The 57,171-nt window shown below is 45.5% G+C and overlaps 2 protein-coding genes across 3 annotated transcripts; one reads left to right on the forward strand and one right to left on the reverse strand.

Annotated features, from left to right (window-relative positions):
* Positions 1–8,481: 8,481 nt before the first annotated feature.
* On the reverse strand, positions 8,482–30,073 carry etv7 (ETS variant transcription factor 7). 2 transcript variants are annotated; one of them, XM_042299865.1, is made up of 8 exons: positions 29,975–30,073; positions 28,213–28,357; positions 23,649–23,813; positions 17,703–17,897; positions 10,785–10,904; positions 10,572–10,714; positions 9,275–9,375; positions 8,482–9,165 (listed from the first exon to the last, which is right to left on the reverse strand). In XM_042299865.1, exons 3-8 carry the CDS (start codon positions 23,710–23,712, stop codon positions 8,967–8,969), a joined length of 822 nt encoding a protein of 273 aa, XP_042155799.1. In that variant the 5' UTR covers positions 23,713–23,813; positions 28,213–28,357; positions 29,975–30,073; the 3' UTR covers positions 8,482–8,966. The 2 variants fall into 2 exon arrangements, with proteins under 2 accessions (XP_042155799.1, XP_042155798.1); XM_042299864.1 differs by lacking the exon at positions 29,975–30,073 and adding an exon at positions 28,766–29,013.
* A 5,595-nt stretch (positions 30,074–35,668) lies between these two features.
* ube2t (ubiquitin-conjugating enzyme E2T (putative)) lies at positions 35,669–54,479 on the forward strand. The gene is made up of 7 exons (XM_042299866.1): positions 35,669–35,829; positions 36,022–36,139; positions 36,376–36,445; positions 36,947–37,052; positions 37,416–37,514; positions 41,770–41,853; positions 54,022–54,479. Exons 2-7 carry the CDS (start codon positions 36,031–36,033, stop codon positions 54,130–54,132), a joined length of 579 nt encoding a protein of 192 aa, XP_042155800.1. The 5' UTR covers positions 35,669–35,829; positions 36,022–36,030; the 3' UTR covers positions 54,133–54,479.
* The last annotated feature ends 2,692 nt before the right edge of the window (positions 54,480–57,171 follow it).

Raw genomic sequence — 57,171 nt, forward strand, 5'->3', positions numbered from 1 at the left:
ATAGACCCTGTAGTCTGGTATTGTAGTTAATATAGTGGTCATAGACCCTGTAGTCTGGAGGTATTGTAGTTATTATAGCGGTCATAGACCCTGTAGTCTGGTATTGTAGTTATTATAGCTGTCATAGACCCTGTAGTCTGGAGGTATTGTAGTTATTATAGCGGTCATAGACCCTGTAGTCTGGAGGTATTGTAGTTATTATAGCGGTCATAGACCCTGTAGTCTGGAGGTATTGTAGTTATTATAGCGGTCATAGACCCTGTAGTCTGGAGGTATTGTAGTTATTATAGCGGTCATAGATCCTGTAGTCTGGTATTGTAGTTATTATAGTAGTTATTATAGCTGTCATAGACCCTGTAGTCTGGAGGTATTGTAGTTATTATAGCGGTCATAGACCCTGTAGTCTGGAGGTATTGTAGTTATTATAGCGGTCATAGACCCTGTAGTCTGGTATTGTAGTTATTATAGCGGTCATAGACCCTGTAGTCTGGTATTGTAGTTATTATAGTGGTCATAGACCCTGTAGTCTGGAGGAATTGTAGTTATTATAGCGGTCATAGACCCTGTAGTCTGGTATTGTAGTTATTATAGCGGTCATAGACCCTGTAGTCTGGTATTGTAGTTATTATAGTGGTCATAGACCCTGTAGTCTGGAGGTATTGTAGTTATTATAGTGGTCATAGACCCTGTAGTCTGGTATTGTAGTTATTATAGCTGTCATAGACCCTGTAGTCTGGTATTGTAGTTATTATAGCGGTCATAGACCCTGTAGTCTGGAGGTATTGTAGTTATTATAGCTGTCATAGACCCTGTAGTCTGGAGGTATTGTAGTTATTATAGCGGTCATAGACCCTGTAGTCTGGTATTGTAGTTATTATAGCGGTCATAGACCCTGTAGTCTGGTATTGTAGTTATTATAGTGGTCATAGACCCTGTAGTCTGGAGGTATTGTAGTTATTATAGCGGTCATAGACCCTGTAGTCTGGTATTGTAGTTATTATAGCGGTCATAGACCCTGTAGTCTGGAGGTATTGTAGTTATTATAGCGGTCATAGACCCTGTAGTCTGGAGGTATTGTAGTTATTATAGCTGTCATAGACCCTGTAGTCTGGAGGTATTGTAGTTATTATAGCGGTCATAGACCCTGTAGTCTGGAGGTATTGTAGTTATTATAGTGGTCATAGACCCTGTAGTCTGGAGGTATTGTAGTTATTATAGTGGTCATAGACCCTGTAGTCTGGTATTGTAGTTATTATAGCTGTCATAGACCCTGTGGTCTGGTATTGTAGTTATTATAGTGGTCATAGACCCTGTAGTCTGGAGGTATTGTAGTTATTATAGCTGTCATAGACCCCGTAGTCTGGAGGTATTGTAGTTATTATAGCTGTCATAGACCCTGTAGTCTGGAGGTATTGTAGTTATTATAGAGGTCATAGACCCTGTAGTCTGGAGGTATTGTAGTTATTATAGCGGTCATAGACCCTGTAGTCTGGAGGTATTGTAGTTATTATAGCGGTCATAGACCCTGTAGTCTGGAGGTATTGTAGTTATTATAGCGGTCATAGACCCTGTAGTCTGGAGGTATTGTAGTTATTATAGTGGTCATAGACCCTGTAGTCTGGAGGTATTGTAGTTATTATAGTGGTCATAGACCCTGTAGTCTGGAGGTATTGTAGTTATTATAGCGGTCATAGACCCTGTAGTCTGGTATTGTAGTTATTATAGCGGTCATAGACCCTGTAGTCTGTAGGTATTGTAGTTATTATAGTGGTCAAAGACCCTGTAGTCTGGAGGTATTGTAGTTTTTATAGTGGTCAAAGACCCTGTAGTCTGGAGGTATTGTAGTTATTATAGATTTCATAGACTGGTAGAGTTATCCCTCTCCTCAGCCTCCCAGTACCAGCTGGTAAAGCTATCCCTCTCCTCAGCCTCCCAGTACCAGCTGGTAGAGTTATCCCTCTCCTCAGCTTCCCAGTACCAGCTGTTAGAGTTATCCCTCTCCTCAGCCTCCCAGTACCAGCTGGTAAAACTGTTTGAAATCACGTCAGCCAGCTTCTGACTGTAGCATTACATTTTCTGTTACAAAACGTAATGCTACGGTCTACACTAATGAATACAAACCAGGGTGCAGGCCAGCGACTGCAGTAAAGTTAGCGACCACTAGAGAGCAGCACAGGACTATCAGTGGTATAACAGAATGAGCTGCTAAACTACTGAAAGAGCTGCTTCCTGTGCTTGGCCCTCCTATGTTGAACATAATAAACGGCTCTCTATCCACTGGATGTGTACCAAACTCAATAAAAGTGGCAGTAATAAAGCCTCTCTTGAAAAAGCCAAACCTTGACCCAGAAAATATAAAAAACTATCGGCCTATATCGAATCTTCCATTCCTCTCAAAAATTTTAGAGAAGGCTGTTGCTCAGCAACTCACTGCCTTCCTGAAGACAAACAATGTATACGAAATGCTTCAGTCTGGTTTTAGACCCCATCATAGCACTGAGACGGCACTTGTGAAGGTGGTAAATGACATTTTAATGGCATCGGACCGAGGCTCTGCATCTGTCCTCGTGCTCCTAGACCTTAGTGCCGCTTTTGATACCATCGATCACCACATTCTTTTGGAGAGATTGGAAACCCAAATTGGTCTACACGGACATGTTCTGGCCTGGTTTAGATCTTATCTGTCGGAAAGATATCAGTTTGTCTCTGTGAATGGTTTGTCCTCTGACAAATCAACTATAAATTTCGGTGTTCCTCAAGGTTCCGTTTTAGGACCACTATTGTTCTCACTATATATTTTACCTCTTGGGGATGTTATTCGAAAACATAATGTAAACTTTCACTGCTATGCGGATGACACACAGCTGTACATTTCAATGAAACATGGTGAAGCCCCAAAATTGCCCTCGCTAGAAGCATGTTTCAGACATAAGGAAGTGGATGGCTGCAAACTTTCTACTATTAAACTCGGACAAAACAGAGATGCTTGTTCTAGGTCCCAAGAAACAAAGAGATCTTCTGTTGAATCTGATAATTAATCTTAATGGTTGTACAGTCGTCTCAAATAAAACTGTGAAGGACCTCGGCGTTACTCTGGACCCTGATCTCTCTTTTGAAGAACATATCAAGACCATTTCAAGGACATCTTTTTTCCATCTACGTAACATTGCAAAAATCAGAAACTTTCTGTCCAAAAATGATGCAGAAAAATTTATCCATGCTTTTGTCACTTCTAGGTTAGACTACTGCAATGCTCTATTTTCCGGCTACCCGGATAAAGCACTAAATAAACTTCAGTTAGTGCTAAATACGGCTGCTAGAATCCTGACTAGAACCAAAAAATGTGATCATATTACTCCAGTGCTAGCCTCTCTACACTGGCTTCCTGTCAAAGCAAGGGCTGATTTCAAGGTTTTACTGCTAACCTACAAAGCATTACATGGGCTTGCTCCTACCTATCTCTCTGATTTGGTCCTGCCGTACATATCTACACGTACGCTACGGTCACAAGACGCAGGCCTCCTAATTGTCCCTAGAATTTCTAAGCAAACAGCTGGAGGCAGGGCTTTCTCCTATAGAGCTCAATTTTTATGGAACGGTCTGCCTACCCATGTCAGAGACGCAAACTCGGTCTCAACCTTTAAGTCCTTACTGAAGACTTATCTCTTTAGTGGGTCATATGATTGAGTGTAGTCTGGCCCAGGAGTGGGAAGGTGAACGGAAAGGCTCTGGAGCAACGAACCGCCCTTGCTGTCTCTGCCTGGCCGGTTCCCCTCTTTCCACTGGGATTCTCTGCCTCTAACCCTATTACAGGGGCTGGGTAACTGGCTTACTGGGGCTCTCTCATGCCGTCCCTGGAGGGGGTGCGTCACCTGAGTGGGTTGATTCACTGTTGTGGTCATCCTGTCTGGGTTGGCGCCCCCCCTTTGGGTTGTGCCGTGGCGGAGATCTTTGTGGGCTATACTCAGCCTTGTCTCAGGATGGTAAGTTGGTGGTTGAAGATATCCCTCTAGTGGTGTGGGGGCTGTGCTTTGGCAAAGTGGGTGGGGTTATATCCTTCCTGTTTGGCCCTGTCCGGGGGTGACCTCGGATGTGGCCACAGTGTCTCCTGACCCCTCCTGTCTCAGCCTCCAGTATTTATGCTGCAGTAGTTTATGTGTCGGGGGCTGGGGTCAGTTGGTTATATCTGGAGTACTTCTCCTGTCCTATTCAGTGTCCTGTGTGAATCTAAGTGTGCGTTCTCTAATTCTCTCCTTCTCTCTTTCTTTCTCTCTCTCGGAGGACCTGAGCACTAGGACCATGCCCCAGGACTACCTGACATGATGACTCCTTGCTGTCCCCAGTCCACCTGGCCATGCTGCTGCTCCAGTTTCAACTTCCACCTGACTGTGCTGCTGCTCCAGTTTCAACTGTTCTGCCTTATTATTATTCGACCATGCTGGTCATTTATGAACATTTGAACATCTTGGCCATGTTCTGTTATAATCTCCACCCGGCACAGCCAGAAGAGGACTGGCCACCCCACATAGCCTGGTTCCTCTCTAGGTTTCTTCCTAGGTTTTGGCCTTTCTAGGGAGTTTTTCATAGCCACCGTGCTTCTACACCTGCATTGCTTGCTGTTTGGGGTTTTAGGCTGGGTTTCTGTACAGCACTTTGAGATATCAGCTGATGTACGAAGGGCTATATAAATAAATTTGATTTAATTTGAGCTGCCGGTTGCTAGGTGATGGCTGGTGGATGGGGTAGCAGGTTGCTAGGTGAGGGGTGGTGGATGGGATAGCAGGTCTCTTGTGGATGGGTGGTGGTTTCTAGGTGAGGGGTGGTAGATGGTATATCAGGTTGCTAGGTGAGGGGTGGTGGATGGGATAGCAGGTCTCTAGGGGATGGGTGGTGGTTGCTAGGTGAGGGGTGGTAGATGGTATAGCAGGTCTCTAGGGGATGGGTGGTGGTTGCTAGGTGAGGGGTGGTAGATGGTATGGCAGCTTGCTAGGTGAGGGGTGGTAGATGGTATATCAGGTCTCTAGGGGATGGGTGGTGGTTGCTAGGTGAGGGGTGGTAGATGGTATAGCAGGTCTCTAGGGGATGGGTGGTGGTTGCTAGGTGAGTGGTGGTGGATGGGACAGCAGGTCTCTAGGGGATGGGTGGTGGTTGCTAGGTGAGGGGAGGTAGATGGGATAGCAGGTCTCTAGGTGATGGGTGTTGGTTGCTAGGTGAGGGGTGGTGGATGGGACAGCAGGTCTCTAGGGGATGGGTGGTGGTTGCTAGGTGAGGGGTGGTGGATGGGACAGCAGGTCTCTAGGGGATGGGTGGTGGTTGCTAGGTGAGGGGTGGTAGATGGTATATCAGGTTGCTAGGTGAGTGGTGGTGGATGGGACAGCAGGTCTCTAGGGGATGGGTGGTGGTTGCTAGCTGAGGGGTGGTGGATGGGATAGCAGGTCTCTAGGGGATTGGTGGTGGTTGCTAGGTGAGGGGAGGTAGATGGGATAGCAGGTCTCTAGGTGATGGGTGTTGGTTGCTAGGTGAGGGGTGGTGGATGGGATAGCAGGTTGCTAGGTGATGGATGGGCTAGCAGGTTGCTAGGTGATGGGGGGTGGATGGGATAGTAGCCGACCTCTTTCTGACTAGTCTCGTACTGTAGGGCTCTATGTGGGCCGTATGCATGACTAGTTCTATGTCATTTATTGAAATAATAAAATATTCATCAAAATCAATTCATTTATTTCCACAGAAAGCTTTTGATTTTGTAAATAAGAATATTTGACCCTATAGTTTGTTAAAGACAGGTGTTGTTGATGGGGACTTTTAAAACACAATCCAGTCCCTTTACACAATCCCAAAGTCTGTTGTTAATGAATATCGTACAGATTGGTTTCCCACATCCTCGGGTGTAAAACAAGGAGACGCCTCATCACAGACTTTGTTTGCTTTGTTTATAAATGATTTGGCAAAAGAAATGAAACAGTTGAATATTGGAGTAAGATATGATGATGAAATGCTAAGTATCCTTTAATATGCTGATGATTTTATTCAGATGTCAGAAACTGAACAAGACCTGCAGAACATGTTATTATGTGCAGTCAGTTGGTGTAAAGATGGAGACTCATGATCAACCAGACTAAAACACAGATAATGACTTGGTGTAAAGATGGAGACTCATGATCAACCAGACTAAAACACAGATAATGACTTGGTGTAAAGATGGAGACTCATGATCAACCAGACAGAAACACAGATAATGACTTGGTGTAAAGATGGAGACTCATGATCAACCAGACTAAAACACAGATAATGACTTGGTGTAAAGATGGAGACTCATGATCAACCAGACTAAAACACAGATAATGACTTGGTGTAAAGATGGAGACTCATGATCAACCAGACTAAAACACAGATAATGACTTGGTGTAAAGATGGAGACTCATGATCAACCAGACTAAAACACAGATAATGACTTGGTGTAAAGATGGAGACTCATGATCAACCAGACAGAAACACAGATAATGAATTGGTGTAAAGATGGAGACTCATGATCAACCAGACAGAAACACAGATAATGCATTTGAGAAAAACAGTTACTAAGAGAAGTGTTTTTCAGTTTTGTTTTAGTGAAGACATTCTTGAGTTTACTAGCAATTATAAATATGTGGGTATTTTAATTCATGAACATATTACCTTTCAAAACAGAACATCTGTCCTGGCCGACTCAGCAAGTAGAGCTCTTGGGGGAGTTATAAGGAAGAACAAAAACCACTCAAAGATATTGATTATGCTACGTATTCCAAACCGTATCAGACATGCGTGTGTCCTGTTCTGGACTATTCAGCAGGACTATTCAAAAAGGTACATGACAACCTGTAACAAGAGTTCCTCTGTGGAGATGGGAGAACCTTCCAGAAGAACCACCTGTGTCTGTGATGAGATCTATAGTTCCTCTGTGGAGATGGGAGAACCTTCCAGAAGAACAAACTGTAACAAGAGTTCCTCTGTGGAGATGGGAGAACCTTCCAGAAGGACATCCATCTCTGCAGCATTTCACCAATCAGGCCTTTATTGTACAGTGTATCAGACATGTGTGTGTCCTGTTCTGGACTATTCAGCAGGAGTGTGAGGTGCTAAGAGGGATATTGTCTCTGTGTATTGAAACAGGTCAGATCAGGGATATTCAGCAGGAGTGTGGACTACTGTACGTTACTTTTTAGGTGTCCACAAGTTTGCACCTATAGTTGTAATAACTGGGGACATGGGGGACGTGGGGGACATGGGGGACGTGGGGGACATCATGGGGGACGTGGGGGACATCATGGGGGACGTGGGGGACATGGGGGACGTGGGCGACGTGGGGGGACGTGGGGGACATCATGGGGGACGTGGGGGACATCATGGGGGACGTGGGGGACATCATGGGGGACGTGGGGGACATCATGGGGGACGTGGGGGACATCACATGGGGGACGTGGGGACATGGGGGACGTGGGGGACATCATGGGGGACATCATGGGGGACATGGGGGACGTGGGGGACATCATGGGGGACGTGGGGGACATCATGGGGGACGTGGGGGGAACCCTGTGAGGTGAGATGGAAGGTTTGTATGTATCTGTCCATAGGGGGAGTCTGGGTAACTGAAATGCCTGACCTTTTCCAACAGGCTGACTGTGAACATCTGTATGAAAACCAAATGAAGGGAGACATAGATATGATTAAAAAACAACTGCCGATGCAATATTTAAAAATGAAAATCGGGTGGAGGAGATGAACCATAAACCCAAAATGAGAATGTTTTGTTTGATTCAGGGTGAATTGGTGTGTGAGAGATATATTATGTATGACCTACCAAAAAGCAACCGATCACTATGTGCACTGGTACGATCAGGGATACTGCCTTTGGGTATTGAAACGGGTCAGTATATTTTGAAGATAAAAACACAGAAGATGTAGAGGACGAACAGCTAAATAGAGGAATAATGGCCAATAGGGAATTGTTAATGGAAATAGTTGGGTCTCATTTCAACAGCTGGTTAGAATCTATGGTCTCAGTTCAACAGCTGGTTAGAATCTATGTTTTCATTGGTCTGCCCAGTTGTAATGCAAGGACTTCTGATTGGTCAACCCCAGGTGAGCGTGTGGGGGGGGATGTAAGTGGCATCCTGTTTCTTTGTTCTATGGTGACAAGCTGAGGTCAGGGGGAATGAACATGTACCTCCCAGCATAACATCTATGATTTGTTCTTTTCAAATGAATCTATTTGTCTCCCCCTGAATTGCTCTGGGGTCTGTGTTATTGAAGAACAACAATAACTGCTAACAGTGGTCAACTGGAAGAGGAAGGCCTATGTAACTATTGTGTCCTTGAAGAAGTAGTGAACGAAACTCATGTTATCCTCTATTGTCCTTTCTACCATGTGTCAATCCCGTAAGGGATGGGTTGCCAATCGGCAACTTGACACAACAACAACAACAACAACAACTCATTAAAACCAAATAAACACATAAAAAACTTTAATTCATTCCACAAATTCAGAGTTTGAAAATATGTACAGAAGCAAAGGTAAATATTATGATCAAATGAATCACTCACCCCAGCTACTAATGGAGACAGCTATTAGCGTGTGGGACCTGCTTGTATTGCGCAACTTTTATTTTGATCATATTACAATTCTATTTACCTAGCGCATTTGACAAGTCACACGTCAGACCCAGGAAGTACTGGAAACCGGACTGTTAGTTGTAGTATTTGTGTGTGTAGTTTTAAAGTGGTGCTGTAGTTCATGAAGCTGCAGATGAGTAAAGGTTTGTGATCAGACAGCTCTGTTCTTTCCTGATGAATAGTGTTGTTTTGGGGGGCGCTAGTCATTAGCTACGCAGCACCTCCATAAAGTTTCCACAGTGTGATAGTGGGTTGTAGATTACTGCTCAAAAACATAGCCATTTCACAGTGCAAGAGAGCCAATACCTCAACACAGGAGTTCATACCATCATGCTTAGGGTGTTAGAGCTTGGGGCGCTGTATTCAGGGGACACCTCCAAACCATCCTCACTGAAGTCCCGCCGGGGTGAGTGTGAGGGTGAGTGTGAGGGTGAGTGTGTAGGTGAGTGTTCAGGGGAATCTGCTAAGTCGAGGCGGTCCACTCTGTGTCGCTTGATCTCCTGAGGAGTCTTCAGGAACCTGGAGAGAGGAGAAGGGCTGAGTGTGTGTTTCTGTGTGTCAGTGTGTGTTTCTGCGTGTGTGTTTCTGTGTGTCAGTGTGTGTGTGTGTGTGTGTGTGTGTTCCCCACCTGAAGAGTAGTTTCTGTCCTGGTTCTTTCTTGATGATGTTGAGTTTGTAGTAGTGTCTCAGAGCACGAGACATCTTCTCATACGTCATGTTGGCTCGGTTCTACAGGGAGACACACACTTTCCTCTTCGTCACCGTCATCATCATCACCACCACCACCATCATCACTACTGTCTTCATCATCACCACCACCATCATCATCACCACTACTGTCTTCATCATCACTACCATCATCATCATCACTACTGTCTTCATCACCATCATCACCATCACCACCATCATCACTACTGTCTTCATCATCACCACCACCATCATCATCATCACCACTACTGTCTTCATCATCACCACCACCATCATTATCACCACTACTGTCTTCATTATCACCACCATCATCATCATCACCACTACTGTCTTCATCATCACCACCATCATCACCATTACTGTCTTCATCATCACCACTACTGTCTTCATCATCACCACCATCATCACCATTACTGTCTTCATCATCACCACTACTGTCTTCATCATCACACTACTATCTCCTTACCCAGCCAGAGATCATCTTCCTACTCAGCCAGAGGTCATCTCCCTACTCAGCCAGAGGTCATCTCCATACTCAGCCAGAGGTCATCTCCCTACTCAGCCAGAGGTCATACTCAACCAGAGGGCATCTCCCTACCCAGCCAAAGGTCATACCCAGCCAGAGGTCATCTTCTTACTCAGTCAGAGGTCATCTCCCTACTCAGCAAGAGGTCATCTCCCTATCCAGCTAGAGGTCATACCCAGCCAGAGGTCATCTCCCTACTCAGCCAGAGGTCATCTCCTTACTCAGCCAGAGGTCATCTCCAGAGGTCATCTCCCTACCCAGCCAGAGGTCATCTCCCTACCCAGCCAGAGGTCATCTCCCTACCCAGCCAGAGGTCATCTCCCTAGCCAGAGGTCAGCCCCAGCCAGAGGTCATCTCCCTACCCAGCCAGAGGTCATCTCCCTACTCAGCCAGAGGTCATCTCCCTACCCAGCCAGAGGTCATCTCCCTCAGCCAGAGGTCATCTCCCTACCCAGCCAGAGGTCATCTCCCTACCCAGCCAGAGGTCATCTCCCTACCCAGCCAGAGGTCATCTCGCTACCCAGCCAGAGGTTGGGGTCAATTACATTTAAATTTGAGTAAGAAACTGAAATTCCATTTCCAAAAATGCTTCCTGAAATGACTGAATTGAAATGGAATTGACCCGAACCCTGCAAGTGGTCACCTTTACTAAAACTCTGTTCCACCATCCACAGACAGACCCTCAGCGTACCTTGTGGTTCCCCCAGAGTCGAGCTAGTCCGTTGGGGTCGACCACCCTGAACACCAGGCACTCCTGGTCCTCCCAGCGAATGAAGGGCTGGTAGCGCTGGTCTGACAACAGCTGGTACACATAGTCCCACAGCAACCTGCAGTCTACACAGAGAGAGAGAGCGAGAGAGAGAGCTACAGTGGGTCTGTGTGTGTGTGTGTGTGTGTGTGTTACCTGGGATCTTGCCGTTGGCCTCTCTAGGTGGGACTTCTCTCTCAGTCCTCTCCTGATTGGACAGGTTGAGAGGCTCCTCCTCCTGGGTACTAGGGATTGTGGGATGACACTTCGACACATCTGAGAGAGAGAGATTTTTATTGTTTATTTCACTTTTGTTTATTATCTTCTTCACTTGCTTTGGCAATGTTAAAATATGTTTCCCATCTCAATAAAGCCCGTTGAATTGAATTGAGAGAGCAAGAGATCACAAACATATTCAAATGCATGTTCACCAGCAGTTGATGTGCACAGTGTTTGGTACTCACCAGTGTATATGTGTGTGTGTATGTGTGTGTGTGTGTGTTAATAACTGACCAATCTGTGTGTGTTGTGCAGAGTGTGTGTACTAGATGGCTGCTGGACCACTGGGCAGAACAGCTACATCTCTATTGGACTAGGAGACTAGACAGACAGAGAGGAGAGGGGGAGAGAGGGGGAGACAGAGAGGAGAGAGGGGGAGACAGAGAGGAGAGAGGGGGAGACAGAGAGGAGAGAGGGGGAGACAGAGAGGAGAGAGGGGACTAGAGACAGAGAGGAGAGAGGGGGAGACAGAGGGAGAGAGAGACAGAGAGGAGAGAGGGGAGACAGAGAGGAGAGAGGGGGAGACAGAGAGAGAGAGAGGGGAGAGGGAGAGACAGAGGAGACTAGATAGACAGAGAGGAGAGGGGAGAGAGGGGGAGACAGAGAAGAGAGAGGGGAGAGGGGGGGAGAGACAGAGAGGGGGGAGAGAGGGGGGAGAGAGAGAGAGGAGAGAGAGGGGAGAGAGAGGAGAGAGAGGGGAGACAGAGAGGAGAGAGGGAGAGAGAGAGAGGAGAGGGGAGAGGGGAGAGAGAGAGGAGAGGGGAGAGAGGGGGGAGAGAGACAGAGAGGAGAGAGGGGTTCCTGTTTCTAGACAGAGGAGAGAGAGGGGAGAGGGGTGGACAGAGAGGAGAGAGGGGGAGAGGGAGACAGAGAGGAGAGAGGGGGAGACAGAGAGGAGAGAGGGGGAGACAGAGAGGAGAGACAGAGAGGAGAGAGGGGGGAGAGGAGTGAGTGACAAAGACAAAGAGGAGGGGAGAAGCTAGGAGAGAAAGTGAAAGATAAATCTCTTCTCCACAAAGGAGCAGTTGTTCCTGTTTCTAATCCGTGACTGTTACTGCAAGATAGTTTCAATTACAGTGTATGGTGCCTTGACTTCTGCTAGGGTGCTTTCTTCCCTGTGTGATTAGGTGGGGGGGGGGCGAGAGGGACGGGACAAAACACCCTACTGTCCTCACGGAAACCACCTACAGCTGATCCGTGTGGCTGTGTGGCTGTGTGAGTGTGTGGCCGCATAGTGCACCAGGAAGTGGACTTGTCATAAACACTAAGAACAATACAATGATGGGAAAAACAGTGTTAGACGGAAGTCTCTCCGTGTCTCTCTCTCTCTCTTTGTGTCTGTGTCTCTCTGTGTGTCTCTCTCTCTCTTTGTGTCTGTGTCTCTCTCTCTCTCTCTCTTTGTGTCTGTGTCTCTCTCTCTCTCTTTGTGTCTGTGTCTCTCTGTGTGTCTCTCTCTCTCTTTGTGTCTGTGTCTCTCTCTCTCTCTCTCTTTGTGTCTGTGTCTCTCTCTCTCTCTTTGTGTCTGTGTCTCTCTTTTTGTGTCTCTCTCTCTCTCTCTCTCTCTGTGTCTGTGTCTCTCTCTCTCTCTTTGTGTCTCTCTGTGTCTCTCTCTCTCTTTGTGTCTGTCTCTCTCTCTCTCTCTTTGTGTCTGTGTCTCTCTCTCTTTGTGTCTGTCTCTCTCTCTTTGTGTGTGTGTCTCTCTCTCTCTTTGTGTCTGTGTCTCTCTCTCTCTTTGTGTCTGTGTCTCTCTCTCTCTTTGTGTCTCTCTGTGTCTCTCTCTCTCTCTTTGTATCTGTGTCTCTCTCTCTCTCTCTCTTGTGTCTGTGTCTCTCTCTCTTTTTGTGTCTGTCTCTCCCTCTCTTTGTGTCTGTGTCTGTGTCTCTCTCTCTCTCTGTGTCTGTGTCTCTCTCTCTCTCTCTTTGTGTCTCTCTGTGTCTCTCTCTCTCTTTGTGTCTGTGTCTCTCTCTCTCTCTCTCTCTTTGTGTCTCTCTCTCTCTCTCTTTGTGTCTGTGTCTCTCTCTCTCTCTTTGTGTCTCTCTGTGTCTCTCTCTCTCTCTTTGTGTCTCTCTGTGTCTCTCTCTCTCTTTGTGTCTGTGTCTCTCTCTCTCTCTCTTTGTGTCTCTCTCTCTCTCTCTCTCTTTGTGTCTGTGTCTCTCTCTCTCTGTGTCTGTGTCTCTCTCTCTCTCTCTCTTGTGTCTCTCTGTCTCTCTCTCTCTCTCTTTGTGTCTGTGTCTCTCTCTCTCTCTCTCTCTCTCTCTCTCTGTGTCTGTGTGTCTCTCTCTCTCTCTTTGTGTCTGTGTCTCTCTCTTTGTGTCTGTGTCTCTCTGTGTCTCTCTCTCTCTTTGTGTCTCTCTGTGTCTCTCTCTCTCTTTGCGTCTGTGTCTCTTTGTGTCTGTGTCTCTCTCTCTCTCTTTGTGTCTGTGTGTCTCTCTCTCTCTTTGTGTCTGTGTCTCTCTGTGTCTCTCTCTCTCTCTTTGTGTCTCTCTGTGTCTCTCTCTCTCTTTGTGTCTGTGTCTCTCTCTCTCTTTGTGTCTGTGTCTCTCTCTCTCTTTGTGTCTGTGTCTCTCTCTCTCTTTTTGTGTCTGTGTCTCTCTCTCTCTGTGTCTCTCTCTCTCTTTGTGTCTGTGTCTCTCTCTCTGTGTCTGTGTCTCTCTGTGTGTCTCTCTCTCTCTCTTTGTGTCTGTCTCTCTCTCTCTCTTTGTGTCTGTGTCTCTCTCTCTTGTGTCTGTGTCTCTCTCTCTCTTTGTGTCTGTGTCTCTCTCTCTCTCTTTGTGTCTGTGTCTCTCTCTCTCTCTCTGTGTCTGTGTCTCTCTCTCTCTCTTTTGTGTCTGTGTGTCTCTCTCTCTCTTTGTGTCTGTGTCTCTCTCTCTCTTTGTGTCTGTGACTCTCTCTGTCTCTTTCTGTGTCTCTCTCTCCCTCTTTGTGTCTCTCTGTGTCTCTCTCTCTCTTTGTGTCTGTGTCTCTCTCTCTCTCTTTTTGTGTCTGTCTCTCTCTCTCTGTGTCTGTGTCTCTCTCTCTCTCTTTGTGTCTGTGTCTCTCTCTCTCTTTGTGTCTGTGTCTCTCTCTCTCTCTCTTTGTGTCTGTGTCTCTCTCTCTCTCTTTTTGTGTCTGTGTCTCTCTCTCTCTTTGTGTCTGTGTCTCTCTGTGTGTCTCTCTCTCTCTTTGTGTCTGTGTCTCTCTCTCTCTTTGTGTCTGTGTCTCTCTCTCTCTCTTTTGTGTCTGTGTCTCTCTCTCTCTCTTTGTGTCTGTGTCTCTCTGTGTCTCTCTCTTTTTGTGTCTGTGTCTCTCTCTCTCTCTCTTTTTGTGTCTGTGTCTCTCTCTGTGTCTCTCTCTCTCTTGTGTCTGTGTCTCTCTCTCTCTTTTGTGTGTCTCTCTCTCTCTCTTTGTGTCTGTGTCTCTCTCTCTTTTTTGTGTCTGTCTCTCTCTCTTTTGTGTCTGTGTCTCTCTCTTTGTGTCTGTGTCTCTCTCTCTCTTTGTGTCTGTGTGTCTCTCTCTCTCTTAGTGTCTCTGTGTCTCTCTCTCTCTCTTTGTGTCTGTGTCTCTCTCTCTCTTTGTGTCTGTGTCTCTCTCTCTCTCTCTCTCTCTCTTTGTGTCTGTGTGTCTCTCTCTTTGTGTCTGTGTCTCTCTCTCTCTCTTTGTGTCTGTGTCTCTCTGTGTCTCTCTCTCTCTTTGTGTCTGTCTCTCTCTCTCTCTCTTTGTGTCTGTGTCTCTCTCTCTCTTTTTGTCTGTGTGTCTCTCTCTCTCTTAGTGTCTCTGTGTCTCTCTCTCTCTTAGTGTCTGTGTGTCTCTCTCTCTCTTTGTGTCTGTCTCTCTCTCTCTTTGTGTCTCTCTCTCTCTCTCTTTGTGTGTGTCTCTCTCTCTCTCTCTTTGTGTCTGTGTCTCTCTGTGTCTCTCTCTCTCTTTGTGTCTGTGACTCTCTCTCTCTCTTTGTGTCTGTGTCTCTCTAAACAGCATCTCTCTAAACAGCATCTCTCTAAACAGCATCTCTTCCTGGCATACAGCAGCAAGGATCAGGGGTTACCTAGCGGTCTACGTACCCACTACACCAGGGTTACCTGGCGGTGTACGTACCCACTACACCAGGGTTACCTAGCGATCTACGTACCCACTACACCAGGGTTACCTAGCGATCTACGTACCCACTACACCAGGGTTACCTAGCGGTCTACGTACCCATTACACCAGGGTTACCTAGCGGTCTATGTACCCACTACACCAGGGTTACCTAGCGGTCTACGTACCCACTACACCAGGGTTACCGAGCGGTCTACGTACCCACTAAACCAGGGTTACCTGGCGGTGTACCTAGCGTACCCACTACACCAGGGTTACCTAGCGGTCTACATACCCACTACACCAGGGTTACCTAGCGGTGTACGTACCCACTACACCAGGGTTACCTAGCGGTCTACGTACCCACTACACCAGGGTTACCTGGCGGTGTACGTACCCACTACACCAGGGTTACCTAGCGGTGTACGTACCCACTACACCAGGGTTACCTAGCGGTCTACATACCCACTACACCAGGGTTACCTAGCGGTGTACATACCCACTACACCAGGGTTACCTAGCGGTGTACGTACCCACTACACCAGGGTTACCTAGCGGTCTACGTACCCACTACACCAGGGTTACCTAGCGGTCTACGTACCCACTACACCAGGGTTACCTAGCGGTCTACGTACCCATTACACCAGGGTTACCTAGCGGTCTACGTACCCACTACACCAGGGTTACCTAGCGGTGTACGTACCCACTACACCAGGGTTACCTAGCGGTCTACATACCCACTACCCCAGGGTAACCTAGCGGTCTACGTACCCACTACACCAGGGTTACCTAGCGGTGTACGTACCCACTACACCAGGGTTACCTAGCTGTGTACGTACCCACTGCACCAGGGTTACCTAGCGGTCTACGTACCCACTACACCAGGGTTACCTAGCGGTGTACATACCCACTACACCAGGGTTACCTAGCGGTCTACGTACCCACTACACCAGGGTTACCTAGCGGTCTACGTACCCGCTACACCAGGGTTACCTAGCGGTCTACGTACCCACTACACCAGGGTTACCTAGCGGTGTACGTACCCACTACACCAGGGTTACCTAGCAGTGTACGTACCCACTACACCAGGGTTACCTAGCGGTCTACATACCCACTACACCAGGGTTACCGAGCGGTCTATATACCCACTACACCAGGGTTACCTAGCTGTGAACCAAGCGGTGCTGATTGGACAGGGGAAGGTCACTAGGCAGCGCGCCGTGTGCACAATACCCAGATTGCTAGATCTGGTGGGGTCAGGTTTGGGGGGGGTCTACTACATCTGGTGGGGTCAGGTCTGGGAGGGTCCTCTACATCTGGTGGGGTCAGGTCTGGGGGTCTACTACATCTGGTGGGGTCAGGTCTGGGGGGTCTACTACCTCTGGTGGGGTCAGGTCTGGGGGTCTACTACATCTGGTGGGGTCAGGTCTGGGGGGTCTACTACATATGGTGGGGTCAGGTCTGGGGGAGTCAGGTCTGGGGGGTCTTCTACATCTGGTGGGGTCAGGTCTGGGGGTAAGGTCTGGGGGGGTCTACTACATCTGGTGGGGTCAGGTCTGGGGGGTCTACTATCTGGTGGGGTCAGGTCTGGGGGAGTCAGGTCTGGGGGTCTTCTACATCTGGTGGGGTCAGGTCTGGGGGGTAAGGTCTGGGGGGTCTACTACATCTGGTGGGGTCAGGTCTGGGGGGTCTACTACATATGGTGGGGTCAGGTCTGGGGGGTCTACTACATCTGGTGGGGTCAGGTCTGGGGGGTCAGGTCTGGGGTGGGTCAGGTCTGGGGGTCTACTACATCTGGTGCGGTCAGGTATGGGGGTCTACTACATTTGGTGGGGTCAGGTCTGGGGGGCTACGACATCTGGTGGGGTCATGTCTGGGGGGTCTACTACATCTGGTGGGGTCAGGTCTGGGGGTCTACTACATATGGTGGGGTCAGGCCTGGGGGGTCTACTACATCTGGTGGGGTCAGGTCTGGGGGGTCAGGTCTGGGGTGGGTCAGGTCTGGGGGAGTCTACTACATCTGGTGGGGTCAGGTGGGGGGGTCTACTACATTTGGTGGGGTCAGGTCAGGGGGTCAGGTCTGGGGGGCTACGACATCTGGTGGGGTCAGATCTGGGGGGTCAGGTCTGGGGGAGTCAGGTCTGGGGAGTCTACATCTGGTGGGGTCAGGTCTGGGGGGTCTACTACATCTGGTGGGGTCAGGTCTGGGGGTGGTCTACTACATCTGGTGGGGTCAGGTCTGGGGGGTCAGGTCTGGGGGTCAGGTCTGGGGGGTCTACTACATCTGGTGGGGGTCAGGTCTGAGGGGGTCAGGTCTGGGGGGTCTACTATTGTTTCATTTAGTATCTGTTGTGTCGGCTTGGGGGGTGATTATATTTCCTCCTAGTATGTTGTACCGAAGTTGACTGACTGAAAAGGAGCATAAAGTTCTGAGTATAACTACTGTTCCCTGAAGGAGGGGAATGAGGCACACCGCCGTCCCTTTGCTCGGGGAAGTGCGGTATTACATTTCAAAATTAATTCAAGCCTCATGCTTATCACCTATGGAAGGCGGGGCTTCCAGCGAGGCCCGGATTTCATTGGCCTTTTCAGGCGTGACTGTAGATCCTTCAGTCGAAGTGGCGAGAGTGTGACTACAGTAGTTATAGTCATAACGCTTCGTTTTAAGGGATACAGTCATCTTCTCCCTGAAAAGCAGATGTGGGGATTCCACTCAGTTAGAACAGAACCTCATTCACTCACGTGTTGATCCATTGGCTCCTAGGGGTTGGGGACCCTGGCTTCCATTGGTTTGGGGTGGCTGGGTGTATTTAGTAGAGGGGAGTTTGGTGAGACTGAGAGGGGGCTTGGTGAGGGTCAGGATGGGTGGAGTTGTGGATTGGGAGACCTCTCTTCTTTGCTGCTTCACACACTGTAGGAGCTCATACAGTACATCACCTAGAAACAGAGAGAGGAGCTCATACAGTACATCACCTAGAAACAGAGAGAGGAGCTCATACAGTACATCACCTAGAAACAGAGAGAGGAGCTCATACAGTACATCACCTAGAAACAGAGAGAGAGGAGCTCATACAGTACATCACCTAGAAACAGAGAGAGAGGAGCTCATACAGTACATCACCTAGAAACAGAGAGAGGAGCTCATACAGTACATCACCTAGAAACAGAGAGAGAGGAGCTCATACAGTACATCACCTAGAAACAGAGAGAGAGGAGCTCATACAGTACATCACCTAGAAACAGAGAGAGGAGCTCATACAGTACATCACCTAGAAACAGAGAGAGCTCAGAGCTCATACAGTACATCACCTAGAAACAGAGAGAGGAGCTCATACAGTACATCACCTAGAAACAGAGAGAGGAGCTCATACAGTACATCACCTAGAAACAGAGAGAGGAGCTCATACAGTACATCACCTAGAAACAGAGAGAGGAGCTCATACAGTACATCACCTAGAAACAGAGAGAGAGAGCTCATACAGTACATCACCTAGAAACAGAGAGAGGAGCTCATACAGTACATCACCTAGAAACAGAGAGAGGAGCTCAGTACATCACCTAGAAAGTACATCACCTAGAAACAGAGAGAGGAGCTCATACAGTACATCACCTAGAAACAGAGAGAGGAGCTCATACAGTACATCACCTAGAAACAGAGAGAGAGGAGCTCATACAGTACATCACCTAGAAACAGAGAGAGGAGCTCATACAGTACATCACCTAGAAACAGAGAGAGAGGAGCTCATACAGTACATCACCTAGAAACAGAGAAACAGAGAGGAGCTCATACAGTACATCACCTAGAAACAGAGAGAGAGAGCTCATACAGTACATCACCTAGAAACAGAGAGAGGAGCTCATACAGTACATCACCTAGAAACAGAGAGAGGAGCTCATACAGTACATCACCTAGAAACAGAGAGAGAGGAGCTCATACAGTACATCACCTAGAAACAGAGAGAGAGGAGCTCATACAGTACATCACCTAGAAACAGAGAGAGGAGCTCATACAGTACATCACCTAGAAACAGAGAGAGGAGCTCATACAGTACATCACCTAGAAACAGAGAGAGGAGCTCATACAGTACATCACCTAGAAACAGAGAGAGAGCTCATACAGTACATCACCAGAGAGAGAGCTAGAAACAGAGAGAGGAGCTCATACAGTACATCACCTAGAAACAGAGAGAGGAGCTCATACAGTACATCACCTAGAAACAGAGAGAGGAGCTCATACAGTACATCACCTAGAAACAGAGAGAGGAGCTCATACAGTACATCACCTAGAAACAGAGAGGAGCTCATACAGTACATCACCTAGAAACAGAGAGAGGAGCTCATACAGTACATCACCTAGAAACAGAGAGAGAGAGAGCTCATACAGTACATCACCTAGAAACAGAGAGAGTACATCACCTAGAAACAGAGCTCATACAGTACATCACCTAGAAACAGAGAGAGGAGCTCATACAGTACATCACCTAGAAACAGAGAGAGAGGAGCTCATACAGTACATCACCTAGAAACAGAGAGAGGAGCTCATACAGTACATCACCTAGAAACAGAGAGAGGAGCTACATCACCTAGAAACAGTACATCATCACCTAGAAACAGAGAGAGGAGCTCATACAGTACATCACCTAGAAACAGAGAGAGGAGCTCATACAGTACATCACCTAGAAACAGAGAGAGAGGAGCTCATACAGTACAGTACATCACCTAGAAACAGAGAGAGAGCTCATACAGTACATCACCTAGAAACAGAGAGAGGAGCTCATACAGTACATCACCTAGAAACAGAGAGAGAGGAGCTCATACAGTACATCACCTAGAAACAGAGAGAGGAGCTCATACAGTACATCACCTAGAAACAGAGAGAGGAGCTCATACAGTACATCACCTAGAAACAGAGAGAGAGGAGCTCATACAGTACATCACCTAGAAACAGAGAGAGAGAGCTCATACAGTACATCACCTAGAAACAGAGAGAGGAGCTCATACAGTACATCACCTAGAAACAGAGAGAGAGAGCTCATACAGTACATCACCTAGAAACAGAGAGAGAGAGCTCATACAGTACATCACCTAGAAACAGAGAGAGAGAGCTCATACAGTACATCACCTAGAAACAGAGAGAGAGGAGCTCATACAGTACATCACCTAGAAACAGAGAGAGGAGCTCATACAGTACATCACCTAGAAACAGAGAGAGAGGAGCTCATACAGTACATCACCTAGAAACAGAGAGAGAGAGCTCATACAGTACATCACCTAGAAACAGAGAGAGGAGCTCATACAGTACATCACCTAGAAACAGAGAGAGGAGCTCATACAGTACATCACCTAGAAACAGAGAGAGGAGCTCATACAGTACATCACCTAGAAACAGAGAGAGCTCATAGTACATCACCTAGAGCTCATACAGTACATCACCTAGAAACAGAGAGAGAGGAGCTCATACAGTACATCACCTAGAAACAGAGAGAGGAGCTCATACAGTACATCACCTAGAAACAGAGAGAGGAGCTCATACAGTACATCACCTAGAAACAGAGAGAGAGAGCTCATACAGTACATCACCTAGAAACAGAGAGAGGAGCTCATACAGTACATCACCTAGAAACAGAGAGAGGAGCTCAGCTCACCTAAACAGTACATCACCTAGAAACAGAGAGAGAGGAGCTCATACAGTACATCACCTAGAAACAGAGAGAGGAGCTCATACAGTACATCACCTAGAAACAGAGAGAGAGGAGCTCATACAGTACATCACCTGGAAACAGAGAGAGGAGCTCATACAGTACATCACCTAGAAACAGAGAGAGAGGAGCTCATACAGTACATCACCTAGAAACAGAGAGAGGAGCTCATACAGTACATCACCTAGAAACAGAGAGAGGAGCTCATACAGTACATCACCTAGAAACAGAGAGAGAGAGCTCATACAGTACATCACCTAGAAACAGAGAGAGAGGAGCTCATACAGTACATCACCTAGAAACAGAGAGAGAGAGCTCATACAGTACATCACCTAGAAACAGAGAGAGGAGCTCATACAGTACATCACCTAGAAACAGAGAGAGGAGCTCATACAGTACATCACCTAGAAACAGAGAGAGGAGCTCATACAGTACATCACCTAGAAACAGAGAGAGGAGCTCATACAGTACATCACCTAGAAACAGAGAGAGGAGCTCATACAGTACATCACCTAGAAACAGAGAGAGGAGCTCATACAGTACATCACCTAGAAACAGAGAGAGAGGAGCTCATACAGTACATCACCTAGAAACAGAGAGAGGAAACAGAGCTCATACAGTACATCACCTAGAAACAGAGAGAGGAGCTCATACAGTACATCACCTAGAAACAGAGAGAGAGGAGCTCATACAGTACATCACCTAGAAACAGAGAGAGGAGCTCATACAGTACATCACCTGGAAACAGAGAGAGAGGAGCTCATACAGTACATCACCTAGAAACAGAGAGAGGAGCTCATACAGTACATCACCTAGAAACAGAGAGAGGAGCTCATACAGTACATCACCTAGAAACAGAGAGAGGAGCTCATACAGTACATCACCTAGAAACAGAGAGAGGAGCTCACCTACAGTACATCACCTAGAAACAGAGAGAGGAGCTCATACAGTACATCACCTAGAAACAGAGAGAGGAGCTCATACAGTACATCACCTAGAAACAGAGAGAGGAGCTCATACAGTACATCACCTAGAAACAGAGAGAGGAGCTCATACAGTACATCACCTAGAAACAGAGAGAGGAGCTCATACAGTACATCACCTAGAAACAGAGAGAGAGGAGCTCATACAGTACATCACCTAGAAACAGAGAGAGAGGAGCTCATACAGTACATCACCTAGAAACAGAGAGAGGAGCTCATACAGTACATCACCTAGAAACAGAGAGAGGAGCTCATACAGTACATCACCTAGAAGAGGAGCTCATACAGTACATCACCTAGAAACAGAGAGAGGAGCTCATACAGTACATCACCTAGAAACAGAGAGAGAGAGGAGCTCATACAGTACATCACCTAGAAACAGAGAGAGGAGCTCATACAGTACATCACCTAGAAACAGAGAGAGGAGCTCATACAGTACATCACCTAGAAACAGAGAGAGGAGCTCATACAGTACATCACCTAGAAACAGAGAGAGGAGCTCATACAGTACATCACCTAGAAACAGAGAGAGAGAGCTCATACAGTACATCACCTAGAAACAGAGAGAGAGAGGAGCTCATACAGTACATCACCTAGAAACAGAGAGAGGAGCTCATACAGTACATCACCTAGAGAGAGAGCTCATACAGTACATCATACAGTACATCACCTAGAAACAGAGAGAGGAGCTCATACAGTACATCACCTAGAAACAGAGAGAGGAGCTCATACAGTACATCACCTAGAAACAGAGAGAGGAGCTCATACAGTACATCACCTAGAAACAGAGAGAGGAGCTCATACAGTACATCACCTAGAAACAGAGAGAGGAGCTCATACAGTACATCACATCACCTAGAAACAGAGAGAGAGAGCTCATACAGTACATCACCTAGAAACAGAGAGAGAGAGAGCTCATACAGTACATCACCTAGAAACAGAGAGAGGAGCTCATACAGTACATCACCTAGAAACAGAGAGAGAGCTCATACAGTACATCACCTAGAAACAGAGAGAGGAGCTCATACAGTACATCACCTAGAAACAGAGAGGAGCTCATACAGTACATCACCTAGAAACAGAGAGAGAGAGCTCATACAGTACATCACCTAGAAACAGAGAGAGAGGAGCTCATACAGTACATCACCTAGAAACAGAGAGAGAGAGGAGCTCATACAGTACATCACCTAGAAACAGAGAGAGAGAGGAGCTCATACAGTACATCACCTAGAAACAGAGAGAGGAGCTCATACAGTACATCACCTAGAAACAGAGAGAGAGGAGCTCATACAGTACATCACCTAGAAACAGAGAGAGGAGCTCATACAGTACATCACCTAGAAACAGAGAGAGGAGCTCATACAGTACATCACCTAGAAACAGAGAGAGAGGAGCTCATACAGTACATCACCTAGAAACAGAGAGAGGAGCTCATACATCACCTAGTACATCACCTAGAAACAGAGAGAGGAGCTCATACAGTACATCACCTAGAAACAGAGAGAGGAGCTCATACAGTACATCACCTAGAAACAGAGAGAGGAGCTCATACAGTACATCACCTAGAAACAGAGAGAGGAGCTCATACAGTACATCACCTAGAAACAGAGAGAGGAGCTCATCAGTACAGTACATCACCTAGAAACAGAGAGAGAGCTCATACAGTACATCACCTAGAAACAGAGAGAGGAGCTCATACAGTACATCACCTAGAAACAGAGAGAGAGGAGCTCATACAGTACATCACCTAGAAACAGAGAGAGAGGAGCTCATACAGTACATCACCTAGAAACAGAGAGAGAGGAGCTCATACAGTACATCACCTAGAAACAGAGAGAGAGGAGCTCATACAGTATATCACCTGGAAACTGAGAGAGAGGAGCTCATACAGGAGAGGAGCCCATACAGTACATCACCTAGAAACAGAGAGAGAGGAGCTCATACAGTACATCACCTAGAAACAGAGAGAGGAGCTCATACAGGAGAGGAGCCCCCCAGTGGCATACCTGAGTCAGGACAGCGGCGTCTGAAGTCTTCCTTGGTGAGGAGGCAGAGAGCTCTGCCGTTCATCTCAAACCGTCCTCTCTCAGTTCTGAGGAGAGAATATTCCCTCTGAGCCCAGTGCAGCCAGTGGACCACGTCCTCCTTGTCCCACAGAGACGGGTTTATACCTACACACATACACACACCTTAGACGGGTTTATACCTACACACACACACACACCTTAGATGGGTTTATACCTAAACACACACACCTTAGACGGGTTTATACCTAAACACACACACACACCTTAGACGGGTTTATACCTACACACACACACACACCTTAGATGGGTTTATACCTAAACACACACACACACACCTTAGATGGGTTTATACCTAAACACACACACACACACCTTAGATGGGTTTATACCTAAACACACACACACACACTAATTCTCCCCTTCTCTCATTCTTTCTCTCTCAGAGGTCCTGAGCCCTAGGACCATGCCCCAGGACTACCTGACATGATGACTCCTTGCTGTCCCCAGTCCACCTGACCGTGCTGCTGCTCCAGTTTCAACTGTTCTGCCTTCTTATTATTCGAACATGCTGATCATTTATGAACATTTGAACATCTTGGCCATGTTCTGTTATAATCTCCACCCGGCACAGCCAGAAGAGGACTGGCCACCCCACATAGCCTGGTTCCTCTCTAGGTTTCTTCCTAGGTTTTGGCCTTTCTAGGGAGTTTTTCCTAGCCACCGTGCTTCTACACCTGCATTGCTTGCTGTTTGGGGTTTTAGGCTGGGTTTCTGTACAGCACTTTGAGATATCAGCTGATGTACGAAGGGCTTTATAAATACATTTGATTTGATTTGATTTGTTTATCCCTAAACACACACACACACACACCTTAGATGGGTTTATACCTAAACACATCCTGGTTGGTCCCTGGATGAGAGACCAGGTGTTGCTGGAAGTGATGTTGGAAGGCCAGTAGGAGGCACTCTTTCCTCTGGTCTAAAACAAATATCCCAATGCCCCAGGGCAGTGATTGGGGACATTCCCCGGTGTAGGGTGTCATCTTCGGATGGGACGTTAAACGGTTGTCCTGACTCTCTGTGGTCACTAAAGATCCCATGGCCCTTATCGTAAGAGTAGGGGTGTTAACCCCGGTGTCCTGGCTAAATTCCCAATCTGCCCCTGATACCAACACGGTCACCTAATCATCCCCAGCTACCAATTGTCTCATTCATCCCCCTCCTCTCCCCTGTAACTATTCACCAGGTCATTGCTGTAAATGAGAGTGTTCTCAGTCAATTTACCTGGTAAACAATACCCACAGACACACAAACTTACCAGGGGTGGCAGGTAGGTTAGGGTGTTGGACCAGTAACTGAAAGATTGCTGGATCCAAATCCTGAGCTGACAAAGTAAAAATCTGTCGTTCTGCCCCTGAACAAGGCAGTTAACCCACTGTTCCCCTGAACAAGGCAGTAATAACCCACTGTTCCCCTGAACAAGGCAGTAATAACCCACTGTTCCCCTGAACAAGGCAGTTAACCCACTGTTCCCCTGAACAAGGCAGTTAACCCACTGTTCCCCTGAACAAGGCAGTAATAACCCACTGTTCCCCTGAACAAGGCAGAAATAACCCACTGTTCCCCTGAACAAGGCAGTAATAACCCACTGTTCCCCTGAACAAGGCAGTAATAACCCACTGTTCCCCTGAACAAGGCAGTAATAACCCACTGTTCCCCTGAACAAGGCAGTAATAACCCACTGTTCCCCTGAACAAGGCAGTAATAACCCACTGTTCCCCTGAACAAGGCAGTAATAACCCACTGTTCCCCTGGACAAGGCAGTAATAACCCACTCTTCCCCTGAACAAGGCAGTAATAACACACTGTTCCCCTGAACAAGGCAGTTAACCCACTGTTCCCCTGAACAAGGCAGTAATAACCCACTCTTCCCCTGAACAAGGCAGTAATAACCCACTGTTCCCCGGTAGGCCGTCATTGTAAATAAGAATTTGTTTTTAACTGACTTGCCTAGTTATATAAAGGTAAAATAAAATAGCCTCCTTATCCCACAGAGATGGGTTTATACACCCACACATCCAGTGGGGCAAAAAAGTATTTAGTCAGCCACCAATTGTGCAAGTTCTCCCACTTAAAAAGATGAGAGGCCTGTAATTTTCATCATAGGTACACTTCAACAATGACAGACAAAATGAGAAAAAAAATCCAGAAAATCACATTGTAGGATTTTTAATGAATTTATTTTCAAATTATGGTGGAAAATAAGTATTTGGTCACCTACAAACAAGCAAGATTTCTGGCTCTCACAGACCTGTAACTTCTTCTTTAAGAGGCTCCTCTGTCCTCCACTCGTTACCTGTATTAATGGCACCTGTTTGAACTTGTTATCAGTATAAAAGACACCTGTCCACAACCTCAAACAGTCACACTCCAAACTCCACTATGGCCAAGACCAAAGAGCTGTCAAAGGACACCAGAAACAAAATTGTAGACCTGCACCAGGCTGGGAAGACTGAATCTGCAATGGGTAAGCAGCTTGGTTTGAAGAAATCAACTGTGGGAGCAATTATTAGGAAATGGAAGACATACAAGACCACTGATAATCTCCCTCGATCTGGGGCTCCACGCAAGATCTCACCCCGTGGGGTCAAAATGATCACAAGAACGGTGAGCAAAAATCCCAGAACCACACGGGGGGACCTAGTGAATGACCTGCAGAGAGCTGGGACCAAAGTAACAAAGCCTACCATCAGTAACACACTACGCCGCCAGGGACTCAAATCCTGTAGTGCCAGACGTGTCCCCCTGCTTAAGCCAGTACATGTCCATGCTCGTCTGAAGTTTGCTAGAGAACATTTGGATGATCCAGAAGAAGATTGGGAGAATGTCATATGGTCAGATGAAACCAAAATATAACTTTTTGGTAAAAACTCAACTCGTCGTGTTTGGAGGACAAAGAAAGCTGAGTTGCATCCAAAGAACACCATACCTACTGTGAAGCATGACATAAGTATTTTATCACCAACCAACCAGTAACAATTCCGGCTCTCACAGACCTGTTAGTTTTTCTTTAAGAAGCCCTCCTGTTCTCCACTCATTACCTGAATTAACTGCACCTGTTTGAACTCGTTACCTGTATAAAAGACACTTGTCCACACCCTCAATCAAACAGACTCCAACCTCTCCACAATGGCCAACACCAGAGAGCTGTGTAAGGACATCGGGGATAAAATTGTAGACCTGCACAAGGCTGGGATGGGCTACAGGACAATAGGCAAGTAGCTTGGTGAGAAGGCAACAACTGTTGGCGCAATTATTCGAAAATGGAAGAAGTTCAAGATGACGGTCAATCACCCTCGGTCTGGGGCTCCATGCAAGATCTCACCTCGTGGGGCATCAATGATCATGAGGAAGGTGAGGGATCAGCCCAGAACTACACGGCAGGACCTGGTCAATGACCTGAAGAGAGCTGGGACCACAGTCTCAAAGAAAACCATTAGTAACACACTACACCTTCATGGATTAAAATCCTGCAGTGCACGCAAGGTCCCTCTGCTCAAGCCAGCGCATGTCCAGGCCCGTCTGAAGTTTGCCAATGACCATCTGGATGATCCAGAGGAGGAATGGGAGAAGGACATGTGGTCTGATGAGACAAAAATAGAGCTTTTTGGACTAAACTCCACTCGCCGTGTTTGGAGGAAGAAGAAGGATGAGTACAACCCCAAGAACACCATCCCAACTGAAGCATGGAGGTGGAAACATCATTCTTTGGGGATGCTTTTCTGCAAAGGGGACTGGACGACTGCACTGTATTGAGGGGAGGATGGATGGGGCCATGTATCGCGAGATCTTGGCCAACAACCTCCTTCCCTCAGTAAGAGCATTGAAGATGGGTCGTGACTGGGTCTTCCAGCATGACAACGACCGGAAACACACAGCCAAGGCAACTAAGGAGTGGCTACGTAAGAAGCATCTCAAGGTCCTGGAGTGGTCTAGCCAGTCTCCAGACCTGAACCCAATAGAAAATCTTTGGAGGGAGCTGAAAGTCCGTATTGCCCAGCGACAGCCCCGAAACCTGAAGGATCTGGAGAAGGTCTGTATGGAGGAGTGGGCCAAAATCCCTGCTGAAGTGTGTGCAAACCTGGTCAAGAACTACAGAAAACATATGATCTCTGTAATTGCAAACAAAGGTTTCTGTACCAAATATTAAGTTCTGCTTTTCTGATGTATCAAATACTTGTGTCATGCAATAAAATGCAAATTAATAACTTAAAAATCATACAATGTGATTTTCTGGATTTTTGTTTTTGATTCCGTCTCTCACAGTTGAAGTGTACCTATGATAAAAATTACAGACCTAGGAACAGAAGTAGGAAAACCTGCAAAATCGGCAGTGTATCAAATAGTTGTTCTCCCCACTATACATACATACATACATACACACACACACACACACACACACACACACACACACACACATACATACATACATACATACATACACAGAGCTGTTAGCCAACAAGTGTGTGTGTGTTTGACTCACGTAGTCTTCCAGGTAGCTGCCACAGGTCATCCTGTGAAGGGGGGATGACTGGTGGGAGGAGGGTAGAGCAGGGAGGAAGGAGCGATGAAGGGAACAGCACTCCTCTGCCAGGGGCTAGGGGAACATGACTGGGTTCTCCATGGTCCTGCCACACACACACACACACACGCAGACACACACACACACACACGCAGACACACACACACACACACGCAGACACACACACACACACGCAGACACAGACACACGCACACACACCTTTTTATATTATAATTTGAAGTTATATTTTTTTCAAATACAACACAGTCAAGCCCACAACTAATCTGTCTCCTTTATCAGTGAATTGATTTTTATCTAGCGAGCATGAAACCACACATGCAAAAGTGAAAGTCTCTCTTTCTTAAACTGATCAAACATTCGCTGGGAGTAAAAACAACTGACAAACTGTGTAAAACCAACATAATCCATCTCTCCATATATTCATATTAAACGGAAACATTACTTGTAGGACCTGAACGCGTTTCCTATTCGTGTCATCAGGGCTTCAGTTTACCTTGATCAGATCAGGCGGGGAGCTGCCTCCGTCTTCCATCGTCCTCTACCTGTCTGTCCGGAAGTAGACTAGTAGAATAATTCTCTATAGATTCCTCAACTCAGGTGATCAACAATCCGACCGGTAATACGATTAATTCTCTCTATAAGACTTCTGTCGATTAAGGGTCCGAATAAATTATTATGGAATCCAAACGTAGGAGCTGGACATGATTTTCACATGCAACCCGACAACTATGATGACATATGATCCTTGTTTCCGGGTATCGAAATCGAAAGGATCCATAGAGGTGTGTGTTTTAAAAACAAGTGCAGATATCACTTCCATGAACTCAAACCTGAATATCTAAATTGATTGCGTGTTGTTTTCTGGAGAGGCTATACGGACGCCTGGTGCCCAAAATGTATGACGAATGTCGGACAGCTGGAGTTGAGTGGGAAGAAACATATTATTTTTTGTTTATCTTCTATGCTCTTGTCAATTCTTGAACTCAATTATGTCTAATTGTGTGTTTATTTTTGATTCAATAAACAATAAATTAAAAAAAGGGGACAAACGGATTCGGTTCATTCATTCGTCCTAATGAGCCAGCTAACGCAGCATTACATTTGTTTTCAGTTTGGATATTGGTTTGATATTCGGAGTTTGCTCGTCAGTACCTCTTCGATGGAAGGTCCTAAGATGATTAATGTGATATATCTAGAATCAAATAAAAATAGAGAGCAAGGTACAGCCCTTTCCCCATCCGTTCGATTATGTTTTCAAAAAGTTTACTCAATGTTGTTTTTAGTAGGGGAATAATTGTGCACTCACGGCTAAGGGACCGTGATAAAAGTGCAACCAGCCGAACCTGGTGTGTACAGAAAAACATTTTCCTATATATTAAATGATTTAGACAGGAGCGCTACTTTGGTTTTAGGAGTGGGTGGGACATAACCGGGTTGGGGATCTGGGGGCCCAGCTAGCAATGAGGAATCTGCCCAGAAGCGGCCGTCTTCTGGTGCCCAGAACTGATTGAATCAGCCCAGAATCAAAATGATTGACTGCCCAGAATCGGCCCAATAGAGCTGCCATCTTATCGGCTTGTAACCAACCATGCTATTTTGTTGTTTTTTCGCATTGTTCGTAACTTGTTTTGTACATAATGTTGCTGCTACCGTCTCTTATGACCGAAAAGAGCTTCTGGACATCAGAACTGGGATTACTCACCTCAAACTGGACGAGGAGTTCTTCAATGAGTCGGACGTGAATTATATACTACGGACGCCCGACCACACTATCTACCTACAGAGTTTTCATCTGTATTTTTTGTAGCTGTCTACATACAACCACAAACCGATGCTGGCACTAAGACCGCACTCAATGAGCTGCATAGGGCCATAAGCAAACAGGAAAACTCTCACCCAGAGGTGGCGCTCCTAGTGGCCGGGGACTTTAATGCAGGAAAACATAACTTAACTAAGTTTTACCTCATTTCTATCAGCATGTTAAATGTGCAACCAGAGGGGAAAAAACTCTGGACCACTTTTACTCCACACACAGAGACACGTACAAAGCTTTCCCTCACCCTCCATTTGGAAAATCTGACCATAACTTTATCCTCCTGATTCCTGTTTACAAGCAAAAATTAAAGCAGGAAGCACCAGTGACTCCGTCTATAAAAAAGTGGTCAGATGAAGCAGATGCTAAACTACAGGACTGTTTTGCTATCACAGACTGGAACATGTTCTGGGATTCTTCCGATGGCATTGAGGAGTACACCAGATCAGCCATTGGCTTTATCAATAATTGCATCGAGGACGTCGTCCACACAGGCAACATTCGCACTGAGCTAAAGGTTAGAGCTGCCGCTTTCAAGGAGCGGGACTCTAACCCGGAAGCCTATAAGAAATTCCCGCTATGCCCTCCGAACCATCAAACAGGCAAAGCTTCAATACAGGAATAAGATTGAACCGCTCTGACACTCGTCGGATGTGGCAGGGCTTGCAAACCATTACAGACTACAAAGGGAAGCACAGCCGAGAGCTGCCCAGTGTTACAAGCCTACCAGATGAGCTAAATAACTTCTATGCTCGCTTCGAAGCAAGTAACACTGTAACATGCATGAGAGCATCAGCTGTTCCGGATGACTGTGTGATCAAGCTCTCTGCAGGCGATGTGAGTAAGCAGGTCAACATTCACAAGGCCGCATGGCCAGATGGATTACCCGGACGTGTACTCCGAGCATGCACTGACCAACTGGCAGGTGTCTTCACTGACATTTTCAAACTCTCCCTGTCTGAGTCTGTAATACCAACATGTTTCAAGCAGACCACCATAGTCCCTGTGCCTAAGAACACCAAGGTACAACACATCCGCCCCGCTGATCCTCAACACGGGGGCCACTCAGGGGTCCCCCTCCTGTACTCCCTGTTCACTCACGACTGCATGGCCAGGCACGACTCCAACACCATCAGTAAGTTTGCTGATGACACAACAGTGGTAAGCCTGATCATTGACAACGATGAGACAGCCTATAGGGAGAAGATCAGAGACCTGACTGTGTGGTGCCAGGATAACAACCTCTCCCTCAATGTGATCAAGACAAAGGAGATGATTGTGGACTACAGGAAAAGGAGGACTGAGCACGCCCCCATTCTCATTGACGGGGCTACAGTGGAGCAGGTTGAGAGCTTCAAGTTCCTTGGTGTCCACATCACCAACAAACTAACATGGTCCAAGCACACCAAGACAGTCATGAAGAGGGCACAACAAAACCTATTCCCCCTCAGGAGACTGAAAAGATTTGGTCCTCAGATCTTCAAAAGGTTTTACAGCTGCACCATCGAGAGCATCCTGACGGGTTGCATCACTGCCTGGTACGGCAACTGCTCAGCCTCCGACCACAAGGCACTACAGAGGGTAGTGCGAACAGCCCAGTACACCACCGGGGCCAAGCTTCCTGCCATCCAGGACCTCTATACCAGGCGGTGTCAGACGAAGGCCCTAAAAATTGTCAAAGACTCCAGCCACCCTAGTCATAGACTGTTCTCTCTGCTACATCATGGCAAGCGGTACTGGAGCGCCAAGTCTAGGTCCAAGAGGCTTCTAAACAACTTCTACCCCCAAGCCATAAGACTCCTGAACAGCTAATCAAATGGCTTACCCCCCCACGCTGCTACTCTCTGTTATTGTCTATGCATAGCCACTTTAATAACTCTAACTACATGTACATAATTACCTCAATAACGGTGCCGCAGCACATTGACACATTGACTCTGTACCGGTACCCCGCAAAGAAAATCGTACTGGACTCGTACTTTCCTTATTGTGGGCTCATCTATGATCCAACATGTTTCTATTAGGAAAGCAGAGACCATCTGTTACCCGGGTGCCCGGATCCAGGACACTGACTGTATGATCCCGCTACTCATTAGTAAACACCCGACTGCTTCAGAGACCATCTGTTACCCGGGTGCCCGGATCCAGGACATTGACTGTACGATCCCGCTACTCATTAGTAAACACCCGACTGCTTCAGAGACCATCTGTTACCCGGGTGCCCGCATCCAGGACACTGACTGTACGATCCCGCTACTCATTAGTAAACACCCGACTGCTTCAGAGACCATCTCTTACCCGGGTGCCCGCATCCAGGACACTGACTGTATGATCCCGCTACTCATTAGTAAACACCCGACTGCTTCAGCTAACACTGTCCATGTAGGGTCAAATGATATTAAACTACACGAATCTGAGCAACTTAAAAAGGACTTTAAATCACTGATTCATACTGTACTTAAATCAGGTAAACATTAATTCATGTCCACTCCCATCTGCACGCTCTACGAATTATAATTCCAGTTGTATGTGCCAACTACACATTAAAGGTTACTGTTGTTCAATAAGCAATATGTGGACAACTTTACAGCTTTCTCCGGGATGGATTACATCTGAATAGGTATGGTACAAGCCTTCTAACCTCAAACCTGGCTCTCACTATAGCCTCATACAGGGCATGTGAGAACTGACAATATATAGCCATTGGGGTTGATACTCGGAATTGGTCGATTCCCCATCAGGCTATATTGACTGCTCCCCCCATAGCTTTAAATAGCTCTACAGGTGCTGCCAACATGGATGGAATGTTTGATGGACTTTATGTGGTGTGGGGGCTGTGCTTTGGCAAAGTGGGTGGGGTTATATCCTTCCTCGGATGGGGCCACAGTGTCTCCTGACCCCTCCTGTCTCAGCCTCCAGTATTTATGCTGCAGTAGTTCATGTGTCGGGGGGCTGGGGTCAGTTTGTTATATCTGGAATACTTCTCCTGCCCTATTCGGTGTCCTGTGTGAATCTAAGTGTGCGTTCTCTAATTCTCTCCTTCTCTCATTCTTTCTCTCTCAGAGGACCTGAGCCCTAGGACCATGCCCCAGGACTACCTGACATGATGACTCCTTGCTGTCCCCAGTCCACCTGGCCGTGCTGCTGCTCCAGTTTCAACTGTTCTGCCTTATTATTATTATTCGACCATGCTGGTCATTTATGAACATTTGAACATCTTGGCCATGTTCTGTTATAATCTCCACCCGGCACAGCCAGAAGAGGACTGGCCACCTCACATAGCCTGGTTCCTCTCTAGGTTTCTTCCTAGGTTCTGGCCTTTCTAGGGAGTTTTTCCTAGCCACTGTGCTGCTACACCTGCATTGCTTGCTGTTTGGGGTTTTAGGCTGGGTTTCTGTACAGCACTTTGAGATATCAGCTGATGTACGAAGGGCTATATAAATAAATTTGATTTGATTTGATTTGAACTTACCTGGTAAAATAACGAATATATTAAAAATATATATATTTATATGTACATATTCTTATTCATCCCTTTACATTTGTGTGTATAAGGTAGTTGTTGTGAATTGTTAGATTACTTGTTAGATATTTTTTTATTTCACCTTTATTTAACCAGGTAGGCTAGTTGAGAACAAGTTGTAATTTACAACTGCGACCTGGCCAAGATAAAGCAAAGCAGTGCGACAACAACGCAGAGTTACACATGGAATAAGCAAACATACAGTCAATAACACAATAGAAAAATCTATGTACAGTGTGTGCAAATGCAGTAAGATTAGGGAGGTAAGGCAATAAATAGGCCATAGTGGCGAAATAATTACAATTTAGCATTAACACTGGAGTGATAGATGAGCAGATGATGGTGTGCAAGTAAAGATACTGGGGTGAAAAAGAACAAAAAAAATAAATACAATATGAGGATGAGGTAGTAGGGTGTGCTATTTACAGATGGGCTATGTATAGGTACAGTGATCGGTAAGATGCTCTGGCAGCTGATGCTTAAAGTTAGTGAGGGAGATATAAGTCTCCAGCTTCAGTGATTTTTACCATTTGTTCCAGTCATTTGGCAGCAGAGAACTGGAAGGAAAGGCGGCCAAAGGAGGTGTTTGGGGGTGACCAGTGAAATATACCTGCTGGAGCGCTATGATGACCAGGGATCTGAGATAAGGCTGGGTTTTACCTAGCAAAGACTTACAGATGACCTGGATCCAGTTGGTTTGGCGACGAATATGTAGCGAGGGCCAGCCGACTAGAGCATACAGGTTGCAGTGGTGGGTAGTATATGGGGTAACAAAACGGATGGCACTGTGATAGACTGCATCCAGTTTGCTGAGTAGAGTGTTGGAAGCTATTTTGTAGATGACATCGTCGAAGTCGAGGATCGGTAGGATAGTCAGTTTTGCGGGGGTTTTTGATTGTAGATGTTTATTGTGAGTCTGGAAGGAGAGTTTACAGTCTAGCCAGACACCCAGGTATTTGTAGTTGTCCACATATTCTACGTCAGAGCCGTCCAGAGTAGTGATGTTGGACAGGCGGTCAGGTGCAGGCAACGATCGGTTGAAGAGCATGCACTTAGTTTTACTTGCATTTTAAAAGCAGTTGGAGTCCACGGAAGGAGAGTTGTTTGGCATTGAAGCTCGTCTGGAGGTTTGTTAACACAGTGTCCAAGGAAGGGTCAGATGTATACAGAATGGTGTCGTCTATGTAGAGGTGGATCAGAGAATCACCAGCAGCAAGAGCGACCTCATTGATGTATACAGAGAAAAGAGTCGGCCTGAGAATTGAACCCTGTGGCACCCCCATAGAGACTGCCAGAGGTCCGGACAACAGGCCCTCCGATTTGATACACTGAACTCTGTCTGCGAAGTAGTTGGTGAACCAGGCGAGGCAGTCATTAGAGAAACCAAGGCTGAGTCTACTGATAAGAATGCGGTGATTGACAGAGTCGAAAGCCTTGGCCAGGTCGATGAAGACGGCTGCACAGTACTGTCGTTTATCGATGGCGGTTATGATATCGTTTAGGACCTTGAGCGTGGCTAAGGTGCACCCGTGACCAGCTCGGAAACCAGATTGCATAGCGGAGGGGGATGACCGCGGCAGCTTTCCAATCTTTAGGGATCTCAGACGATACGAAAGAGAGGTTGAACAGGCTAGAAATAGGGGTTGCAACATTTTCGACTGATAATTTTAGAAAGAGAGGGTCCAGATTGTCTAGCCCAGCTGATTTGTAGGGATCCAGATTTGGCAGCTGTTTCAGAACATCAGCTATCTGGATTTAGGAGAAGGAGATTTTATTATTTTATTTTAAGTGTTTCTAAAATCCTCTATCGAAAAAGTGAATGGTGGAAAAATGATTGGAGCCATTTCCTTGTTTGACTGCTAAGTTTGATGGGTATTATGACTCATACAGTGGTACTTCATACCAGTTGAATTTGATAAAATAAACCTAAGCAACTTTGTTTTATTAATAAAATAAACCTGAATATATGTATATTGACTTAGTGTCAAATTTGTCTATAATTTGGATGAAGCTTTGGTAGATGGCCTACAATTTTCTTTGAGAAGTTTTCTACATTCTGCCAATGAACTACAACACCCAAAATGCACTTCACCAAAACCCGGATTTCCGGTGAGGTACAAGGAGGGAAAATCTAAACATTCTGTCAACCCCCTTGCTAGCTACTTCTTTCTGTCGCCTACAGGTATATTTGAAGCGAAAATCGACATAGTATTTTGTCCAGGTAAGCCCAAATATGTCGATAATAATATACCCAACAAGTGTCCAGCATCATGACTAACGTAAATAACGTTAGTTGACACAAAGCTTCTAACTTAGCTACTGTAACGTTATATAGCTAGCTACGGTTGGTCTGTAGTTAACTAACTCGTTACTTAGCGAACTAGTTAAACATGTATTTCACCGGGTGTCTCAGAGCGAGAAAATGCAGAGGACCTCCCGTCTGAAGCGCGAGTTACAGCTGCTTAGCATGGAGCCTTCACCGGGGATCACTTGCTGGCAGACCGAGGGGAAGATGGACGAGCTCCGGGCCCGTGAGTATCAATCAATCAACTTATCGATCAGTCAGTCCTACGGTTATGTAGCCTCTCGGTGGGTGCTAGTATATGTGTTGAAGGAACTCTTTTCATGCATCCGCCATTGATAGCCTATTGGTGTTAATAATATATACCGTATATTATAAACATACATTTATAGTAGTGATCAATGATGTCGTTTTATATAGATATAAACGTCTATAGGTGTTGTTACTGTCCCTTGTCCTGTGTAGAAATAGTGGGCGGAGCTGAGACTCCGTTTGAAGGAGGAGTCTTCTCGCTGGAGATCATAGTTCCAGACAGGTATGATGTGACTGACATAACACACACATCTCTGAGTAGATACAGGTCTAGGACATGTTTTAGGTACAATCATCGTGATCATTCTCTCCTAACCCTCCAGGTATCCCTTTGAGCCCCCTAAGTTCTCTCCTAACCCCCCAGGTATCCCTTTGAGCTCCCTGTGTTCTCTCCTAACCCTCCAGGTATCCCTTTGAGCCCCCTGAGTTCTCTCCTAACCCTCCAGGTATCCCTTTGAGCCCCTAAGTTCTCTCCTAACCCCCAGGTATCCCTTTGAGCCCCCTAAGTTCTCTCTTAACCCTCCAGGTATCCGTTTGAGCCCTTAGTTCTCTCCTAACCCCCCAGGTATCCCTTTGAGCCCCTAAGTTCTCTCTTAACCCTCCAGGTATCCGTTTGAGCCCTTAGTTCTCTCCTAACCCTCCAGGTATCCCTTTGAGCCCCTAAGTTCTCTCCTAACCCTCCAGGTATCCCGTTGAGCCCCTGAGTTCTCTCCTAACCCTCCAGGTATCCCTTTGAGCCCCCCAAGATGAGATTCCTGACCCCCATCTACCACCCCAACATAGACAACAATGGTCGCATCTGTCACGACGCCCTCAAACTACCACCCAGGGTAACACACACACACTCAAACTACCACTCAGGGTAACACACACACTCAAACTACCACCCAGGGTAACACACACACACTCAAACTACCACCCAGGGTAACACACACACACTCAAACTGCCACCCAGGGTAACACACACACACACTCAAACTACCACCCAGGGTAACACACACACACTCAAACTACCACTCAGGGTAACACACACACACACACACTCAAACTACCACCCAGGGTAACACACACACACACACACACACACACACGCCCACGCAAGATACAACATGGACAGCCAACCTCTGCACCATGTGTAGCACCTCTTCTCTTTGTGTGTGTGTGTGTGTGTGTGTGTGCGTGTGTGTGTGCAGGGTGCGTGGAAACCTTCCCTGAACATCTCCACAGTGCTCACCTCCATACAGCTGCTGATGGCTGAACCCAACCTTGACGACCCACTCATGGCTGACATAGTGAGTAACACTGCTCCGTCCCTGTCCGTACAACGACTCAGACTAGACAGACTGACCCCATAGCTGATATAACAGACACTGACCCCATAGCTGATATAACAGAGAGACTGATCCCATAGCTGATATAACAGACAGACTGACCCCATAGCTGATATAACAGACAGGCTGACCCCATAGCTGATATAACAGACAGACTGACCCCATAGCTGATATAACAGACAGACTGACCCCATAGCTGATATAACAGACAGACTGACCCCATAGCTGATATAACAGACAGACTGACCCCATAGCTGAGATAACAGACAGACTGACCCCATAGCTGATATAACAGACAGACTGACCCCATAGCTGATATAACAGACAGACTGACCCCATAGCTGATATAACAGACAGACTGACCCCATAGCTGATATAACAGACAGACTGACCCCATAGCTGATATAACAGACAGACTGACCCCATAGCTGATATAACAGACAGACTGACCCCATAGCTGATATAACAGACAGACTGACCCCATAGCTGATATAACAGACAGACTGACCCCATAGCTGATATAACAGACAGACTGACCCCATAGCTGATATAACAGACAGACTGACCCCATAGCTGATATAACAGACAGACTGACCCCATAGCTGATATAACAGACAGACTGACCCCATAGCTGATATAACAGACAGACTGACCCCATAGCTGATATAACAGAGAGACTGATCCCATAGCTGATATAACAGAGAGACTGACCCCATAGCTGATATAACAGGCAGACTGACCCCATAGCTGATATAACAGGCAGACTGACCCCATAGCTGATATAACAGGCAGACTGACCCCATAGCTGATATAACAGACAGACTGACCCCATAGCTGATATAACAGGCAGACTGACCCCATAGCTGATATAACAGGCAGACTGACCCCATAGCTGATATAACAGACAGACTGACCCCATAGCTGATATAACAGACAGACTGACCCCATAGCTGATATAACAGACTGACCCCATAGCTGATATAACAGACAGACTGACCCCATAGCTGATATAACAGACAGACTGACCCCATAGCTGATATAACAGAGAGACTGACCCCATAGCTGATATAACAGACAGACTGACCCCATAGCTGATATAACAGACAGACTGACCCCATAGCTGATATAACAGACTGACTGATATAACCCTGACCCCATAGCTGATATAACAGACAGACTGACCCCATAGCTGATATAACAGACAGACTGACCCCATAGCTGAGATAACAGACAGACTGACCCCATAGCTGATATAACAGACAGACTGACCCCATAGCTGATATAACAGACAGACTGACCCCATAGCTGATATAACAGACAGACTGACCCCATAGCTGATATAACAGACAGACTGACCCCATAGCTGAGATAACAGACAGACTGACCCCATAGCTGATATAACAGACAGACTGACCCCATAGCTGAGATAACAGACAGACTGACCCCATAGCTGATATAACAGACAGACTGACCCCATAGCTGATATAACAGACAGACTGACCCCATAGCTGATATAACAGACAGACTGACCCCATAGCTGATATAACAGACAGACTGACCCCATAGCTGATATACACTATGTATACAAACGTTTGTGGACACCCTTCTACATAGTGGGTTCTATTTCAGTCACATCCGTTGCTGACAGGTTTATAAAATCGAGCACACATCCATGCAATCTCCATAGACAAACATTGGCAGTAGAATGGCCCTTACTGAAGTGTTCAGTGACTTTAAACGTGGCACCGTCATAGGATGCCACCTTTCCACAACAAGTCAGTTCATCACATTTCTGCCCTGCTAGAGCTGCCCCGGGCAACTGTAAGTTCTGTTATTGTGTAGTGGAAATGTCTAGGAGCAACAACGGCTCAGCCACAAAGTGGTAGGCCACACAAGCTCACAGAACGGGACCGCTGAAGCTTGTAGCGTGTAAAAATCATCTGTCCTCGGGTGCAACCTACAGAGTTCCTAACTACCTCTGGAAGCAATGTCAGCACAACAACTGTTCGTCAGGAGCTTCATGAAATGGGTTTCCATGGCCGAGCAGCCGCACACAAGCCTAAGATCACCATGCGCAATGCCAAGTGTTGGCTGTATTGGTGTAAAGCTCGCCGCCATTGGACTCTGGAGCAGTGGAAAGGCGATCTCTGGAGTCATGAATTACGCTTCACTATCTGGCAGTACGACAGACGAATCTGGGTTTGGTGGATGCCAGGAGAATGCTACCTGCCCCAATGCAAAGTGCCAAGTGTAAAGTTTGGTGGAGGGTAGCTGGGGCTGTTTTTCTTGGTTCCAGTGGAGGGAAATCTTAATGCTACAGCATATCATGACATTCTAGACTATTCTGTGTTTCCAACTTTGTGGCAACAGTTTGGGGAAGCCCATTCCTGTTTCAGCACGACAATGCCCCCGTGCACAAATCGGGATCCATACAGAAATGGTTTGTCAAGATCGGTGTGGAAGAACTTGACTGGTCTGCTCAGAGCCCTGACCTCAACCCCATCAAACACCTTTGGGATGAATTGGAATGCAGACTGCGAGCCAGGCCTAATCGCCCAACATCAGTGCCCAACCTCACTAGTGCTGTTGTCTCTGAATGGAAGTCCCCGCAGCAATGTTCCTACATCTAGTGGAAAGCCTTCCCAGAAGAGTGGAGGCTGTTATAGCAGCAAAGGAGGGACCAACTCCATATTAATGCCCAGGATTTTGGAATGAGATGTTGGACGAGCAGAGTTGATGTTGGTCCTGTAGCCCTCACACACACACAGAGTTGATGTTGGCAGGTGTTGCATGTCAAGAAGCTGATTAAACAGTATGGTCATTACATAGGTGCACCTTGTGCTGGGCACAATAAAAGGCCACTTTAAAATGTGCAGTGTTGTCACACAGCGTAATGCCACAGATTGAAGTTTTGAAGTATAATTTAATGTTAACTTCTCCCACGTCGTCGGTTTAGAGTCTTTGGCAGAACGTCCAACCGGCCTCAGACCACGTGTGTCCACATCAGCCCTCCACATCCGGCTTTTTCACTCGAGGGATCTTCAGAGGTGGCGCTGAGGAGTACTGCTCCCCAGTGGCTGGGCCCTGCTCCCCAGTGGCTGGGCCCTGCTCCCCAGTGGCTGGGCCCTGCTCCCCAGTGGCTGGGCCCTGCTCCCCAGTGGCTGGGCCCTGCTCCCCAGGGGCTGCTCCCCAGTGGCTGGGCCCTGCTCCCCAGGGGCTGCTCCCCAGTGGCTGGGCCCTGCTCCCCAGGGGCTGCTCCCCAGTGGCTGGGCCCTGCTTCCCAGGGGCTGCTCCCCAGTGGCTGGGCCCTGCTCCCCAGTGGCTGGGCCCTGCTCCCCAGTGGCTGGGCCCTGCTCCCCAGTGGCTGGGCCCTGCTCCCCAGTGGCTGGGCCCTGCTCCCCAGTGGCTGGGCCCTGCTCCCCAGTGGCTGCTCCCCAGTGGCTGCTCCCCAGTGGCTGCTCCCCAGTGGCTGGGCCCCAGTGGCTGGGCCCTGCTCCCCAGTGGCTGGGCCCTGCTCCCCAGTGGCTGGGCCCTGCTCCCCAGTGGCTGGGCCCTGCTCCCCAGTGGCTGGGCCCTGCTCCCCAGTGGCTGGGCCCTGCTCCCCAGTGGCTGGGCCCTGCTCCCCAGTGGCTGCTCCCCAGTGGCTGCTCCCCAGTGGCTGGGCCCCAGTGGCTGGGCCCTGCTCCCCAGTGGCTGGGCCCTGCTCCCCAGTGGCTGGGCCCTGCTCCCCAGTGGCTGGGCCCTGCTCCCCAGTGGCTGGGCCCTGCTCCCCAGTGGCTGGGCCCTGCTCCCCAGTGGCTGGGCCCTGCTCCCCAGTGGCTGGGCCCTGCTCCCCAGTGGCTGGGCCCTATGCCCTCCAGTGGCTGGGCCCTGCTCCCCAGTGGCTGGGCCCTATGCCCTCCCGGCCCTTCCATTGCAGCACAGTCATGTGAAATCCATAGATTAGAGCCTAATGAATTTATTTCGACTGATTTCCTTATTTGAACTGGAACTCAGTAAAATATTTGAAATTGTTGCATGTTGCGTTTATCTTTTTGTTCAGTATAATTCATAATTAATCATAATTTTGGTGGGTGCATTGGCCCTATTTCACACATGTACAAGTGTATATTAATATATGTGTGAATTGGAAATGTGTTTTTGTTTTTTCCGTATCCTCCCCTGAGACGCCCTCGGTGACGTTATCCGTCTCACACACTGTCTGTTTCTCTCCCAGTCTTCAGAGTTGAAGTACAGCAAGCAGGTATATCTGGAGAAGGCCAAGAGATGGACGGAGAAACATGCTGTACAGAACAACAAGGTAATGTTAACCAGGTGGTTAGATATGTGGACCGTAGACACACTGACTGTATGTAGTGGTGTCTTCTCTCCACAAGGTGGTGCTGTAACTTCATGTCAATGTAGTCATGTTATGTAGTGGATGAGGGTCCTGGGAGTGTGGTGCCAGGAAAATAACCTCAACGAAACAGATGATGGTGGACTTCAGGAAACAGCAGAGGCAACAGCCCCATATCCACATCGACGGGACAGTAGTGGAGAAGGTGGAAAGCTTCAACTTCCTCTGCGTGTACACATCACTGACGATCTGAAATGGACCACCCACACAGACAGTGTGGTGAAGAAGGCACAACAGCGCCTCTTCAACCTCAGGAGCCTGAAGACAATCCAGAGCATCCTGGCGGGCTGTATCACCGCCTGGTACGGCAACTGCTCCGCCCACAACCGTAAGGCTCTCCAGAGGGTAGTGAGGTCTGCACAACGCATCACCGAGGGAAAACTACCTGCCCTCCAGGACACCTACACCACCCGATGTTACAGGAAGGCCATAAAGATAATCAAGGACAACAACCACCCGAGCCACTGCCTGTTCACCCCGCTGCCATCCAGAAGGCGAGGTCAGTACAGGTGCATCAAAGCTGGGACCGAGAGACTGAAAAACAGCTTCTATCTCAAGGCCATCCGACTGTTAAACAGCCATCACTGGCTGGCTACTCAACCCTGTACCATAGAGACTGCTGCCCTCTATACATAGACATGGAATCACTGGCCACTATAATGTTAACATACTGCTTTAATCGTCTCATTTGTAAATACTCTGTTTATTCTTTTAGTCAATGCCACTCTGCTCATCCTAGTATTTATATATTTCTTAATTACATTCTTTTACTTTTAGATGTGTGTTTTGTTGTGAATTGTTAAATATTACTGCACTGTTGGAGCTGGGAACACAAGCATTTAGTTAGATACTACTGTTGGAGCTGGGAACACAAGCATTTAGTTAGATATTACTGCACTGCTAGGAACACAAGCATTTAGTTAGATATTACTGTTGGAGCTGGGAAAACAAGCATTTAGTTAGATATTACTGTTGGAGCTAGGAACCCAAGCATTTAGTTAGATATTACTGTTGGAGCTGGGAAAACAAGCATTTAGTTAGATATTACTGTTGGAGCTAGGAACACAAGCATTTAGTTAGATATTACTGCACTGCTAGGAACACAAGCATTTAGTTAGATATTACTGTTGGAGCTGGGAAAACAAGCATTTAGTTAGATATTACTGTTGGAGCTAGGAACACAAGCATTTAGTTAGATACTACTGGACTGTTGGAGCTAGGAACACAAGCATTCAGTTAGATACTACTGTTGGAGCTGGGAACACAAGCATTTAGTTAGATACTACTGTTGGAGCTGGGAACACAAGCATTCAGTTAGATACTACTGTTGGAGCTGGGAACACAAGCATTTAGTTAGATATTACTGTTGGAGCTGGGAACACAAGCATTTAGTTAGATATTACTGTTGGAGCTGGGAACACAAGCATTTAGTTAGATATTACTGTTGGAGCTAGGAACACAAGCATTTAGTTAGATACTACTGGACTGTTGGAGCTAGGAACACAAGCATTTAGTTAGATACTACTGTTGGAGCTGGGAACACAAGCATTTAGTTAGATACTACTGTTGGAGCTGGGAACACAAGCATTCAGTTAGATATTACTGTTGGAGCTGGGAACACAAGCATTTAGTTAGATATTACTGTTGGAGCTGGGAACACAAGCATTTAGTTAGATACTACTGCACTGTTGGAGCTGGGAACACAAGCATTTAGTTAGATACTACTGTTGGAGCTGGGAACACAAGCATTTAGTTAGATACTACTGTTGGAGCTGGGAACACAAGCATTCAGTTAGATACTACTGTTGGAGCTGGGAACACAAGCATTTAGTTAGATATTACTGTTGGAGCTGGGAACACAAGCATTTAGTTAGATACTACTGCACTGTTGGAGCTGGGAACACAAGCATTTAGTTAGATACTACTGTTGGAGCTGGGAACACAAGCATTTAGTTAGATACTACTGTTTGGAGCTAGGAACACAAGCATTTAGTTAGATACTACTGTGTTGGAGCTGGGAACACAAGCATTTAGTTAGATACTACTGCACTGTTGGAGCTAGGAACACAAGCATTTAGTTAGATACTACTGCACTGTTGGAGCTAGGAACACAAGCATTTAGTTAGATACTACTGCACTGTTGGAGCTAGGAACACAAGCGTTTAGTTAGATACTACTGTTGGAGCTGGGAACACAAGCATTTAGTTAGATATTACTGTTGGAGCTGGGAACACAAGCATTTAGTTAGATATTACTGTTGGAGCTAGGAACACAAGCATTTAGTTAGATATTGCTGTTGGAGCTGGGAACACAAGCATTTAGTTAGATATTACTGTTGGAGCTGGGAACACAAGCATTTAGTTAGATATTACTGCACTGTTGGAGCTGGGAACACAAGCATTTAGTTAGATATTACTGCACTGCTAGGAACACAAGCATTTAGTTAGATATTACTGCACTGTTGGAGCTGGGAACACAAGCATTTAGTTAGATATTACTGCACTGTTGGAGCTGGGAACACAAGCATTTAGTTAGATACTACTGTTGGAGCTGGGAACACAAGCATTTAGTTAGATATTACTGTTGGAGCTGGGAACACAAGCATTTAGTTAGATATTACTGTTGGAGCTGGGAACACAAGCATTTAGTTAGATACTACTGCACTGTTGGAGCTGGGAACACAAGCATTTAGTTAGATACTACTGTTGGAGCTGGGAACACAAGCATTTAGTTAGATACTACTGTTGGAGCTGGGAACACAAGCATTCAGTTAGATACTACTGTTGGAGCTGGGAACACAAGCATTTAGTTAGATATTACTGTTGGAGCTGGGAACACAAGCATTTAGTTAGATATTACTGTTGGAGCTGGGAACACAGGCATTTAGTTAGATACTACTGTTGGAGCTGGGAACACAAGCATTTAGTTAGATACTACTGTTGGAGCTGGGAACACAAGCATTTAGTTAGATACTACTGTTGGAGCTAGGAACACAAGCATTTAGTTAGATACTACTGTACTGTTGGAGCTGGGAACACAAGCATTTAGTTAGATACTACTGTTGGAGCTAGGAACACAAGCATTTAGTTAGATACTACTGTTGGAGCTAGGAACTCAAGCATTTAGTTAGATACTACTGCACTGTTGGAGCTAGGAACACAAGCATTTAGTTAGATACTACTGTTGGAGCTAGGAACACAAGCATTTAGTTAGATATTGCTGTTGGAGCTGGGAACACAAGCATTTAGTTAGATATTACTGTTGGAGCTGGGAACACAAGCATTTAGTTAGATATTACTGCACTGTTGGAGCTGGGAACAAAAGCATTTAGTTAGATATTACTGCACTTTAGTTAGATATTGCACTAGGAACACAAGCATTTAGTTAGATATTACTGCACTGTTGGAGCTGGGAACACAAGCATTTAGTTAGATATTACTGCACTGTTGGAGCTGGGAACACAAGCATTTAGTTAGATATTACTGCACTGTTGGAGCTGGGAACACAAGCATTTAGTTAGATATTACTGCACTGCTAGGAACACAAGCATTTAGTTAGATATTACTGCACTGTTGGAGCTGGGAACACAAGCATTTAGTTAGATATTACTGCACTGTTGGAGCTGGGAACACAAGCATTTAGTTAGATACTACTGTTGGAGCTGGGAACACAAGCATTTACTTAGATATTACTGTTGGAGCTGGGAACACAAGCATTTAGTTAGATATTACTGTTGGAGCTGGGAACACAAGCATTTAGTTAGATATTACTGCACTGTTGGAGCTGGGAACACAAGCATTTAGTTAGATACTACTGTTGGAGCTGGGAACACAAGCATTTAGTTAGATATTACTGTTGGAGCTGGGAACACAAGCATTTAGTTAGATATTACTGTTGGAGCTTTAGGATACTACTGTTGGAACACAAGCATTTAGTTAGATACTACTGGCTGGAACACAAGCATTTAGTTAGATACTACTGTTGGAGCTAGGAACACAAGCATTTAGTTAGTTAGATACTACTGCACTGTTGGAGCTGGGAACACAAGCATTTAGTTAGATACTACTGTTGGAGCTGGGAACACAAGCATTTAGTTAGATACTACTGCACTGTTGGAGCTGGGAACACAAGCATTTAGTTAGATACTACTGCACTGTTGGAGCTGGGAACACAAGCATTTAGTTAGATACTACTGCACTGTTGGAGCTAGGAACACAAGCATTTAGTTAGATACTACTGCACTGTTGGAGCTAGGAACACAAGCATTTAGTTAGATACTACTGCACTGTTGGAGCTAGGGAACACAAGCATTTAGTTAGATACTACTGTTGGAGCTGGGAACACAAGCATTTAGTTAGATATTACTGTTGGAGCTGGGAACACAAGCATTTAGTTAGATATTACTGTTGGAGCTAGGAACACAAGCATTTAGTTAGATATTACTGTTGGAGCTGGGAACACAAGCATTTAGTTAGATATTACTGTTGGAGCTGGGAACACAAGCATTTAGTTAGATATTACTGCACTGTTGGAGCTGGGAACACAAGCATTTAGTTAGATATTACTGCACTGTTGGAGCTAGAACACAAGCATTTAGTTAGATATTACTGCACTGTTGGAGCTGGGAACACAAGCATTTAGTTAGATATTACTGCACTGTTGGAGCTGGGAACACAAGCATTTAGTTAGATACTACTGTTGGAGCTGGGAACACAAGCATTTAGTTAGATATTACTGTTGGAGCTGGGAACACAAGCATTTAGTTAGATATTACTGTTGGAGCTGGGAACACAAGCATTTAGTTAGATACTACTGCTGGGAACACAAGCATTTAGTTAGCTGTTGGAGCTGGGAACACAAGCATTTAGTTAGATACTACTGTTGGAGCTGGGAACACAAGCATTTAGTTAGATACTACTGTTGGAGCTGGGAACACAAGCATTTAGTTAGATACTACTGTTGGAGCTGGGAACACAAGCATTTAGTTAGATATTACTGTTGGAGCTGGGAACACAAGCATTTAGTTAGATATTACTGTTGGAGCTGGGAACACAAGCATTTAGTTAGATACTACTGTACTGTTGGAGCTGGGAACACAAGCATTTAGTTAGATACTACTGTTGGAGCTGGGAACACAAGCATTTAGTTAGATACTACTGCACTGTTGGAGCTAGGAACACAAGCATTTAGTTAGATACTACTGCACTGTTGGAGCTGGGAACACAAGCATTTAGTTAGATACTACTGCACTGTTGGAGCTAGGAACACAAGCATTTAGTTAGATACTACTGCACTGTTGGAGCTAGGAACACAAGCATTTAGTTAGATACTACTGCACTGTTGGAGCTAGGAACACAAGCATTTAGTTAGATACTACTGTTGGAGCTAGGAACACAAGCATTTAGTTAGATATTGCTGTTGGAGCTGGGAACACAAGCATTTAGTTAGATATTACTGCACTGTTGGAGCTGGGAACAAAAGCATTTAGTTAGATATTACTGCACTGCTAGGAACACAAGCATTTAGTTAGATATTACTGCACTGTTGGAGCTGGGAACACAAGCATTTAGTTAGATATTACTGCACTGTTGGAGCTGGGAACACAAGCATTTAGTTAGATATTACTGCACTGTTGGAGCTGGGAACACAAGCATTTAGTTAGATATTACTGCTGGGAACACAAGCATTTAGTTAGATATTACTGCACTGTTGGAGCTAGGAACACAAGCATTTAGTTAGATATTACTGCACTGTTGGAGCTGGGAACACAAGCATTTAGTTAGATACTACTGTTGGAGCTGGGAACACAAGCATTTAGTTAGATATTACTGTTTAGTTAGATATTACTGCTGGGAACACAAGCATTTAGTTAGATATTACTGTTGGAGCTGGGAACACAAGCATTTAGTTAGATACTACTGTTGGAGCTGGGAACACAAGCATTTAGTTAGATACTACTGTTGGAGCTGGGAACACAAGCATTTAGTTAGATATTACTGTTGGAGCTGGGAACACAAGCATTTAGTTAGATATTACTGTTGGAGCTGGGAACACAAGCATTTAGTTAGATATTACTGTTGGAGCTGGAACACTGCATTTAGTTAGATACTACTGGGAACACAAGCTTTAGTTAGAACACAAGCATTTAGTTAGATACTACTGCACTGTTGGAGCTGGGAACACAAGCATTTAGTTAGTTACTGATACTACTGCATTTAGTTAGATACTACTGCACTGTTGGAGCTAGGAACACAAGCATTTAGTTAGATACTACTGTTGGAGCTGGGAACACAAGCATTTAGTTAGATACTACTGCACTGTTGGAGCTAGGAACACAAGCATTTAGTTAGATATTACTGTTGGAGCTGGGAACACAAGCATTTAGTTAGATACTACTGCACTGTTGGAGCTAGGAACACAAGCATTTAGTTAGATACTACTGCACTGTTGGAGCTGGGAACACAAGCATTTAGTTAGATACTACTGCACTGTTGGAGCTAGGAACACAAGCATTTAGTTAGATACTACTGCACTGTTGGAGCTAGGAACACAAGCATTTAGTTAGATACTACTGCACTGTTGGAGCTAGGAACACAAGCATTTAGTTTAGTTAGATACTACTGTTGGAGCTGGGAACACAAGCATTTAGTTAGATATTACTGTTGGAGCTAGGAACACAAGCATTTAGTTAGATATTACTGTTGGAGCTAGGAACACAAGCATTTAGTTAGATATTACTGTTGGAGCTGGGAACACAAGCATTTAGTTAGATATTACTGTTGGAGCTGGGAACACAAGCATTTAGTTAGATATTACTGTTGGAGCTGGGAACACAAGCATTTAGTTAGATATTACTGTTGGAGCTAGGAACACAAGCATTTAATTAGATACTACTGCACTGTTGGAGCTAGGAACACAAGCATTTAGTTAGATACTACTGCACTGTTGGAGCTGGGAACACAAGCATTTAGTTAGATATTACTGTTGGAGCTGGAACACAAGCATTTAGTTAGATATTACTGTTGGAGCTGGGAACACAAGCATTTAGTTAGATACTACTGCACTGTTGGAGCTAGGAACACAAGCATTTAGTTAGATACTACTGCACTGTTGGAGCTGGGAACACAAGCATTTAGTTAGATATTACTGTTGGAGCTGGGAACACAAGCATTTAGTTAGATATTACTGTTGGAGCTGGGAACACAAGCATTTAGTTAGATATTACTGTTGGAGCTGGGAACACAAGCATTTAGTTAGATATTACTGTTGGAGCTATATTTAGTTAGATATTACTGTTGGAGCTGGGAACACAAGCATTTAGTTAGATATTACTGTTGGAGCTGGGAACACAAGCATTTAGTTAGATATTACTGTTGGAGCTGGGAACACAAGCATTTAGTTAGATACTGTTGGAGCTGGGAACACAAGCATTTAGTTAGATATTACTGTTGGAGCTGGGAACACAAGCATTTAGTTAGATATTACTGTTGGAGCTAGGGAACACAAGCATTTAGTTAGATATTGCACTGTTGGAGCTGGGAACACAAGCATTTAGTTAGATATTACTGTTGGAGCTGGGAACACAAGCATTTAGTTAGATACTGGAACACAAGCATTTAGTGTTGGAGCTAGGAACACAAGCATTTAGTTAGATACTACTGCACTGTTGGAGCTAGGAACACAAGCATTTAGTTAGATACTACTGTTGGAGCTGGGAACACAAGCATTTAGTTAGATACTACTGCACTGTTGGAGCTAGGAACACAAGCATTTAGTTAGATACTGTTGGACTGCACTGTTGGAGCTGGGAACACAAGCATTTAGTTAGATATTACTGTTGGAGCTGGGAACACAAGCATTTAGTTAGATATTACTGTTGGAGCTGGGAACACAAGCATTTAGTTAGATATTACTGTTGGAGCTGGGAACACAAGCATTTAGTTAGATATTACTGTTGGAGCTGGGAACACAAGCATTTAGTTAGATATTACTGTTGGAGCTAGGAACACAAGCATTTAGTTAGATATTACTGCACTGTTGGAGCTGGGAACACAAGCATTTAGTTAGATATTACTGCACTGTTGGAGCTAGAAACACACGCATTTAGTTAGATATTACTGTTGGAGCTGGGAACACAAGCATTTAGTTAGATATTACTGTTGGAGCTAGGAACACAAGCATTTAGTTAGATATTACTGCACTGCTAGGAACACAAGCATTTAGTTAGATATTACTGTTGGAGCTGGGAACACAAGCATTTAGTTAGATATTACTGTTGGAGCTAGGAACACAAGCATTTAGTTAGATACTACTGCACTGTTGGAGCTGGGAACACAAGCATTTAGTTAGATATTACTGTTGGAGCTAGGAACACAAGCATTTAGTTAGATACTACTGCACTGTTGGAGCTAGGAACACAAGCATTTAGTTAGATACTACTGTTGGAGCTGGGAACACAAGCATTTAGTTAGATACTACTGCACTGTTGGAGCTAGGAACACAAGCATTTAGTTAGATATTACTGTTGGAGCTGGGAACACAAGCATTTAGTTAGATACTACTGCACTGTTGGAGCTAGGAACACAAGCATTTAGTTAGATACTACTGCACTGTTGGAGCTAGGAACACAAGCATTTAGTTAGATACTACTGCACTGTTGGAGCTAGGAACACAAGCATTTAGTTAGATATTACTGCACTGTTGGAGCTAGGAACACAAGCATTTAGTTAGATACTACTGTTGGAGCTGGGAACACAAGCATTTAGTTAGATACTACTGCACTGTTGGAGCTAGGAACACAAGCATTTAGTTAGATACTACTGCACTGTTGGAGCTAGGAACACAAGCATTTAGTTAGATACTACTGTTGGAGCTAGAAACACAAGCATTTAGTTAGATATTACTGTTGGAGCTGGGAACACAAGCATTTAGTTAGATATTACTGTTGGAGCTGGGAACACAAGCATTTAGTTAGATATTACTGTTGGAGCTAGGAACACAAGCATTTAGTTAGATATTACTGTTGGAGCTAGGAACACAAGCATTTAGTTAGATATTACTGTTGGAGCTAGGAACACAAGCATTTAGTTAGATATTACTGTTGGAGCTAGGAACACAAACACAAGCATTTAGTTAGATATTACTGTTGGAGCTAGGAACACAAGCATTTAGTTAGATACTACTGCACTGTTGGAGCTGGAACACAAGCATTTAGTTAGATATTACTGTTGGAGCTGGGAACACAAGCATTTAGTTAGATATTACTGTTGGAGCTAGGAACACAAGCATTTAGTTAGATACTACTGCACTGTTGGAGCTAGGAACACAAGCATTTAGTTAGATATTACTACTGCACTGTTTAGTTAGCTACTGTTGGAGCTGGGAACACAAGCATTTAGTTAGATACTACTGTTGGAGCTAGGAACACAAGCATTTAGTTAGATACTACTGTTGGAGCTAGGAACACAAGCATTTAGTTAGATACTACTGCACTGTTGGAGCTAGGAACACAAGCATTTAGTTAGATACTACTGCACTGTTGGAGCTAGGAACACAAGCATTTAGTTAGATATTACTGCACTGTTGGAGCTAGGAACACAAGCATTTAGTTAGATACTACTGTTGGAGCTGGGAACACAAGCATTTAGTTAGATACTACTGTTGGAGCTAGGAACACAAGCATTTAGTTAGATACTACTGTTGGAGCTAGGAACACAAGCATTTAGTTAGATACTACTGCACTGTTGGAGCTAGGAACACAAGCATTTAGTTAGATACTACTGTTGGAGCTGGGAACACAAGCATTTAGTTAGATATTACTGTTGGAGCTGGGAACACAAGCATTTAGTTAGATACTACTGCACTGTTGGAGCTAGGAACACAAGCATGTAGTTAGATACTACTGTTGGAGCTGGGAACACAAGCATTTAGTTAGATATTACTGCACTGTTGGAGCTAGGAACACAAGCATTTAGTTAGATACTACTGTTGGAGCTAGGAACACAAGCATTTAGTTAGATACTACTGCACTGTTGGAGCTAGGAACACAAGCATTTAGTTAGATAATACTGTACTGTTGGAGCTAGGAACACAAGCATTTAGTTAGATACTACTGTTGGAGCTAGGAACACAAGCATTTAGTTAGATACTACTGTTGGAGCTAGGAACACAAGCATTTAGTTAGATACTACTGCACTGTTGGAGCTAGGAACACAAGCATTTAGTTAGATACTACTGTTGGAGCTAGGAACACAAGCATTTAGTTAGATACTAGCTGTTGGAGCTTAGGAACACAAGCATTTAGTTAGATACTACTGCACTGTTGGAGCTAGGAACACAAGCATGTAGTTAGATACTACTGTTGGAGCTGGGAACACAAGCATTTAGTTAGATATTACTGTTGGAGCTGGGAACACAAGCATTTATTTGGATATTACTGTTGGAGCTGGGAACACAAGCATTTAGTTCGATACTACTGCACTGTTGGAGCTAGGAACACAAGCATTTAGTTAGATATTACTGTTGGAGCTGGGAACACAAGCATTTAGTTAGATACTACTGTACTGTTGGAGCTAGGAACACAAGCATTTAGTTAGATATTACTGTTGGAGCTGGGAACACAAGCATTTAGTTAGATACTACTGCACTGTTGGAGCTAGAAACACAAGCATTTAGTTAGATACTACTGCACTGTTGGAGCTAGAAACACAAGCATTTAGTTAGATATTACTGCACTGCTAGGAACACAAGCATTTAGTTAGATATTACTGTTGGAGCTGGGAACACAAGCATTTAGTTAGATACTACTGCACTGTTGGAGCTAGGAACACAAGCATTTAGTTAGATATTACTGTTGGAGCTGGGAACACAAGCATTTAGTTAGATATTACTGCACTGTTGGAGCTAGAAACACAAGCATTTAGTTAGATACTACTGCACTGTTGGAGCTAGGAACACAAGCATTTAGTTAGATATTACTGCACTGCTAGGAACACAAGCATTTAGTTAGATATTACTGTTGGAGCTAGGAACACAAGCATTTAGTTAGATACTACTGCACTGTTGGAGCTAGAAACACAAGCATTTAGTTAGATACTACTGCACTGTTGGAGCTGGGAACACAAGCATTTAGTTAGATACTACTGCACTGTTGGAGCTAGGAACACAAGCATTTAGTTAGATACTACTGCACTGTTGGAGCTAGGAACACAAGCATTTAGTTAGATACTACTGCACTGTTGGAGCTAGGAACACAAGCATTTAGTTAGATACTACTGCACTGCTGGAGCTAGGAACACAAGCATTTAGTTAGATACTACTGCACTGTTGGAGCTGGGAACACAAGCATTTAGTTAGATACTACTGCACTGTTGGAGCTGGGAACACAAGCATTTAGTTAGATATTACTGTTGGAGCTAGGAACACAAGCATTTAGTTAGATACTACTGTTGGAGCTGGGAAAACAAGCATTTAGTTAGATCTTACTGTTGGAGCTAGGAACACAAGCATTTAGTTAGATACTACTGCACTGTTGGAGCTAGGAACACCAGCATTTAGTTAGATACTACTGTTGGAGCTGGGAACACAAGCATTTAGTTAGATACTACTGCACTGTTGGAGCTGGGAACACAAGCATTTAGTTAGATTCTACTGCACTGTTGGAGCTAGGAACACAAGCATTTAGTTAGATATTACTGCACTGTTGGAGCTGGGAACACAAGCATTTCACTACACCCCCAATAACATATCTTAAATATGGACCAATAACATCTGATAAATACGGACCAATAACATCTGTTAAATATGGACCAATAAGATTTGTCTTCTCGCCACAAGGTGGTGCTGTAACTCCCCGTCAGTGTCGGAATGTTATGACGCTTCTATTTAGTGAACGTGTTCATTCTAGAAAGATACCAGGCCATTTGATTAAGGGAACTGCTGCAGAGCTTAATATGCTGTTCAATGATCAAATATCACCTGACTTAAGTTCAGTATTCCATCCATTTGAAGAGTAGTATATTTTAATGCTTGCCTTCAGCAGTTAATTAATTGTGTGTGTGTGTGTGTGTGTAGGGTGGTGTGGTGGAGACCGTGGACAGTGCCGAAGCTCAGGTCCAGCCGCCGGCCCTCAAGAGACAAGCTCAGGACAAGACAGAGGAACACCCCAAGAGAACGTGTCTGTAGCATGTCACACATTGTGCTCTGTCCCGTTGTGTTGGGAACAGTAATTACTTCACTTTGTCTTTAAGTGTTTGAGATTTTCCCTTTTTATATAGTTATGTACAGACTAAGGCTGGGATTCATTCATAGCAATGTTTAGGCAGTGTCTTTTATTTAGTATTCAGCTCACACACTTGTTATTCTGAGGAGTGAAAGCATGCCTGTTGAGAGGGGTCGACCTGCTAGTAGTTGTCGGTTTTAATACAGTACCCAGGTCCAATATGGGACTTAATTTGACTGTTGGAAATAATGTCATGCTGCTTACTCCAATTAGATTCTTCTTTTCTTATTAAAATATGTTTTGAAGCTAACTGAGTTGAACATTTTATTGATATATTTAACATTGGAATGTGTAATCATATAAAACAAAGACCAGTCATCTCTACTCGTATAAAACCATTTTTATTCAACCATAACTTTTAACAGGTATTTAATTCAATTAAAAACGTTTTTAGCAACAATAGAAGGTATGTACATCCAAAGGAACAAGTCAGTTTGTAACAAACTACAGGTTATATTTTATATGTATTGTGCTAAAACAAAGGGGAAATGTTTTTTTTTAGAAGGGTTGGTTATTTAGCAACAAAACGGATGTGTGTGTAACTATGGGGCAAAACTGACAGGGTTGGCTTAGACTGACACGTGTGGAACTATGGGGCAAAACTGACAGGGTTGGCTTAGACTGACACGTGAACTATTTCATCTCCAATGTTTATTGAACACATACATGTGTAGAATGAGTACTTGTTTCAAATATATTGTGACAGTTGTTAGATAGCGAATTTTAGCATTAACTTGAGGTCAGTTCTAACAAGACAAAACTAGTTGAAATGAGCCACATGGCAGCTTCATCTGACCAACGACATTCAGCTTCTTGTCATCTGACCTAGATGCCTCTCAGACAAACGACATTCAGCTTCTTGTCATCTGACCTAGATGCCTCTCTATCAGACTATCAGTTGAATAATGTACTGTTATACACTTGTGTCCTGTACTGTTATACACCTGTTGTGTCCTGTACTGTAAGGCCTTCTGCATCATTTTCATGACTTCAGGCAACCTGTCCATAGGAACAATAACAAACTAGTTCAGAGGTAGTTACATTGTATTTACATCATCACCTGGTCTCTGTTCAGCAGGGTGGAACGTTACAAAACACCATACTTAGAAATATATATGGTGTAGAACAGAACAGACAGGACGTCATGAATGGTTTTCCATCTGCAGCCTCGCTGAACAGACCCCAGCTAGTCTACTGTACATCAGAACCTCTAGATAATCCCTGTCCCCTCGCTGAACAGACCCCAGCTAGTCTACTGTACATCAGAACCTCTAGATAATCCCTGTCCCAGAACCTCTAGATAATCTGAACAGACCCCAGCTAGTCTACTGTACATCAGAACCTCTAGATAATCCCTGTCCCCTCGCTGAACAGACCCCAGCTAGCTAGTCTACTGTACACCAGAACCTCTAGATAATCCCTGTCCCCTCGCTGAACAGACCCCAGCTAGCTAGTCTACTGTACACCAGAACCTCTAGATAATCCCTGTCCCCTCGCTGAACAGACCCCAGCTAGCTAGTCTACTGTACACCAGAACCTCTAGATAATCCCTGCCCCCTCGCTGAACAGACCCCAGCTAGCTAGTCTACTGTACACCAGAACCTCTAGATAATCCCTGTCCCCTCGCTGAACAGACCCCAGCTAGCTAGTCTACTGTACATCAGAACCTCTAGTTAATCCCTGTCCCCTCGCTGAACAGACCCCAGCTAGCTAGTCTACTGTACACCAGAACCTCCCTGAGATAATCCCTGTCCCTCCTTGCTGAACAGACCCCAGCTCTACTGCTACCTCGTAATCCCTACTGTACAGACCAGAACCTCTAGTTAATCCCTGTCCCCTCGCTGAACAGACCCCAGCTAGCTAGTCTACTGTACACCAGAACCTCTAGTTAATCCCTGTCCCCTGTCCCCTATACATCACTACTCATCTGAAAGGATTAGATAAATGTAAACTATATGGCCAGAAAGTCCACCTACATCAAATGGCTCTACATTGCTTAAACCCAATAGTTTGACATCTGAATGAAGGGCCCTGAGCATTGGTGAGGGGAGAAGTGTCCAGGGGTCTATTTTGGATTGGGCGCTACTCTACAGTCTGTGAAGGGACCCAGGCTACCTATCATTCATTCAGCCATACATCTGCTGGTAATATGGCTGGAATTCAATCAAATCAACAGGGTTGACAGTGAACATCTCACGAACATCTGGGACATTTCATTTGAATGAATCGTAGTCTATTTGTTGGAATATTTATATAATATCCTCTACTACCCTTTGTGACTAGTGATGGCAGTAGGACACATAGTAGTGTGTACTTATTGACTATTAAGGACACTAAGGCTGGGATTCATTCAAATCTGTCATAGCAATGTTTAGGCTGTGTCTTATTTGACAATATTCAGAAAAGTGAAAACATACCTGTGTGGAGGGGGAGGGAGGGGGTCACCCTGCTAGTAGTTGTAGGTTTTATACAGTACCCAAGACCAGTCTGGTCACCCTGCTAGTAGTTGTAGGTTTTATACAGTACCCAAGACCAGTCTGGTCACCCTGCTAGTAGTTGTAGGTTTTATACAGTACCCAAGACCAGTCTGGTCACCCTGCTAGTAGTTGTAGGTTTTATACAGTACCCAAGACCAGTCTGGTCACCCTGCTAGTAGTTGTAGGTTTTATACAGTACCCAAGACCAGTCTGGTCACCCTGCTAGTAGTTGTAGGTTTTATACAGTACCCAAGACCAGTCTGGTCACCCTGCTAGTAGTTGTAGGTTTTATACAGTACCCAAGACCAGTCTGGTCACCCTGCTAGTAGTTGTAGGTTTTATACAGTACCCAAGACCAGTCTGGTCACCCTGCTAGTAGTTGTAGGTTTTATACAGTACCCAAGACCAGTCTGGTCACCCTGCTAGTAGTTGTAGGTTTTATACAGTACCCAAGACCAGTCTGGT

This window comes from Oncorhynchus tshawytscha, linkage group LG16, assembly GCF_018296145.1.
Source record: "Oncorhynchus tshawytscha isolate Ot180627B linkage group LG16, Otsh_v2.0, whole genome shotgun sequence".
Classification (NCBI taxonomy): Eukaryota; Metazoa; Chordata; class Actinopteri; order Salmoniformes; family Salmonidae; genus Oncorhynchus; species Oncorhynchus tshawytscha.

Excerpts from the sequence above, each read along its gene's own strand:
- etv7 (XM_042299864.1), bottom strand. The coding sequence starts at position 28,804 with ATGGAAGACGGAGGCAGCTCCCCGCCTGATCTGATCAAG. Across the intron at positions 17,898-23,648 it reads ACGCCGCTGTCCTGACTCAG|GTGATGTACTGTATGAGCTC; the intron begins GTATGCCACTGG and ends CTCTGTTTCTAG. Across the intron at positions 10,905-17,702 it reads AGGAGCCAATGGATCAACAC|ATGTGTCGAAGTGTCATCCC; the intron begins GTGAGTGAATGA and ends TCTCTCTCTCAG.
- ube2t (XM_042299866.1), top strand. The coding sequence starts at position 36,031 with ATGCAGAGGACCTCCCGTCTGAAGCGCGAGTTACAGCTGCTTAGCATG. Across the intron at positions 36,140-36,375 it reads GATGGACGAGCTCCGGGCCC|AAATAGTGGGCGGAGCTGAG; the intron begins GTGAGTATCAAT and ends TGTCCTGTGTAG. Across the intron at positions 37,515-41,769 it reads ACCCACTCATGGCTGACATA|TCTTCAGAGTTGAAGTACAG; the intron begins GTGAGTAACACT and ends TTTCTCTCCCAG.